The sequence below is a fragment of the Pinus tabuliformis genome, chromosome 9 (genome assembly GCF_031772625.1).
Source record: "Pinus tabuliformis cultivar Carrire ecotype Pingquan chromosome 9, CPIR1, whole genome shotgun sequence".
NCBI lineage: Eukaryota > Viridiplantae > Streptophyta > Pinopsida > Pinales > Pinaceae > Pinus > Pinus tabuliformis.
Window position 1 is genome coordinate 1,472,725,227 of NC_142307.1, and position 72,089 is coordinate 1,472,797,315.

The window sequence follows — 72,089 nt, forward strand, 5'->3', positions numbered from 1 at the left end:
CATTTTTTGAAATAATCAACGGAAACAATTATATACCCATGCCCCCCGGCCGAGCGAGGGTTACAGGTCATATAATCAATGCCCCATTTGGCAAAAGGGCCGACAGTAACAACAGTGTGCAATGGAGTGGGAGGCGCATGCATCTTCTATTGGTAGATTTGGCACTCGTGACAAGATCGGACGACAAGAATGCAGTCCTTAAAGATGGAGGGCCAAAAGTAACCAACACGAAGGATCTTTTGAGCAGTATCATATCTAGACATGTGACCACCACAAGCGCCAGAATGGCAGTCATTTAAAACTCGCTCAGCTTCCTCGAATGTTAAGCATCGGCGGAGAACAGAGTCGGCGCCGAGACGGTAGAGGGTGTCCCCAATAATACGATAGGGCTGAGAATGATGGCGAATCCGTTGCTAAGCATCCTTGGGCACATCGGGACGAAAAGAGGATGTTTGTAGATAGACAATGATATCCCGTACCAGGGATCAAGGGTGCTAATTAAGAACAGAGTTTCGTCCAAAATATGGTCCTCTAACCGAGGGGGCACAGTAAGAGATGGCAGAGAGCAAAGCAACTCAGCAAAGACGAGGGATTTCTTAGACTTGGTAGTGGTGAATTCCAAGTCGAACTCTTGGAGGATAACAATCCACTTCGAGTACTTCCCCCCAGCAACTGACGCGACAGGATGTACGTCATCGGGTTGCAATCAGAAACCACCATCGTGGTGCGCAATAAGATATAATGGTAGAAACGTTGGATGGCACAAATGGCGGCCAATGCCAACTTCTCGACGTAAGCATATCGAGTTTGTGTATCTAGTAGATTGCGGCTGAGATAATAAATGACATGCTCAGTGTCATCGTCATCATCTTGAACTAGAACCATGCCAATAGTGGTATCGATAGCGGAAAAATCCAGAGTGTAGTCACAATGATAATTGGGAGGACGCAACAACGGAGCAGAGACAAGGAGAACCTTGAGGCGCTCAAAGGACTCTTGAGCAGCGGCATCCCAAAGAAAACGGGTATCCCGCTTCAATAACTGTGTATAACCTTTGGCCACTTCGGCATAGTTTGGAATGAATCGTCGTAAAAAATTCGCTTTGCCCTGCAAACTCTACAATTGCTGCAAAGAAGCAGGGGGAGGGAGATTCAGAATGGCCTCGACTTTAAGGGGATCCAAACAGATACCCTCTCGGGAGACAATGAACCTGAGAAGTCTGCCTGACTCAACATAGAAGACACACTTATGTGGGTTAAGCAGGATGCAGTAGTGTCGACAATGGAGAAATATTTCGCGAAGGTGAGCGGGATGGTCCTGGCGTTTTGTTGAATGAGCTGGCAGATCATCCAGGTAAGGTTACACAATGTGTCGAATATCATGGAATGCATAAGACATTGCGTGTTGGAAGGTGGCACCGGCATTTTTCAAACCGAAAGGGAGCTTTTTGTGGGGAAAGTGCCCCACGGATAGATAAAGGAAATCTTGTGTTGATCTGCAGGTCTTGTTGCTGAAGGTACCAGTTAAGACGATAATACCATGCACGAGGAGCTCGTTTCAATCCATACCATGCCTTTTAAAGTTTGCACACAATATTTTTATCATTTCCAAGAATGAACCCTTCAAGTTATTCTATATAGACCTCTTCTTCTAGATCCCCATTTAAGAATGCATATTTGACTTCCATTTGATATACTTTGGAGTTATGAAAACTTGAATATGAAAGAAACATTCTTATGGATTCAAGTGTAGCTACAAGTGCAAATGGTTCTTCAAAGTCTATCCCTTCATGTTGAGCATAGCCTTTGCATACAAGTCTTTCTTTGTTTCAAATTACCTCTCCATTTTCATTCAGTTTGTTTTTTGAACACCCATTTTGTCCAAATAATATTTGTATCATGATGCCTTGGTGCTAATTGCCATGTATGGTTATTTTTAATTTAATTGATTTCTTCATTCATTTCCTTAACCCAACATTAAGCTTTTCTTGCTTGATTCACATTTGGAGGTTCAATTGTGGATAGTAGGACTAGGTAACTAGAAGTTCCAACAAGAGTTCTTCTAGTCTGTATACCTGCATCCTTTTCACCTATAATTTGAGATTCGGGATGATTTTTCTGAACATGCCTTGAAGGAGTCTTTTCTGATGTATTTTTATCTTCATTTCTTTCTTCTGACACTTCTTTATTTCCTTCTCCTACAACCTTTTGGCTTGTAGTAGGGAGAGGTTCGTCATATGTTGGTTCTTCCTTTTTGGTACTTGTGGATGCTTCATCAATTACAACATGTATGCATTTAACAATATTTTGAAGCCTTTTATTATAGCATTTATATCCTTGCTTCTATAAGAGTGTCCAGGAAGGATTCCTTCATTAGCTCTAGATTCAAATTTTCCAAGCTTATCATCATTGTTCTTTATGTAACATTTGCTTCCAAAAATTCTAAGTGTTTAATAGTTGCAGGCTTACCATACCATAATTCGTATGGAGTTGTATCATTCTTTACTCAAAGATGAGCTATGTTAACAATATTCATGGTTGTATGTGTTTCTTCCACCTAGAAGGTATGCAGAGTTCCTAACGCATCAAGCATGGCACATGCAATTTTTTGGATTGTTTTTGTTCCTTTTTTTCTGCTACTCCATTTTGTTGAGGAGTCTTGGTTATAGAAAATTTCCTTTTGATGCCATGATGTTCATAGAAATAGAAATAATTATCCGATATAAATTATCCTCCTCTATCAGATCTAAGACATTTGATTTTCAAATCTAACTCATTTTCTACTAGAGCCTTGAATACTTTAAATTTATCAAATACTTCATATTTATATTTTAGTAAGCCAATACAACACATTCTTGTAAAATCATAAAGAATGATATGAAGGATTGTTCGTTGTGAGGAGACTTCTTTCTCATAGGACACAAATCAGTATGAATAAGTTCAAGTCGCTTACTTGAGATACCTTCTTTAGCATTAAACTAAACTCTGGTTTGCTTACCAAATTGACATGATTTGCAGATGTTATTTTTAGGTGGAGAGATGTTGGTAAAGTCATGAACTGCTCCCATTCTGATTGATTTGTATAATTTAGAAAAGCTAAGATGTCCCAACCTTTTGTGCCAAATCCAGCTTTCTTCATATTTGATTAAGTAACGATGTTCTTGACCACCCTCCAAGACATAGACATTGCCTGGAGTTCTTGTTCCCTTTATTGTGATCTTACCTATATCCAAATTTATTACTACGTAGTTCTTTCATATGAAAACAACTTCATTCCCTTGGTCACAAATTTGACTTTAATCCATCAACAAATATAACTTTTCCAGCCTTGACATTTTTCTTTAACAACATGGCTCCTTTCCCTTTGATAGCAGCAGCTGAGTTATTACCAAAAGTTACATTCTTTTCTTTCTTTATTTCATTAAAAGACATAAAATTATCTTTGTTACCTATCATATGCTTTGAACATTCGTTGTCAATGTACCATTGATTTTCTTAATCTCTTGCATACCAAGCTAGACCACAATTTTCAAAGTCTGTAGTTTTGTTTTTCCATACCTTGGATGTTATTTTCTTTTGCTCATGCTGGTAAGATGGTCCATTTTGCTTATGCATTCAGTTTATTAATTAAAAAATTTATTGCATAGAGAATATTCAATTTCATCTTGAATAGGTGACAAAACATTATAAGAATATTTATTTTCCTTGATCTCATTCTTTTGTTTTATTGCTTCTCTAGTCATAACAGTTTTATAAGTGACACATTGAACAGCTTTGTAACCAAAATTATGACAAGTGAAGCATTGACCATGAAAATAGGAGTACCTAGGAGTATAATACCTTCTTGAGTGGCTTCCCTTTTGATTATGGTAAGTTTGTTTTGCTTGAGAGATATTTGATCCTTCATTCTTTTCTTGAGAGCTATAATTCTGATTATTTCTTCCTTTTACTGCATTGAGATAGCTTTTTGTACCTGTTTCAGAAGATTTTATAGTTTTTTATGATTCACCATTTGAATTATGTCCAAGGCTCATCTTAATTAGAGGAGGGTGTTGCACTTTGATGATTTTGTCTAGAGTCTCAAATCCTTTAGCAAAACTAAGATTAAGATCCCTTGTTTTCACGAGTTCCTTTCTTAGACCCGCTATTTAAAGTTCTAAACTTTCATTGTGCATTTATTTTTCTAGAACGTGCTTCCTTAAAACTTCTTCAGCTAATTTAGCTTCTTCTAGATGTATTTTTAGCTAAGTTATTTCTTCAATAAGAGTATTTTCCTGACAAATATACTTTTCTTCTAGAGAATCCATAAAAACATCATCAGGTTCATCTACACATTTTTCTTCAAATGTTATAAGCAATTGACAATCTTGATCAGATTCAACACCCTCATTATTGGAAGAATATTCACTATCTTCGTGAGTATAAAAACGTTTTTTTTATCAACCTTCCTTTAACGTTCCCTTTTGAATAATTCTTCCCTATCTCATGATTTTCTTTATGAGGAAATTTAGCAACGTAGTGACCAACCCTTCCACAGGTAAATCATTTGAAATGAAGCTACCCTCTAAACTTGTTATTTCCTACTTGGAGTTTCTTCATGAAATTTGCTTCTTCTTCTTCTGAAATGTAACATGTTTCCTTAAGCTCTTCCTTTTCCTTTCCTTAGTATGTAGCTTTGAATGTTTCTTCTCTGATATCTGATGGACCCCCTTTTCTCATTTCATATGTTGTTAAGATTCAATGGAGATGTTCAATAGTGAGGTTCTCCAAATCCTACTTTTCTTCAATGGAAAAGACTTTGGAATCGAACTTTAGGGTTAGAGATCTTAGAATTCTCTCAACAATAATTGAAAATTTTACTTCATCACCAAGATTTCTCATTGAGTTAACGATCTCATCAACCCTAATGAAAAAACTTGCAATGCTTTCATCACTATGCATTCTGAGAGTCTCATATTGAATTCTAAAAGTTTAAAATTTAGCACTCTTTACCTCAGTGTCACCTTCATAGCTCTAGATAATCTTGTCTCATATAGCTTTTGTGTTATTCAATTGCATAACCTTCATAAATTTTGATTATGTCAAGCTTCCTAAGAGAGCATTGATTGCCTTTGCATTGGTCTTATATTGTTTCTTCCTTGCATCATTTGTGGGAATGGAGGATGGACCCTTAAACTGTTTCCCAAACATCAACTCCAAGTGACTGCAAATATGCTCTCATTTTGACTTTCTATAAAACCAAATTATTTCCATTAAACAAGGGTATTCAGATAGAAGATTCTCCCTTTTGATTTCTCATCTTGAAGGATCTCCCTTTAAGCAATAAAGCTTCTTCTAAGGGACGTTCTCTGATACCAATTGTTAGGAAAAATACTGAGAGGGGTGGGGTGAATCGGTATTTTACACACTTCAATTTATCAATTTATTATTCTAATTTATGTATGTTATTTTCACTAAGAGAACAAGTGTATGTATGCGACTGTGAGTAAAGAAACCCGCGTGCATCCAGATAACTAATTTATCATTAATTTCATTAACTACTCATCTAGAACCAGTGCATCATTACTTCATTATTCATTCATTAAGCAGCAATAAAGAGCAGATAATTCATCAACACACAAGAATCATATCAACACACATCAACACCAAGATTTTAGGTGGAAACCCAATGTGGGAGAAAACCACCGTTGAAATCATTTCTGTCTTTTTCTTTTATTATAAAGGAAAACTTCTTACAATCTTGTACTAGTGCAGAATCTAACCACTATGTAGGAACCCACCTGCAGAATGCTAAAACCTTCTCTCATTCTCTAGAGCCTAATGGAAGGGAGCTACAACCCCCTGAACTTATTTACCGACTCCTACTGGAAGGTACCTCCCACCCTCTTCCCGAAGGTTGCTACCCTCAGCTCCTTGTGGATCATTTTTCAGATGTTTCAAATAGGATCCACCCATCAAACCAACCTGTAGGCCACCTTTCATCAAATTTTCAAACTGGACCCATACTAGCAAACTGAAGCACTACACCTGAGATCTGGTAACACTGTAAATCAACTGAAATTATGACGTATCAAATCACTGAATGCAGAACCCAGCTAGAAACAATAAATAAATTATGTACGCGAGTGTGCTGAATAAAACTCATGTATATACGTGATTTCTCTGTATAATATCTATGTATGGATCTCATAATACTGAACACTTAAATCATTAATCATTGAACCATTCATAGGCTATTTCACCAAATACGGATCATAGAATAAATCAAATATTTCTAACTAATTTCATATCATACACTCGGTCATACTTTTGTGCCATTAAACTTGACAATTAAACCAAGTCACCCCAATCATGATAAAGACAACATCAACAGACAATAGCAAGTAAACTAGATAACATTAATTGTAAACATCAATCATTAGATCTATAAACACCTATGAACATATCAAAGCATATTTTATGTATGTGATCTCTATAAGGAACATCAGTGTATGTATGTTCTTACCATGCACAACACCTGTGTACAAATCTACACATACTGAAAAATTATTTCGCAGAATATATATGCGCCCTTCAGAGGTGGATCCACACATGTACGTGACTATGCCCACACATACCTGCGTATATATATGAAAAATTTCATTGCAAACACAATTTCACTTTTTGCAACCTTGACTGTCAAAGCTACAGACTTCTGAATAAATTCTTTAGATCATAGCATCACAGTTTCATCAATATTAGACATTTGCAGCAAGTAAATCAATTAAGCATACGTGTCAACATATTTCAGATCTTTTATATCTGAGTCTTCTCCTTGCTCCTTGGTGCACACCGTTTTAGATTAAATCATTCATAGACAACACAATACTTTCACACCTAACACTTTGATCTCCATCTCCTTATATATATTTAGCCTTAGCTAATACCTTAGGTCAATCCCTTGGTAATGTCATTGGTATTCTTTGATAGGATCAAATAATTATTGTCACACTCATTCCTATGAGTCAATACCATGTTAAAGACCCATGTTATTCAAGTTACCTTGGTTTGGATTATGTATGAAACTTTTCTTCATAATACCTGTGTATTTACGTGACCTTTCTGCATAGGATCCGCATATACTTCCCCAAAATTTATATTCAACATTTTTCTCTAATCTATCATTTCTATGTTCATCACTTCTGTAGAATTTGTTTCAGCCTACATAATCATCTTGTTATCATAATGTTTACATCTTTATCAAGTAGTTTTCCATCAAGGACAACACGTTAGACATAATGCCAAAAATATCCCCCATTGGACTTGATGGTAACCACTTTGGTGTTTGGTCACCATCCGACCATCTACAAGCACCTGCAAATGCCAAGGCTTCTTACCAAGAATTATTATCCCAAATACCAAGCTTCCCTCCCCCTTTGACATCAAGGGGAAAGAGATGACCAATGTTGACCCCCTGTGTGGAAACTACATATTAACCATGCTCCCCTTGAGCATGTACTAAAGATATCCAATGGCCTCAAAGAAATAACTTTTACTAACACTAATGATGGCATTATTTCATCAAATACCTAATCATTTGGGTTTACATTTTTTTACTAATCATTACATCAATTGCCCAAAATAATGGGATTACATACAAAGCATTATTTGATCCCAATAGCCCATACATCAATGAATATTACAATGATTATATCATTGGTCTTCACATGACCTTTACATCAAGGGATAGATATGACATATATAACCAATAACTAGAACCTCAACAATGAGGGTGTAATATCATATATGAACCTACAACATGAATATTTGATAACAACAAATAACAACATGTAAATGTACAACAATAATAGTAGAAGTATCCAAACATGAGCAAAGATATGCAACAAGACATGCTTATGGAACCATAATGCCAACAAGGAGATTTAGAGTTATAATAGGTTCTCCCCTTGAACCAACAGACTACAACAAACAAATGTCAGCAATAGAAGACCATAATGATGGATGCATATAGGGGGCTCCCCCTAAATATATGCCATTTTTACTAATCAATGAGATGTATATGCGTCTGTGTATCTCAAAAACCACGTACATACGTGATTGTCCTTCACATAATCAGCATACATAATGTATACTATAGTAATTTACAGTCTCATCTCCCCCTGAACATAAAATACCTGTCAAGATAATTAGCAGAGTGATGACACAGGAATCATTCCTAATTTATGTCTGAGATATTAAAAGGAATCACATGGAAGTGGCTTTGTAAATATATCTACAATTTGTTCCTTTGAAGGAACATACTCTAGTTTGAACTTTTGTTCAAGCACCTATTCTCTTAGAAAATGATATTTGATTGTAATGTGCTTCGTTTTTTAGTGCATGATAGGATTTTTAGAGATTCTTTTGGCATTAGTATTGTCACAAAGAATAGGTACAGGTTGCGGACAAGTGATTGGAATTTCTTGCAATGTTTGGATCATTCATATAAGTTGAGTATAGTAAGGTGTAAAAGAAATGTATTCTACCTCAACAAAAGATAAAGCAATGGAGCTTTGTTTCTTGTTGAACCATGACACCAAGTGGGGTCCCAAATAAAATTCTCCTCCACTAGTATTCTTGCGATCATCAATATTAGCTGCCCAATTTGCGTCTGTGTAAGCATGAAGTGTAAATTCTGCATTTTTTGGATACCATAGACCAAAATATTTAGTTCCTTATAGATACTTGAATATTCTCTTAACTGCTTGGAGATGCGTTTCCTTAGGATTGGCTTGAAATCGTCCAATGATACCAACTGCATGCATAATGTTTGGTCTTGTACCTGTAAGGTAGAGCAAGCTGCCAATCATAGATCTATATTATGGTTGATTGATTAAAGGAGAATCATCATTTTGACTAATATTGCATCATTTTACCATTGGTGTGCATATCGGCTTGCAATCTTCCATTCCATATTTCTTATAAATTTGTTTGAGGTAGTTTCTTTGCGAAAGAAAAATACAATTCTCAATTTTTTGAACTTGAAGACCAAGAAAGTATGTTAGTTCACCAAGTAGAGACATTTCAAATTCTTGTCTCATAACCGAAGCAAATCCTTGACTCATAAATTCTACATTGCTTCTAAATATGATTTCATCTACATAAACAACAATTATTAAAAGTTTATCTTTATCCATTTTAATATATAGGTTTCTATCGGCAAACCCCTTTTTGAACCCTTGTTGTTGAAAGTACCTGTCAAGATGATAATACCATGCACGAGGAGCTTGTTTCAATCCATACAATTCCTTTTTAATTTTGCACACAATACTTTTATCATTTCCAAGAATGAACCCTTCAGGTTGTTTTATATAGACCTCTTCTTCTAGATCCCCATTTAAGAATGCAGATTTGACGTCCATTTGATATACTTTAAAGCTATGAAAACTTGAAAATGCAAGAAAAATTCTTATGGCTTCAAGGCTAGCTACAGGTGCAAATGGTTCTCCAAAGTTTATCCCTTCATGTTGAGCATAGCCTTTGCATACAGGTCTTGCTTTGTTTCAAATTACTTCTCCATTTTCATTCAATTTGTTTTTTAACACCCATTTTGTCCCAATAATATTTTTATCATGAGGCCTTGGTACTAATTCCCATGTATGGTTATTTTCTATTTGATCAATTTCTTCATTCATTGCCTTAACCCAACATTCATCTTCACTTTCTTGATTCACATTTTGAGGTTCAACTATGGATAGTAAGGCTAGGTAACTAGAAGTTCCAATGAGAGTTATTCTAGTTTGTATACCTACATCATTTTCACCTATAATTTGAGATTCATGATGATTTTATGGACATACCTTGAAGGAGTCTTTTATGATGTATCTATATCTTCATTTCTTTCTTCTAACACTTCTCTATTTCCTTCTCCTACAACCTTTTGGCTTGTAGTAGGGAGAGGTTCATCATCTACTGGTTCTTCCTTTTTGGTACCTGTGGATGCTTCATCAATTACAACATATATGCATTCAACAATATTTTGAAGCCTTTTATTATAGCATTTATATCCCTTGCTTCTAGAAGAGTATCCAAGAAGGATTCCTTCATCAGCTCTAGATTCAAATTTTCCAAGATTATAATCATTATTCTTTATGTAACATTTTCTTCCAAAAATTCTAAAGTGTTTGGCAGTTGCAGGCTTGCCATAACATAGTCACATATGGATTTTTATCATTGTTTAATCAAATATGAGATTTGTTAAGAATATTCACATTTGTATGTGCCACTTCCCCCCAGAAGGTATGCAGAGTTCTTAACTCATAAAGCATGGCACGTGCCATTTGTTGGATTGTTTTTTTCATTATTTTTGCTATTGCATTTTCTTGAGGAGTCTAAGCTATATAAAATTGTATTCTAATGCCATGTTTTTCACAGAAATTGCAAAAACTCATTTGATATAAATTCTCCTCCTCTATAAGATCTAAGACATTTGATTTTCAAATATAACTCATTTTATACTAGACTTGAACACTTTAAATTTATCAAATGCTTCGTCTTTATATTTTAGTAAGCAAATCCAACACATTCTTGTAAAATCATCAATGAATAATATGAATTGTTGTTCACAAGAATGAGACTTATTTCTCATAGGACCACACAAATCAGTATGAATAAGTTCAAGTGGCTTACTTGAGGTACCTTCTTTAGCATTAAACTGAACTCTGGTTTGCTTACCAAATTGACATGATTTGCAAATGTTATTTTCAGGTGGAAATATTTTGGCCAAGTCACGAATTTCTCCCAATCTTCTTGATTTGTATGATTGAGAAAAGCTAAGGTGTCCCAACCTTTTGTTTCAAAGCTAGCTTTCTTCGAATTTGCTTAATTTATAATGTTCTTGGTCGCCCTCCAAGACATAGACATTAATTGGAGTTCTTTTTCCCTTTATTATGATCTTACTTGTATCCAGATTTCCTACGAGGCAGTTCTTTGATATGAAAACAACTTCACGCTCTTGGTTGCACATTTGACTAACACTCAACAAGTTATTTCTTAATCCATCAACAAATAAAACATTTCCACCCTTGACCTTTTTCTTTAACAACATGGTTACTTTCCCTTTGATAGCAGCAGCTGAGTTATTACCAAAAAATACATTCTTTTTTTATTTATTTCATCAAAACACATAAACTTATATTTGTCACCTGTCATATGCTTCGAACATTAATTGCCAATGTACCAAATATTTTCTTGATCTCCTGCATACAAATATAGACCATACTTTTCGGAGTTTGTATTTTTATTTTTCAATACCTTGGATGTTATTGTATTTTGCTCATGCTGGTAAGATGGTCCCATTCTGCTTCTGCATTAAGTTACTTTATGAACAAAGTTATTGCATATAGAATATTCAATTTCATCTTGGAGAGGAGAGGAAACATTATAAGAATATTTCTTTACCTCGATCTCATTCTTTTATTTTCTTGCTTCTCTAGTCATAATAGTTTTATAAGTGACAAATTGAATAGCTTTGTGACTAAAATTATGACAAGTGAAGCATTCACCATTGAAATAGGAGTACCCAGGAGTATACTACCTTCCTAAGTAGCTTCCCTTTTGATTATGGTAAGGTTGTTTTGCTTGAGATATATTTGATGCTTCATTCTTTTGCTGAGAGATATAATTATGATGACTACCTCCTTTTACTACAATGAGATAGCTTCTTGTACCTGTTTCAGATTATTTTATAGTTGTTAATGATTTACAATTTGAATTGTATCCAAGACCTGTCTTAATTAGAGGAGATTGTTGCACCTTGATGATTTCGTCTCGAGTCTCAGATCCTTTAGCAAATCTAAGATTTAGAGCCCTTGTTTTCTCAAGTTACTTTCTTAGACCCACTATTTCAAGTTCTAAACTTTCACTGTGCCTTTCCTATTCTAGAACTTGTTTCTTTAAAAACTTCTTCAACTAATTTAGCTTCTTCCAGACATATTTTTAATTGAGTTATTTCTTAAATAAGAGTATTTTCCTTAAAGATATCCTTTTCTTCTAGAGAATCCATGAAAACAACATCAGATTCATCTACACATTTTTCTTCAAATGCCATAAGCAATTGACAATCTTGATCAGATTCAACATCCTCATTATTGGAAGAATATTCACTATCTTCATGAGTATAAAAACTTTTCTTGTTATCAAACCTTCCTTTAACATTCCCTTTTGAAGAATTCTTCCCTATCTCATGATTTTCTTTATAAGTACATTTAGCAGCGTAGTGACCAACCCTTCCACATGCAAGGCATTTGAAAGGAAGCTTACCTCTAAACTTGTTAGTTCCTTCTTGGAGTTTCTTCACAAAATTTGCTTCTACTTTGCCTGAAATGTAACTTGTTTCCTTAAGCTCTTCCTTTTCCTTTTCTTTGTATGTAGCTTTGAATGTTGCTTCTATGATATCTGATGGACCCCATTTTCTCATTTCATATGTTTTTAAGATTCCATGGAGTTGTTCAATAGTGAGGTTCTTCAAATCCTGCATTTATTCAATAGCAGAGACTATGGAATCTATCTGTGGGGTTAGAGATCATAGAATTTTCTCAACAATAATTGAATCTTTTACTTCATCACCAAGATTTATCATTGAGTTAACGATCTCACCAACCCTAAGGAAAAAACTTTCAATACTTGCATCATTATGCATTCTAAGAGTCTCATATTGAATTCTAAACTTTTGAAGTTTAGTGCTCTTTACCTTAGTGCTACCTGCATAGCTCTGTATACTCTTGTCCCATATAGCTTTTATGGTATTCAACTACATAACCTTCCTAAATTATGATTCTTCCAAGCTTCCTAAGAGAGAATTGACTTCCTTTGCATTCGTCTCATATTGTTTCTTCCCTGCGTCATCTATGGGAATGGAGGATGGATATTGATACCCTCCTTCAACGATTTCTCAAACATCAGTTCCTAGTGACTGCAAATATGTTCTCATTTTGAATTTCTAGAAAACCAAGTTAGTTCCATTAAATAAGGGTGGCCAAATAGAAGATACTCCCTCTTGATTGCTCATCTTGATGGATCTCCCTTTAAGCAATCAAGCTTCTTTTGAGGGACCTGCTCTGATACCAATTGTTAGGAAAATTATTGGGGGGGGGGGAGGGGGGGTGAACCAATATTTTACACACTTTAATTTTTTAATTTCTTATTATGATTTATGTATGTTACTGTCATTACGGAAACAAGTGTATGTATGCAACTGTGTTTAAAGCAACTCGCATACATCCAAATAACTAATTTATCATAAATTTCATTAACGACTCATCTTAAACCAGTGCATCATTACTTCATTTTTCATTCATTAAGTAGAATTAAAGATCAGATAGACCATCAACACACAAGAAACATATCAACACACATGAACACCAGGATTCTAGGTGGAAACCCAATGTGGGAGAAAACCACATCTATCGTTGTCTTTGTCTTTTTCCTTTATTATAAAGGAAAACTTCTTACAATCTTGTACTAGTGTAGACTCTAACGAGTAAGATGGTACCCACCTACAAAAGGATACAATTGTCTTTCATTCTCCAACACCTAATGGAAGGGAGAAACAACCCCCTGAACTTGTTTACTGACTCCAACCATAAGGGAGCTCCTACCCTGTTCCTAAAGGTTGCTACCCTCAGCTCCTTATGGAACACTTTTCACAATGTTTCAAATAGGATCCACCTATAAAATAATCATCAAACCATCCTATAGGCCACCTTTCTTCAATTTTTCAAAATAGATCCATATCAACAAACTGAAGCATTGAACCTTAGATAATGTAACACTATAAATCAACTGAATTTTTGAAGTATCAAGTCACTGAATGTAGAACCGATCCAGAAACAATAAATAAATTATGTACATGATTGTGCTAAATAAAACTCGTGTATATACGTGCTTTCTCTGTATAATATCTACGTACATATATTATGGTATTGAACACTTAAATAATTAATCATTGAACCATTCATAGACCATTTCACCAACTACAAATCATAGAATCAATCACAGATTTCTGAACCAATTACAGATCATACACTCAGTCATACTTTTGTGCCATTAAACTTGAAAAATTCAACTAAGTCACCTCAATCATGATAAAGACATCATCAATAGACAACAGCAAGTAAACTAGATAACATCAACTGTAAACATCAATCATGAGATCTGTGAACATATATCAAAAGATAAAACCACGGTTTTTGTACATGATCTCTATATAGAACATCATCGTATGTATGTGCTTACCATGCACAACACCCGTGTACAGATCTACACATACTGAAAAATTATTTCGCAGAATATATAAGCGGCCCTTCAGAGGTAGATCCACATATGTACGCGACTATGCCCAAACATACCTATGTATAGATCTGAAAACTTTCGCTACAAACACAATTTCACTTTCCACAACCTTGATTTTCAATGCTACAGACTTCTAAATAAATTTCTTAGATCATAGCATCACAATTTCATCAATATTAAACATTTGCAGCAATTAAATCAATTAAGCATACATGTCAACATATTTTAGATCTTTCAAACCTAAGTCTTCTCCTTTCTCCCTAGTGCACACCAAGTTTCATATCAAATCATTCATAGACAACATAATGCTTGCACACCTAACACTTCATTCTCCTTCTCCTTATGTAGCTTCAGTCTTAGCCAATACCTTAGGCCAATCCCTTGGTATTGTCGTTGGTATTATTTGACAAGATCAAATAATTGTTGTCGCACTCATTACTATGGGTCAATACCATGGTAATGACCCCTGGTATTCAAGTTACCATGGTGCGGATTATGTACGTAAATTTTTGTCACAATACCCGCATATGTAAGCAACCTTTATGCATACAATTCACGTGTACTTTCCCAAACTTTATATTCAACATCCATCTCTCTTTGATCTATCATTTCTATGTTCATAAATTTTGTAGCATATGTTCGAGCCTGCATAATCATCATGTTATCGTAATGTTGACATCTTTATCAAGTAGGTTTCCATCAAGGACAACACATTATCCATAATTCAAAAACTCTCACACTTTGGACTTTATGGCAACCACTTTGGTGTTTGGTCACCATCTGACCATCTGCAAGCACCTACAAATACCAAGCATTCTTCTCCCAAACACCAAGCTTCTCTCCCCTTTTGACATCAGGGGAAAAGGGCTAACCAATGCTGAATGAATACCCCCTGTGTAGAAATTTCATATTAACCATGCTCTCCCTAAGCATGCGCTAAAGATATCCAATGGACTCAAATAAATTACCTTTCCTAACACCAATGACTCATTATTTCATCAGATACCCAATCATTTGGGTTTACATTTTCATTACATCAATTGTACAAAATAATGGGATTACATACAAAGCATGATTTGATCCTAATAGCCCATACATGACTAAATATTACAATGATTACATCATGGGTATTCACATGACCTTTACATGAAGAGATAGATATGACATATATAACCAATAAAAATGACATCAACAATGAGGGTGTAATATCATACAGGAACCTACAACATGAATATTTGATAGCAGCAATATAACAGCAACATGTAAATGTCCAGTAGTAATAGTAGAAGTATCCAAAATAGGCAAAGATATGCAACAAGACATGCTTATGGAACCATAATTCCAACAAGGAGATTTAGAGTTATAATAGTTTCTCCCCATAAACGAACAGACTACAGCGAACCAATGCCAGCAATAGAAGACCATAATGATGAATGCATATAGGAGGCTCCCCCCGAATCTGTGTCATTTTCACCAATCACTAAGATGTATACGCTTATGTGTACCTCAGAAACCTCGTACATATGTGACTGTCCTTCACATCATCTGCATACATAAAGTAAACTATAGTATTTTAAAGTCTCAGCTCCCCCTAAAGATAAAATCCCTGTTAGGATAATTAGCAAAGTGAGGAAGTAGAAACCATTCCTAATTTTTTCTGAGATGTTAAAAGGAATCACATGGAAGTGGCTTTGTAAATATATGCAACTTGTTCCTTTGATGGAACATACTCTAGTTTTACCTTTTGTTCAAACACCTATTCTCTCAAAAAATTACATTTGATTGGAATGTGCTTGGTTTTTTAGTGCACGACAGTATTTTTAGAGATACTTATGGCACTATTATTGTCACAAAGAATAGGTATAGCTTGAGGACAAGTGATTTGAATGCCTTGAAATGTTTGGATCATCCATAGAAGTTGAGTATAGAAATATGCAGTAGTAAAATATTATGCCTTAACAATAGGCAATGGAGTTTTGTTTTTTACTGAACCATGACACCAAGCGGGGTCCCAAATAAAATTATCTTCCACTAGTACTCTTGCAATCATCAATATTACCTACCCAATCTATGTCTTTGTAAGCATGAAGTGAAAAGTCTATATCTTTTGGATACCAAACAAAAATCTTGAGTTCCTTGCAGATACTTGAATATTCTCTTAACTTCTTGGAGATGAGTTTCCTTATGATTGGCTTGAAATCGTCCAACGATACCAACTGCATGCATAATATTTGGTCTTATACCTATAAGGTAGATCAATCTTCCAATCATAGATCTATATTCTGGTTGATTGATTGAAGCATAATCAACATTTTGACTAATATTTCATCATGTTACCATTGGTGTCCATACCAGCTTGCAGTCATCCATTCCATATAGCTTCAAAATTTGTATGAGGTACTTGGGTTGAGAAAGAAAAATACCATTCTCAGTTTTTTGAACTTAAAGACCAAGAAAGTATGTTAGTTCACAAAGTAGATACATTTCACATTATTTTTGCATAACTGAAGCAAATACTTGACTCATAGATTCTACATTGCTTACAAATATGATGTCATCCACTTAAAACACAACTATTAAAAGTTTATCTTTATCCATTTTAATATATATGTTTCTATCTGCAAACCCTTTTTTGAACCCTTTTTGTTGAAAGTACCTATCAAGACGATTGTTATGAAACCAACTCACAAAAAGATAGAAAAGATAGATCAACGCCTTAGAAATAAGCCTCTTCGAGGGGGAAACCTCCTTTACATTACACAAATGAATAATTCTTAGATGATTCAAATGAAAAAACCTCCTTTTTGTATATAGGAGCCTAAGGGGTCACAATATAACCAAAGCCGACCTAACAATAATAATATAAAGGCATAAAAATAACAATAGTGGGATTCTATGGGGCACAATAATAACAATATGGGGACAATTGGGGCACAACAATAACAATAAGGGATACAACGACAATAGTAATGGGGGAAACACTAGTATTATAGGGACCTAACATGCCCCTCTCCTTCAAAAATGTGTTGTCCTCAATTCTTGAGTAGTTTTGTATGCTTCTGTATAAAATTCTCATCCTCCCATGTGGAATCTTCAACAGGTAAGTTCTTCCACTTGATGAGATACTTTGAAATTGATCGACTTCGTAGTTTTCGAATTCTTGTTTCTTTGACTGCTTCAAGTACCAATATGATTTTTCCTTCCTCATCAAGTTTTGGAAATATTGTTTGAACTGGAAGCTTGTCACCTATAACCTTATTTAAGCATGAAACATGGAAAACTGGGTGCTCTTGGGAAGTTGCAGGAAGCTCCAATTTGTATGCCATAGTACCTATCTTTTGCAACACCTCGTACGGACCATAATACTTTGGTGATAATTTATTATCCTTCTTAGCTTGCTTGAGGGACATTTGTTTATATGGTTGTAGCCATAGGAATACCCAATCACCTACATCAAAACTTCTTTCATTGTGATGTTAATCTACCTGCTGTTTCATTCTATTATGCGCCAAGGTGAGGTTATCCTTTAAGAGTCGGAGAACTTGTTTCTAATGCTCGATGTGATCTTCCACTGCTTGAACCTTATAATTTTCTTAAATATGATGTGATGGATGGTGGATGATATCCATAAAGTGCCATAAATGGGGTCATTTTTGTTGCAGTATGGAAGGAAGTGTTATACCACCATTTAGCCAGAGGCAACCGTTTGACCCATTATGTCTGTTTATCAGATACAAAGCAACGAAGATACCTTCCAAACATTTGTTTACTATCTCAGTTTTCCCATCAGATTGAGGATGATAAGATGAGCTATGAGCTAACTGAGTACGAAGACAAGAAAATAATTATGTCCAAAAATTTCCAGCGAAAATGGGATCTTTGTCGCTTACAATAATCTTTGGGTTCCCATGTAGCTTTTGAATTGTTTCCATAAATGCGGTAAAAATTGTACTTGCTTTAAATGGATGAGATAATGCACAAAAGTGTGCATACTTGGTAAGTCTGTCAACTACCACCATGATAACATTATTTCTGTCGGACTTAGATAAACCTGTGATAAAATCCATTGAAACCTCCTCCCAACGTTCGCTTGGAATGGATAAAGGTTGTAATAGTCCTGGGGTCTTAATTGTTTCAACTTTATTTTGTTGGCAAACCAAACATTCTGCCACAAACTTTTGAATATCCGATTCAAGGCCATCCCAAAAAAAATATTCCTTAACCCTGTGGTAGGTTTTTATAAATCTTGAGTGCACTCCTAAGGGAGAGGTGTGCAATTCCCTAAGAATCTTTTGTTTGAGTTGGGAATTCTTACATAAGTATAACCGATCATTGTACCATAACGAATCATTTTTCCAGCTAAATGTATCAAATGTACTGGGATCTTGTTGTATCTTTTGAATGATTGCCCACACTTCCTCGTCATTCTTCCATCCATCCCTTGTTTCGTTTATCCAATCTTGTTGGATAATAGAAATGGCGCAAAGAAATGCTTCCACATCCTCATCGTTTCTTGCGAGTGCATCTGCCACAACATTTTTCTTCCCTTTTTTGTAAATGATTTCAAAGTCATAACCCAACATCTTTGTGACCCATTTTTGCTGCTCTTCTGAAGATAATCTTTGTTCTAAAAAGTATTTAAGACTATCATGATATGTTTTTACCTTGAAGTGTCTCCCCATTAGGTAGGGTCGTCATTTCTTAAGTGCATGTAGTATTGCCAACATTTCCTTCTCATAAATATCTTTGTGTAAATACTTTCCTTTGATTGGATGACTTTCAAAAGCAATGGGTCTTTCTTCTTGCATTAAAATAGCACCAATTCCATTTCCTGAGGCATCACATTCCACAATAAAGGTTTTTGTGAAGTCCGATGTAGATAGGGTTGGTGCTTGGCACATTGCCTCTTTAAGATGTTCAAAGGCCTTTGTTGCTTTTGGAGTCCATGAAAATGCATCTTTCTTCAATAATGTTGTTATAGGTGCTACTATTCTCCCATAATTCTAAACAAACTTGCGATAATACCCTGTCAACCCAAGAAATCCTTCTAGATGCTTTATGGATGTGGGGATTTTCCATTCCTTAATGGTTTTAATTTTTCTAGGGTCTACCTTAACACCTTCATGAGATACAATATGACCCAGATATTCCACCTCTTGTACTCCAAAGAAACATTTGGAGATTTTTGCATATAATTGTTTCTCCTCCAATAGTTTGAGCACCATGTCAACATGTTGGACATGATCCTTCCAAGACTTATTGTAGATTAGTATATCATCAAAAAAATACTAACACAAATTTTCTAAGGAAGGTTTGAAAATGGAATTAATCAAACCTTGAAATGTAGAAGGTGCATTAGTAAGGCCAAAAGGCATGACCAAAATTTCATAATCACCCTCATGAGTTCTAAATGATTTTTTTGGAATGTCTTCAGTCTTCATTCTGATTTGATGATATCCTGAATGAAGATCCAACTTTTTCAAGTAAATTGATCCATGCAATTCATCCAATAATTTATCAATGACAAGAATGGGAAATTTATCTTTAATAGTGAGCTTGTTGAGCTCCCTATAATCTGGACACATGTGCCATGATCCATCCTTGTTGTGAACCAATACTACTAGAGCAGAGAAAGAACTTTGACAAGGTTGAATTATACCAACCTCTAGCATTTCTGCAGCCATACGTTCAATTTCACTCTTTTGGACATAGGGATATCTGTAAGGCCTGATGTTTGGAGGAACACTTCCTGGAATCAAATTAATAGCATGATCATGATCATGAATAGGTGGGAGGCCTTTGGGAGTCTCAAATACCTTGGAATGATTGTCCAAGACTTTTTGGAGATCTGGAGAAATAGATAATTTCGATGTGGGAACCTATAGTGAACATAATTGTGAAATTATGCCTCGTTGTTCTTTCTTTAGAAGCTATGTCATTCCATTAGAGCTGATTATCTTTCCCGGTTTCCCTGTGATACCCCTTAATTCAACTTCCTTTCCTTCTGAAGTGAATTTCATGAAAACTTCTTGAAAATTAAAAGCTATTGTACCCAAGGATTGTAGCCATTGGACTCCTAGTACAACATCGACACCACCCATTAGAATGGAAAGCACTGGGCTATTCAATACATATTCTCCCATGGATAGCTTGATATTGTGGCACTTTCCTGAGCAATTTATGGTTCCTCCACTTGAAACCATCACTTGACACTCTGGTGTTGGATATAGGAAGCAATTCAATTCCTTGGCTATCTTGCAATGAATAAAATTATAGGTACTTCCAGAATCAATCAACACTATTACCTTTTTCTTCTCGATATGCCCTTCTATCTTTATAGTTTGAGGAGTAATTATTCCAACCAATGCATTACAAGATATGGTCGAATTCATTTCTTCTTTTTCTAGGGCTTGTTCCTGGTGTATATCCTCTTCTTTTGATGCTTCTTGTTCTTTTTCTTCCTCCTCTTCACAATATGTATAAAATAATTTCTTCTCGGCACACTTATGACCTTTAGTGTATTTGCTTTCACAACTGTAACAAAACCCTTTTTCTCTTTTTTCTTCCAATTTTTGTGTTGTCAAACTTGTAGGTTGTGTATGGTTAAGGGCAGCAACACTTCCATCTTTATGATTGTGAGTGGTAGGCTTCCTTTTTGCCATAATTTTGCTTTCCATTTTTCTTGCTAACCTGAATGCCTTCTCCAATGGATCTAGTTCCCAAAGTTGAACCTCATATTGGATGTTATCTTTTAAAGTTCCTATGAACACATCAATCCTATGCTCCTCTGGAATATCTTTTACCCTTATATTCAATTTTTGGAAGTCCTCAATGTGCTCCATCATTGAACCCTTTTTTTTGAGATTTATCAATTGGCTAAAAAAAGTGTTTCTTTTTGTATCCTCATAATGTGCTATCATTTCATCCATAAAAATAGCCCAAGTGACAATTTGTTTACAAGAGAAAAGCCATCGATACCATACAAACTGATTTGGTTCCAAATATAAAGTTGCAATGTGTACCTTTTGTGTGTTTTTCACATTATGGAGATCGAAAAATTGCTCCATCTACAGTATCCATGTTTCGGGATCCTTGCCATCAAACTTCCTCATATCGATCTTTGGAACATGGTGGTTCTTCGATCCAACATTAGAGTCTATGAAACCATGATTAACATTTATTTTGTTCTCATAATGAGTTTCCTTTACTACCCTTTCACCATTAGTAAGCATTTCTTGTATAAAATTTGTCAAATCTGTCTTCAAATCTTCCATGCCTTTCTTTAAATCATCCACCTTAGCTTCCGCGCCATCCATCGTAGCTTCCATGCCGTCCATCTTAGCTTCCATGTCATTCATCTTAGCTTTTACGCCTTTATTTAAACCATCCATCTTAGCTTCCACACCATACATATTAGCTTTTAAGTCTTTCTTTAAACCATCCATCTTAGCTTCTATTACTTTTTGTGCGAGTGAAATTTGTTGCACTTGGTCTCATAATTTTGATATATCATGTTGCATTTCTTCCTCTTCTTCATGAGTCATGCTAGAGCTTTTAGGTTGCTTACTAGGTGTTTCCATTTTCTTTCTTTGGGGCATCAATTACTGATAATAATGCTTCACTATGCCCTTTGAATTCCTTCAAACTAATTTTTCAAACCAAGCTTATGCAAAAATTTAAAAAAAACTACACACCTTTTTTCACTTTGTAGGAGCTCGATATTGAATCTAATGTATCTCTGTAATTTTGGATCTCCAAGGTCTGAAATTTCTTCCTGCGGTAACCCTCTGAGTAATCTTTCTAACCCCACAAGTCTGATCAATATTGGATTCTCCAATGAAGAGTTATGCCAAATCTCCCACGATGACCTGAGTATAGACTGGTTCAGTAGAGCGAACTTGTACGACGTGCCGCGGGTCACTGTTTCAACCTTAGGTTCTGAAAATAATACCCAAAACACTACAGTCTATTCTCTTTCTGTAACTTCTTACAAAAATTTAATCTGATGCTCAGAGCGAAAGTTATGATGATTTTCCCACGGTCACCTATTTGGAATGTAATTTGGGGTTCTGCAAAAACCCTAACTTCCTCAGATTATATCGTCAAAAATATAGCAAGACAAGATCTAAAATTCGAGCCCAAGGTTTAGACCGATTCCATCTCAAATATTTTTTTTTTGAGCTTCTGAAACTTTGTAGAGAAAACGTTATAGAAAAAATTCCATGATGACCTATTTGGAGCATTGAAACCCTAGAATCCAAAGCTCTAATACCAAATGTTATGAAACCATCTCACAAAAAGATAGAAAAGATAGATCAACGCCTTAGAAATAAGCCTCTTCAAGGGGGAAACCTCCTTTACATTACACAAATGAATAATTCATAGATGATTCAAATGACAAAACCTCCTTTCTATGTATAGGAGTCTAAGGGGTCACAATATAACTAAAGCCGACCTAACAATAATAATATAAAGGCACAACAATAACAATAAGGGATACAACATCAATAGTAATGGAGGAATCACTAGTATTATAGGGACCTAACAACGATAATACCATGCACGAGGAACTTGTTTCAATCCATACAATGCCTTTTTAAGTTTTCACACAATATTTTTATCATTTCCAAGAATGAACCCTTCAGGTTGTTTCATATAGACCTCTTCTTCTAGATCCCCATTTAAGAATGCAGATTTGACATCCATTTGATATACTTTAAAGCTATCAAAAATTGAAAATGCAAGAAAAATTCTTATGGCTTCAAGGCTAGCTACAGGTGCAAATGTTTCTTCAAAGTCTATCCCTTCATGTTGAGCATAGCCTTTGCATACAAGTCTTGCTTTGTTTCGAATTACTTCTCCATTTTCATTCAATTTGTTTTTTAACACCCATTTTGTCCCAATAATATTTTTATCATGAGGCCTTGGTACTAATTCCCAGGTATGATTATTTTCTATTTGATCAATTTCTTCATTCATTTTCTTAACCCAATATTCATCTTTGCTTGCTTGATTTACATTTTGAGGTTCAGTTGTGGATAGTAAGGCTAGGTAACTAGAAGTTCCAATGAGAGTTCTTCTAGTTTGTATACCTGCATCATTTTCACCTATAATTTGAGATTCTGGATGATTTTTCTGGACATACCTTGAAGGAGCCTTTTCTGATGTATCTGTATCTTCATTTCTTTCTTTTGACGCTTCTCTATTTCCTTCTCCTACAACCTTTTGGTTGGTAGTAGGGAGAGGTCCGTCCTATGTTGGTTCTTCCTTTTTGGTACCTGTGGATGCTTCATCAATTACAACATCTATGCATTCAACAATCTTTTGAAGCCTTTCATTATAGCATTTATATCCCTTACTTCTAGAATAGTATCCAAGAATGATTCCTTCATCAGCTCTAGATTCAAATTTTCCAAGCTTATCGTCATTATTATTTGTGTAACATTTTCTTCGAAAAATTCTAAAGTGATTGACAATTGCAGGTTTACCATACCATAGTTCATATGGAGCTTTATCATTGTTTACTTGAAGATGAGCTTTGTTAAGAATATTCACGTTTATATGTGTTGGTTCCCCCAGAAGGTATGTGGAGTTCCTAACTCATCAAGCATGGCACGTGCCATTTGTTGGATTGTTTTGTTCATTCCTTCTACTACTCCATTTTGTTGAGGAATCTTAGCTATAGAAAATTATCTTTTGATGCCATGTTGTTCACAAAAATTGAAAAACTTATCTGATATAAATTCTCCTCCTCTATAAGATCTAAGACATTTGATTTTCAAATCTAACTTATTTTCTACCAGAGCCTTCAATACTTTAAATTTATCAAATGCTTCATCTTTATATTTTAGTAAGCAAATCAAATGCATTCTTGTAAAATCATCAATGAATAATATGAAGTATTATTCACCACGAGTAGACCTCTTTCTTATAGGACCACACAAATCAGTATGAATATGTTCAAGTGGCTTACTTGAGGTACCTTCTTTAGGATTAAACTGAACTCTAGTTTGCCTATCAAATTGACATGATTTGCAGATGTTATTTTCACATGGAGAGATTTTGGCCAAGTCACAAACTACTCCCATTCTACTTGATTTGTATAATTGAGAAAATCTAAGGTGTCCCAACCTTTTTTTCCAAATCCATATTTATTCAAATTTGCTTAAGTATCAATGTTCATGGTCGCCCTCCAATACATAGACATTACCTAGAGTTCTTGTTCCCTTTATTATGATCTTACATGTATCTAGATTTCTTACCACACATTTCTTTGATATGAAAACAACTCCATGCCCTTGGTCACACATTTGAATAACACTCAACAAGTTATGTCTTAAGCCATCAACAAATAAAACATTTCCACCCTTGACCTTTTTCTTACACAATATGGTTCCTTTCCCTTTGATAGCCTCAGGTGAGTTATTACCAAAAGTTACATTATTTTCTTTATTTATTTCATTAAAATACATAAAATTATCTTTGTCACATGTCATATGCTTTGAACGTTCGTTCTCAATGTACCATATATTTTCTTTATCTCCTGCATACAAAGCTAGACCACAATTTTCAGAGTCTATAGTTTTTCTTTTCCATACATTGGATATTATGTCTTCTACTCATGTTGGTAAGATGGTCACATTCTACTTCTGCATTTGGTTTATTTATGACCAAATTTATTGCATATAGAACATTCAGTTTCATATTGAATAGGTGAGGAAGCATTATAAGAATATTTATTTACCTTAATTGTATTCTTTTGTTTTATTTCTTCTCTAGTGATAATAGTTTTATAAGTGACACACTGAATAGCTTTTTGACCAAAATTATGACAAGTGAAGCATTGACCATTAAAATAGGAGTACCTTGGAGTATAATACCTTCTTGAGTAGCTTCCCTTTTGATTATGGTAAGGTTTTTTTCTTGAGAGATATTTGATCCTTCATTCTTTTGCTAGGAGCTATAATTCTTATGACTACTTCCTTTCACTGCATTGAGACATCTTCTTGTACCTATTTGAGAAGATTTTATAGTTTTTTATGATTCACCATTTGAATTGTATCCAAGATTTGTCTTAATTAGAGGAGAGAATTACACTTTGATGATTTCTTCTACAATCTCAAATTTGTTAGCAAATCTAATATTTAGTGCCCTTGTTTTCTCAAGTTCCTTTCTTTCATTGTGTCTTTCCTTTTCTAGAACTTTTTGTTTAAAACTTCTTCAGCTAATTTAGCTTCTCCTAGATGGATTTTTAGCTGATTTATTTCTTCAATAAGAGTATCTTCCTTATAGATATCCTTTTCTTCTAGAGAATCCATAAAAGCATCATCAGATTCATATACACATTTTTCTTAAAATGTCATAAGCAATTTACAATCTTGATCAGATTCAAAACCCTTATTATTGGAAGAATATTCACTATCTTCATGAGTATAAGAAAAATTCTTGTTATCAAACCTTCCTTTAACATTCCCTTTTGAATAAATATTCCCTATCTCATGATTTTCTTTATAAGGGCATTTAGCAGCGTAGTGACCAACCCTTCCACGGGCAAGGCATTTGAAAGGAAGCTTACCTCTAAACTTGTCAATTCCTACTTGGAGTTTCTTCATGAAATTCACTTGTTCTTTGTCTAAAATGTAATTGTTTCCTTAAGCTCTTCCTTTTTCTTTATTTTGTATCTAGCTTTGAATGTTGCTTCTCTAAAATATGATGAACCCCCTTTTCTCATTTCATATGTTGTTAAGGTTCCATGGAGATGTTCAATAGTGAGGTTCCTCAAATCTTACATTTCTTCAATGGAAAAGACTTTGGAATCGAAATTTGGGGTTAGAGAACTTATAATTTCCTCAACAATAATTGAATATTTTTACTTCATCACCAATATTTTTCATTGATTGAATGATCTCATCAACCCTAAGGAAAAAAAACTTTCAATACTTTCATCATTATACTTTCTGAGAGTCTCATATTGAACTCTAAATGTTTGAAGTTTAGCTTTATTTACCTTAGTGTTACCTTCATAGCTCTGGATAATCTTGTCCCATATATATTTTACGGTATCCAGCTACATAACCTTCATAAATTATGATTCTTCAAAGCTTCCTAATAGAGGATTGACTGTCTTTGCATTGGTCTCATATTGTTTCTTCCCTACATCATTTGTGGGAATGGAGGATGGATATTGATAGCCTCCTTCAATGATTTCCCAAACATTAGCTCCAAGTGACCACAAATATGCTTTCATTTTGTCTTTCTATAAATCTAATTTAGTTCCATTAAATAAGGGTGGCTGGATAGACAATAGTCTCTCTTTATTCTCATCTTGATGGATCTCCCTTTAAGTGATCAAGCTTCTTTTGAGGGACCTGCTCTGATACTAACTGTTGGGAAAAACATTAAGATGGGGGAGGTGAATTAGTATTTTACACACTTCAATTTTTCAATTTCTTATTTTTATTTATGTACGATATTTTCATTAAGGAAACAAATGTACGTATGTGACTGTGTAAATAAACCTGCATGCATCCAAATAACTAATTTATCATTAATTTCATTAACTTCTCATCTTCAACCATTGCATCACTACTTCATTATGCATTCATTAAGCAGCAGTAAAGAGCATATAGATCATCAACACATAAGAAACATATCAAAATACATGAACACCATAATTTTAGTTGGAAACCAAATGTGGGAGAAAACCACGTTTTCGTTGTCTCTGTCTTTTTCTTTTATTATAAAGGAAAACTTCTTACAATATTTATAGGCGCAAACTCAAACTAGTACGCAGGAAGCCATTTGTAGATGGATACAACCTTATCCCATTCTCCAACACCTACTGGAAGGGATCTACAACCCACTAAACTTGTTTATCGACTCCTACCGGAAGGGAGCTCCTACCCCCTTTATAAAGGTTGCTACCCTCACCTCCTTGTGGACCAGTTTTTAGAATGTTTCAAACAAGATCCACCTGTCAAAAATGATGAAACCAACTTGTAGGCCATGTTTCATCAAATTTTAAAATTGGACCCATATAAACAAACTGAAGCGTTGAAACTAAGATAATGCCACATTGTAAATCAAGTGAAATTTTGAAGTATCAACTCACTGAATGCAGAACCCAACCAAAAACAATAAATAAATTATGTACGTGACTATGTTGAATTAAACTCGCGTATATACACACTTTCTATATATAATATCTGTGTACAGATCTCGGAATACTTAACATTTAAATCATTAATCATTGAACCATTCATAGACTATTTCACTAGATACAGATCATAGAATCAATCACAGATTTCTGAACCAATTACAGATCATACACTTAGTCATACTTTTGTGCCATTAAACTTGAACAATTCAACCAAGTTACCTCAATCATGATAAATACATCATCGACAGAGAACAACAAGTAAACCAGATACCATCAACGGTAAACATCAATCGTCATATCTATAAACATTTATCAAAAGATCAAACCATGGTTTATGTATGCAATATCTATAACGAACATCATTATATATACGTGCTTACCATGCACAACACCCGCATATAGATCTGCACATACTAAAAAATTATTTCACAGAATATATATGTGACCCTTTAGAGGTGGATCCGTGTATGTACGCGACTATGCCCTAACATACTTGTGTATAAATTTGAACTCTTTCATTGTAAACACAATTTCACTTTCCGGAACCTTGATTGTCAATGGTACAAACTTCTAAATATTTTTTTTAGATCATAACATCATAGTTTCATCAATATTAGACATTTGCACCAAGTAAATAAATTAAGCATACATGTCAACATATTTCAGATCTGAGCCTTCTCCTTGCTCCATTTTTCATACCTGTATCATATCAAATCATTCATAGGAAACACAATACTTGAACACCTAACACTTTGATCCCCATATCCTTATGTATCTTTAGCCTTAGTCAATATCTTAGGTCACTCCCTTATTAATGCCATTGGTATTCTTTGATGGGATCAAATAATTGGTGTCGCACTTATTAGCATGGGCCAATACCATGGTAAAGACCCATATTATTCAAGTTACTATGGTGCGGATTATGTACGCAACTTTTCTTCACAATACCCGTGTATGTATATGACCTTTCTAAATAGGATCCACATATACGCTCCCAAAATTTATATTCAACATCCAACTGTCTCTTACCTATCATTTCTTTTTTCATCACTTCTGTAGCATATGTTCCAACCTGCATAATGATCCTATTATCATAATGTTGACATGTTTATCAAGTAGGTTTTCATCAAGGACAATACATTAGCCATAATTCCAACAATAAGATTAAAATATGGGGGGGTGGGGGGAAGAATAATAAAAGGAATAACCAAGAAGGCGCATTGGATGAGCAAGAGGGAAATGAAGATGAAGAAACCCTGGAGGAAAGGAATGCATCTTTTTCCAGGAAGAAGCAAGAGATAAGGAGAAAGAGGGAAGAAGAGCTCAGACAATCATAAGGAACAAGAAGAAGTATTCAAAAGAAAATAAGATTAAGAGGAGAAAGAAAAGAAAAGAATTAAGGAAGAGAAAAAGAAAAAAAGAAAAACGAAGAAAGAAGGAGGGTGGAAGAAGAGGAAATCAAGAGGTAGCAGGAAGAATTCAAAAATAAGGTTGAACTTGATCTCATTAATAGCAGAAGGTTCAAGGGACTAGGATGAAAATTGATCTCTCTCCATTGAACATTCCACCATCCACCCCAATTAATGGCACACACCTACCACTCAAAGAATTGGGCATCCTAGATGAGGAATATGAAGAGGTATTAGACCTTATGAGATTGAACTTTGATCAAGTCCACTGTAATATTATGCAAGAGAGAAGAAAATGCTATGCCAAGAGGCATTCCAAGCTTTTAACAATGACTACATAGAAAGAGATTGTCTTGGATACTACAATGAACCCTGAGATGATTTCTTCAGCTAGAACCACCTTCATAACTACAATGGAGCTCAATTTTAGCAAGATAAACAAATAGGTTGCATAACTGAAGAGGAGAATATAATTTTTCACCTACCACTTTCAACCGCAAAGGAGTTATAGGCATCCATTGAAGAAGAGGTAGCAACATTAGAAGAAGTTATGACTATAGTCTATGAAGAGATTTTGAAGTTGCATCAGAGTATAGCACCATTCCCAGTCATATAGGAAAAAACCAAGGAGAAGACAGTTATGCTCAGACAAGCCACCACAACTATCAACGACATATGTGAATGGACTACCAGATATTTGCATGCATTAGAGACTCTCCCTACAAAAGATTGGATAACCACTCAAAACGACGAAGTTGAAATTTGCATCAAGGACCAATCATAAGACAAACTAGTAAAGGATCTGGACAAAGTACTAGCTTCTTATAAGCATCTATTGAGCGAACTAGAATCTGTTATTTAAGTACACAAAGTCCCTTCTATCAGATCAGTCAAGGAAGTAAGGAAGTGAGAAGAAGTTCTCCAGAAAATTTAGTCATTTCTGAATCCTCTTAAACATGCCTCTATTATGGAAAACTTGCAGGTGACCAAAGAAACAATTTCTCAGTATGTGATAGAACCAGTGAGGATACAAACCAAACTGGTGATGTTATAAAATCAAATCAAGGTCAAAAAGAACACTCTTGTACCAAATGCCCTATATTTCCTTCACAGACATGGGGATGAGCAGCAAAAGATGGTCAACGTGGTAACCGAATACAAGCTTTGGAATTCATATCTTGTGCAGGAATTACATGTAGATGTTCTAGAATTGTCTATTGTTAAATTATTAGAATATAATCATTTATTTCACATGTGCATAGTAGGATAGAGATATAATAGAGTCGAGTCTCATGGGAATATGAAAGGTCGTGATATAGCTCAAGAGTCATGGGTATAACAAGAGTCATGCTTTTCTATAAATATGACTTCAGATCACATTGTAAAGAAATTTTATCTTTGGACTCATTTTGGTGCATATTATTTTGAGAACTAAAGGGATATTCTAGTGAATGCAAGAAGTAATTTTATATTACCACTTATGGATTTGATGGAGGTCTTGTGTGATGGTGCCATGGATATTCTCGGCTTAATGAATTGAAAGTTCCATTGAAATTTATTTCTTCATGTGTCTTCATGTACTATTGGACTTCTCTTACAACAAATGGATGATATATGATATGTTTACCTTATGCTTATGTTAGTAAATTTCTTTATTGACATTAGCATTGTATCATTGTGTGATTTTATGCTCACTTATGCTTTTATATGGTTATTAATTAGGAACTTATTCATTATTGGTATATTTATCTTATATGTATGTGTCGATTGTATTTGAAACCTTTCCAATAATGCTTTTCTTGGTATTCATGCTTTGAAGTTATGATGTTTCTATTCACGATATCTGTTCTATTGTATTTTCATAGGTTACTTGTATTTGTTAAAGTTTCGTTTTTTCTCTGTTAAGTTAACACTTTCTTTGTATGACACAAATCTTTATCAACAAGATGGCAGTCGAGCCTACACACTGGATGGGACTCCTAAACCAAATGGTGTAAAGTCTAATTAGGATCCTAAATTAGGGAGATCTCCTAGTTGTTAGTGGTACATTCCAGCCTGTCAATAGATTATGGTGCTAGAACGAGGGCCTGAACAAAATGGTTGGCATTAACCAATCCTCATACTGAAATCTCCCAAGCTAGTAACCAGCCTCCCCTTTTCCCCTCCATGTCACCTCGTCATCCCACTTACAGTCCACCTTTTGGTGACCTTCCCCCAAATGATTCTCAACCTCCACTACTCGAGGATGCTCCAGTCGAGGAGAAAGCACCTCTCTATGAATTCACATATGAGCAGTTGAGAGCTTTATGTCTCATTACTCGATAATTTGCTAAAGGAATCAAATTTATCCCTACCACAAGCTCCCTCCCTAACCCGTGCACTTATAAGCCTCACCATACCAGTAAAGGTATCTTAGTAAGTTCAGTCCCACATATGATCAGTATGACTTTGGATGATTATGCAAATGCTTTTGAGATACTTTCAATTGAAGGATTGGAGAACCCCCCTTAGGTCAGAAAGAAAGGGGCATAGAGGTGAGAATTCACGAGGTGACAGCCAACCACAACAGGAGACTATCGAGGTGGTTCAAATACCAAGGGTCAAAAGGAATGCTAGGAATCGAGTCAATTTTCACAATGTTTATGCCCCCAAAACGAGAGGACCTTATATTCTCAAGAAATTTGAGGAACCTTAGAAACATAAGAAACTTTAGGAATTTGGGACACCTAAGGGTCCCTAGGGGAAATGATGAAGAACATCCATGCACTAGTGAAGAATCCATTTTTTTCTCTAAACGTCATGAGGAAGATAATGCTAACCAAGTGATCTATTAACCATAGATAGCTAATTGTCGACAAACTTTAGCATAGATGGTCCAATATCCTTTGGATGTATGGGGTTCGATTCATGACATGCCTTAATAACTTGAGAAATACCTCCAAAAATATGACCCCGGGAAAGGGACCACGGTTGAAGACCACATAAGAAATTTTTACATAGCCTTGCAAATGATGAGAGTACAACATGATGATGTTGCTTGTGGGGTTTTCTGTCACACCCTTGAGAATAAAGCAAACACATGGTACCACTCTTTTCCTATAACTTCTATATGGAATTGGGATGATTTCTAAAAGACTTTTCTCAAAAATTTCGCCAAATATAAGAAACCATCTATGCTTCTCACTGAGCTAAGTACTTTGAAGACGAGTAAGAAGGAAAATATTAAAGGCTTCAATAAGTGATTCACCACCATATTGAATAAATTCCCAGTTGATGTGGCTCTCGATGATCCAATCACTCTTGATTATTATACTAAAACCTTACCACATGATATTGCATGTTCGTGAAGCAAGAAGCTAAGGTTACTCTTGTTGAAAAATTTGTAAAGGATCTTTTTGTTGAAAATGATTTACTTTCCATAGGAGCACTTGAGCATGACACCTGTGAAGATTCGAAGTATGTGGGTAAGAAAACTCTAGCCTCGGCTAGTAAATCCCATGATAAAGATAAGGATTCTTTTGATTTTGAGGCTCTATCCAGATATCTAAAGAAGTTAACCAATGAAGCTTCTAAGTTGAAAAGGAAAGTTAGTAAGAGTTCATCAAGCGGTAAGTATTCCAAGCCTAGTAAGATTTTATCGAGCGATAAGTATTCCAAGCCTTTTTTTAAAGGGAATAACAATCTATCTGCAAATTCAATTTAGATCTCTAATGCAAATTTCAATGTAGAATAGCTTGGTATGGAGAATTATTGCACCTTTCACCAAGTTTCCCATTCAGAAAAGATGTGTCCAAAATGGATACATAATATGATTGATGTCATTACCACGGTTCTTTGGGATCATATGATTGGTAATGAAGATGAGGAGACTAAGGATGTTGAAGAGGAAATTGTTCCAACATACAATAATGAAGTTTCTTCAGTGTTAGCGTTTGAATTTATTTGATGGGTGAAGTCCAATTTATCCAAGAAACCCCCATGGGAGATGCCCCTCCCCCTAAGGTACCAAATACATATAACTTAAGGAGTAAAGGGTTGGTAGTAGAACCCACACTAGAAGAGAAGAATAAGACATTGTTAAGAAGGATTTTACCCTCGAACAATCCAACCCATCCTTCAACCTTGGCTCCCTAATTGAATCCAACCAAACCTCAAAGAGTATGTCTACAAGTGGTAAAGGTAACTCCAATGCTCCTGAAACCTCGGCTAAATCTTCACAGCCTACTCCTACTCCTCAAACATCTAAATAAGAAATTATGTCTTCGAATATGGGATACAACATCATAGAGGACATGAAAAAGACACAAGCCAATATTTCTCTTTACTAACTTGCTAAGATAGCTAGCCAATGGGAGTTAATCTTCAAAACCTATACTGCCACACCTCCTACTGGTAGTTTTACTTCCTCCTCAAAGGTTATCTCTTCCAGGTATTCCAAAATTGCAGTTAATCTATAGTTCATTGTCAATGTTGCGAACGCAAACTATAGAGGCCCAACTCGCCTGTTTCTTTTGACGTTCAAGATATTTAACTACAATGTACACAATTGTCTTGTCAATTCTGGCACATCTACCAATGTCATGCCCTTATCTGTTTGCAAGGAATTGGACATCCAACCGGAAAAGATAGATGTTAAGATCATTCAATTAGATAGGTCTCAAGTACCTATCATGGGAGAATTGAACAATCTGATAATTACATTATCTTCTGGCTCTATAGTGCATCAATGCATATACGTAGTGGTTGTTGACATACCTGGAGCTTATGGACTATTGCTAAGTAGGGATTGGTAGAGAAAATTGTAGGCGAATGTTGCAACTGATTGGTCTCATCTTTATCTTCCTTACAAAGGTAAGAATAACTAGATCAAAGTTAACATTGAACCCTACATTAAGCATATGGTAACTGAATTGGAAGCACCAAATGAGAAAATTAGTTTTTCCCAAGAAGAGTTGGGAATGTGTTTTTTAGAGACAGACATCGGGTGCTATGAAGCCATACCATCACCTATTCCATCAGACACGCAGTTGGAACTCCTTCATTGTCCTCTAGTTGATGCTAATGAGTCTTGTATTATAGATGTAAATAGCTTTAACGTAGATGGAAATTGCAATGAAATTTGGACTTTATATTATGATGGGTCTAAGAATCAAGATGGAGTCAACATTGGTTGCATTCTAATGGACCCCCAAAAAGTAAATTTTTAATTTCCTGTAGGTTAGAATTTCAGTTCACTAACAACACTGCAAAGTATGAGGTGTTGATCCTTGGACTCATTATGGTTATCGATCTCAAATTTGAATGTTTGAAGATGATTGGTGATTCCAAAATTATCACAAGGCATGTACAAAATATTATTCATTATTTATCATTGCATATAAAAAACTATCAACAAGACGTATGGCGCCAAATTTCTTCTTCTAACACTTTTGGTATTAAATACGTTCCTAGAATTAATAATGTTATTGCTGATACTCTAGATAATGTCATAACCAGGTTTACACCTTTGAGGGATGGTTTTTCTATTGAGATTATTTATAAACCTGTCTTCTCAGTTAATGTAACTAATCTCTTTGTTTTAAATTATGATCAACATATATTAGATTTCATGGCCAACACAAATGTATTCATAGATGCAACAAAAGATGAAGAAGAACATGAAAAAACCTTACAAGAAGAGGCATATGCATGCAAGGGAATGTTGAAAATGGCAACAAGAAATGCTAAATATAGAAGTGCTAAAAATAACATTGCTATAAATAGCATTTCGGGATACATTCCAATTTTAGTTAGTCCCTAAACTAAAATTGAGAATTAAAATTCGAATTTGATCTTAGCATTTATTTGAAAAATAATTAATTAATTCATCTTGAGTTAATTACTTGGAGAAAATCAAACATGAAGTCTATGTGAAGACATGCAACAGTTATCCCTTTTATTGAGGAAGTTATCCCCTAATTAAGGAGATCAGGATGAGTTGTACTTTGAGTTGTAATTAGTTAGCTCAGTTAACTGTGTTAAGTCCAGTTAGATTAGTTCCAACAGTTTGTGGAACTGATTGTGAGTTCAGTTAGTTAATGCATGCATGCATGCAACTAGTGTACTTCAGATAACTGAATATTCTCTCATAAATAACTCATGCATGTCAGTTCAGTCAAAGACACAGTTGAGATCAGAGGAAGGGACAGTGTACTATCAGTTGCAGGAATATTCCCATGAGGATATCTCTTGCATGCAGAAGGAATTCATTCCTTGAGGATTGCGCAGTTTAGTCTGAGGACAGTGTTGTGTGCGAGAGGAGATTTTCACACATGTGGCAGCCAGAGGACCCAGGAGAAACTGCACAAGGAAATAGGAGGCTTGGAGGATTGAAGGAAGGCATATGTTGTGTCTATTCAATCTATGAGCAGCATTGAGGGATTGTACTGAGAGTTGGATAGCTTGTGAGCTAAAGCTTTGTGTAATCTGGAGATATTTCCACTTGTATGATAATACAGAGATCGGGGTTTTTAGCTAAGGCTTTCCCAAGAGTATTCTTCTGTGTTCATGTGTCATTGTTTCTTCTTCATCTGTTATATGTGCTCTATTTGATCTTGCTCAAAATCGATTAACCTTCTACAAGTTTGTTTGTAGAAGTAGATCAAGTATTTTGCTTTAGTATATTGCATTATCAGGTGATCTACAGTGAGAATTTCTACAGGGAAAAACCATGCCTGAAGGTTTTTTTACGTTAGAGAAATTATTTGATCTGCATAACCATTTTTGGTGACCCCCAAATACCAAGACTCAAAGTTCCACACTGTCACATGAGCAAATCAATCTTGGGATGAAAGTTGACCCTAATTTCATCATTCTGGGTTTTGGTTTCTCACCCGCTGAAAGACAAGAATTCATCAATTTGTTGAAGAAATATAGGGATGTGTTTTCCTCAATGTATGATCAGATAAATACATATGACACTGAATCATTCAACATGTCATACCTATAACAGACAAGGTCAAACACTCCACCTGGGTCTTGAATTTGGTCCTACGGAAAAATTACAGTGAAATCTAGTTATGCGTCGATTTCTGAAATCTAAACAGGGCTTCAAATAAAGATAACTATCTTATTACCTCTGTGGAGAAAAATCTACAAACAATATTTGGATATGAAATATTCTCTTTTCTTGATTCTTTCTCTGGGTATAATCATGTCTTGGTAGTTGAACCGAATTGATTAAAGACAACTTTTATAAGTAAGCGGGGAACATTTTCCTTCGATGCATGCCCTTTGGCCCCATTAATTTCGAAGCCACATTCTAAAAGGTATGGACATTACTTTTAGAGGGATTATTGGTCAAAGTGTGGTAGTATATTTGGACAATGTGATGGTATTTTCAAAGAGGAGATCAGATCACCTCCACCATCTAAAGAAAATATTTGAATGCTATAGGAAATACAGGATATCACTTAATCCCAAGAAGAGTGTATTTGTGGTGTTGAAAGGAAACCTTCTTGGGAACATTATAACTAAAAGTGGTATCACCGTTGATCGTGAATGTTTGAAGGCTATTGTGCAAATCTTGCTTCCCAACGGGAAGAGGGCTATGCAATCTTTCCTAGGTAAGATCAACTTTCTTCGTAAGTTTATTTCTGATTTTTCTCAGATAGTGAAACCATTGTAGAACATGATAAAGAAGGATGTGGGATTCAAATGGAACCAAGAGGAGAAGGCAACATTTAACCGCATCAAGAAAGCTATTGTCAAATCTCCTTCTCTTTACAACCTTGATTTCAGTAAATATTTTATTCTATTTTCCTTTGCTTCAAATTCATCATTAGCAGTTGTGCTAACACTGAAGGATAGTAAAGGCGACTAGCAGCCCATATCTTTCATGAGTGCATTTCTGCAAGGTTTGGAGCTCAACTACCTTGACATGGAAAAATAGGCATATGTTGTTTACAAAGGTGTTAAACATTTTCGACTGTACATCCTAAAGAATCACGTTATGGTGTTCGTACCTCACCCATCCATCAGGTCATTGTTCCTCCAATAGGAATTGAGAAATAGAAGAACTAATTGGATGGCTTTTCTTCAGGAATATAACTTGGAGTTCAAACCTACTCACATGGTCAAAGGATACGGTTTATGTAAATTGGTCGTTGAAGCTTCCAACCAGCTGGATGAAGAACTAAAAGGATAAGGTCAAGAGATTGAAATGTAACATAATGACTTGACGTCAGCACATGATTCTTCATCATCTTGGTATACTGATCTGAAGCAATATTTGGGACAAGGAACCTTGTCTCTTGCCTTGTCCATGAAACATAAAATATTTGCAAGGATTAAAGTTTCATTTTATCAGCTAGTGCAAGGTAATTTTTTTCGTAAAGACCATAATGGCATATTGCTCAAATGTTTAGAATCTTATGAAGCATAAAAGGTTTCAAAGAAGCTACATGATGGGCCAACAGGTGGGCACTCTGTCGGTGATACTACAGTGCATAAAACCATGAGAACTAGTTTCTATTGGCCTACCCTATTTATGGATGCCCAAGCATATGTGTGAAAATGCTCTATCTATAAGAGATGTGCTGGAAAGGAATCATAGTCAGTTGCACCACTCCAATCTATTGCAGTGGAAGAACCTTTTCAGAAGTGGGGATTGGATGTCACTAGATAGATCATGCCACATTCCTCGAAACAGCAAAAGTACATACTCACAGCTACGGACTACTTCACGAGGTGGGTGGAAGTTGTGCCTTTACGTCAAATCAACGACCAGGAGGTAATTTGTTTCATTAATCAGAACATCATAACCAGGTTTGGTGTTCCTACCTCCCTCGTATTTGATAATGCTACTTATTTCTCATCATTCAAATTGTATGATTTTGCTTTGGAAAATGGTATTGTTTTGAAACATTCAGCTAATTAATACCCCCAAGGAAACGACTTAGCAAAGTCCACCAATAAGAACCTAATATGTATCATCAAGAAAACCTTGTTGTCACATAAAATAAATTGGTACAATGCCTTAACCAATGCCTTATTGGCAAACTATGTCACCCCTAAACCATCTCTTGGGAATTCCCCTTATTTCCTGGTGTATGGGAAAGAAGCAATTTTGCCGCAAAAAGTGTATCTTCCCACCCTGCAATTATCACAAGAATCTTGAGGCACACCCTGTCCTACCATGCAAAACTGAATTGATACCCTACTTAAGCTTGAGGAAGAGAGACAAAAGGCTAGAGAAAAGTTTTTCATACACCAAAACCAAATCAAGAGATGGTTCGATAAGAAATCCGCAAGGAGAAATGAATTCAACGTAGGAAATCTAGTCCTAAAATGGGATAAATCCCATGAGGACAAAGGAAATCACACTAAATTTTAAGCCTTGTGGATTCGACCTTTTCAAGTTAAAGAAAGACTTGGCCAACATACCTATCATTTACAAACCCTGGAAGGGAGGATGAAACCCCTCCCTGTAAATGACCAATACCTCAAATTTTACTTTACCTAGCAGCTCTTGTAGTTGCTTCCCCATCCTTATATATAGCTTTCTTTTCTATTTTCTTTTCATTTCCACATTTAGTCCCAAATCTAATTCCCGCATTTTGCATTTTAGCCCTGCATTTGGTTCAATATTTCCTTCATATTGTCTTTTTCATTATATCTTAGTTCATGAATAACAGCTTTAGCCTGAATAAAGCATTCATGAACATCACTCATGATTGAATGCACTCCAGAGTTGAGGTAGCTCTTATGCCAATGGATTAATTGTTCTCTTGTATGTGCTTGCTCTGGACTACCTCTAAAGTCACAACCTGACTGAGATGTGAATATTGGTCTCAGTGGGGAACCTTGATTATCTAAGGTAACCTATATTTAATAGCAAGACCCTCGATCTTGATTTGGATTTGTAATTTAAAAGTTGGTTCACACCCATTGACTTGAAAGGGGGAAAGGAGAAACCATAATGGGTAACACAAATTTTTCGGAGAAATAATAAAGTCTCTGAAAAACCAGGAAATACAAAAAAAAAAACTCTCTTGCATGTAAAATAAGTCAGCAAGCCTCATCCACCTCGGCAAAATGAATGACTAATAAATAATGCCAATGAGCATATAATAAAATAAATCTAAATAAAGGGTAAAGGATTGAGAAAGGATTCCTACATAGAGAGGTGATGCAATGAATCTGTCAGAGTACTATCCAGGTTCACTAGCAGCAGAGAATCGTTTACAATTTCTAGGGAGTGACTTTGTTAGGGTACTATCTAGGCTCATTGGTGGTGGAGCAACACCAGAGATCCATAACTATAATACCGAACTTTTCAACCCATACATTGTCATTCAGACCCCTATTTTGAGTCATTGGGAACACTCTAAGTCAAGACAGTGAGGTACTTCTAATCAACACTAAGGGTGACATGGAGACGTAAGTGGGACCCATGAGTTCGGCACAACAAACTCACAAGGGTCGAATGCACTCTAAACTAAGGATAATCATAGATACTGAGGTTCTACCAATGAAACTCCAATTGTTGTATCTGCTACAACAACCCCAAAATTTAACCCCTTCAAAATTTGGAGCCCCCCTCCTTACTAGACTTATCTCCTTTGTCTACACCTTCACAAGGTTTCACAACCCCAATATCAAGTCATATTTTACTCAATCTCCTAAGAAAATTTCAAGTTACAAGATCAAATCTTAACGTTCTCTCAAAGTCGCAAGTCGCGTCTAGATTTCATACTCTTAGATGTAAAATTGTGACCCCGTGAACTCTTTTAATATCACCTGATTTTTTCATAGGTCCACTAGGTCACACAACTCATAACATTCTAAAATTAGTGACTTGGTGACCTAGATACTTATACTGACCACTAAACTCGGGTCGCAAGGTCGCATAGTCGCACTTCCATTGACCTTTGATCTCGTGACCCATGATATTTTACGACCTTGCAACCTCAAGGATATTAAGCCTTTGAAGTCACATAGTCTCTAGGTCACAATATATTATAGGTCATGATCTGTGAAACACAATAAATTGCGACCTAGCAACCTCCAAAATTTCACATGTGCTACCCTTCTTATATATACCCTGCTCACTAATTTGTCATTCATTAGTTTATTGGAGCGCTCGAAGCAGGTGAACATGGAAACTTGGAAAGCATGAAAATCCTTCTCTCCAGGTAGGTGTCTTTTGACCTTCCCTGTAATCATTTTTCTTTCCATGTTTCTCATTTCCCCTCCTAGACTCTGCATTTTCCTTATCAACTAGGATTTACTCACCTTTGTCAGTCATTTTGAAGCCAAACTCACCCTAAAACCCTCCAAATGTCCATTCTTCCATTTAGAATCCTATTTCTGAAGTATCGCTTCTCATTTGAAGTGCATCTCTTTACTTTTAGTCACCTTTGATTCCTCGTACCCTTGTAAAGTGCACATCTAACACTAGAATCTACCTTTACCCCTGTTGAGCTACAAATTTGTCATCTAGCTACCAAAGGAAGCCAAGTTTCACTTCTAGAAAACATGATAGGCTATGAATTGAGACTTAGTGACCCACCTAATCCCATGACTTAATGACCTACCTGAGCCTGCGACCTGGAAACCTCCCTAATCGTGCAACCTAGCGAATTTCGATTCTTTCACGCTGCCAAATTGCCAAGTCACCAATTATTTCCCTACAAATTTGTGACCCCATAATTGAGCGACCCAATGACCTCTCCTTAAACCAAGTTCCATGCTCAATATTGCTTGTCTGACCCTCACATTTTGAAGCATTATTGCTCTAGTTTTTATTATTTATGTCATTGTTCTCATCTTTGAATTGTTTGTTTGAAATGTTAGGTGACATTGATCTAGATTGTATATTGATATCATCTTTCTCTGGAGAGATGGTGCCTTCGGTGGTCAATATTTCCCGTAAAAGTGGAGAAAGAAGTGTCCAAGAAATTCCAGAATGACTGCTACCACCAATCTATAAGGACAATACATGCAATATCAACAAAACTACAAAGCTCTCATGGTTCGACATCTATTCAAAGTTCTCAAAGAGAGATATCCCCAAAGACCATTAGGACTTCAGAGTATACATCAATATCAAAAGGTCATGGCTCCATAAAGTAGCCACGCATACACCAATATTGCCATGTGCAGAAACCATTGACTGGATACTACAGAAAATTGATACAGATCGATGGGTTATAAGGAGTCGCACAAGCGAAGCTTTGGTTTCTTTCACTGCTACAGATATTACCACCTACTATCAACTACCAGAGAGAGAATGGTCCTTCAATACTAGGTGGCTATCAGACTTCCAAATGTCCACCAAAGATATCCTAAAGTCATGGTGGCAAGAACCCTCCAAGTTCTGGGTCAAGGCTGATCAGGTGTGCAAAACAGAGGACCTTAGGAAAGTCTATCATCTTTTGGCGGCAATGATGAACTGGTTATATGGCATTTCATATATCGACACATTTATCGAAACATGAGTCCCTATTATGTACACGATTTCTACCAAAGGAACTATTTTCAACTAGGAAAGCATCATGGCTTCAGCTCTGAGATCCAATATATAGGCATCAAAGAACCCATAGAAGGACTAGCCACCATAATTTTATATGGCATCGTACCTCCTGGGTGCAATAAGAGCGAGGTGTCACTTTGATGGGTGGAGCTACAACTGGACCCCTGATATGTCAGATATTGTGCACCTTCATTATAAGATCTTTTGGGACCCATGCTACAATAGCATGCATGAAATCACTTATGAGTCATTTATTGCTCCTTTGTACCAATTTCTCTTTCAGGAAGATGCTCCTTGTATGTCCAAGAGAGCTCATAAAATAATCATTAGAGTGGCAGACTGGTTTCCTATCAAAAAAGGCACTTTCATTAGAGTTTTTGACTCCTACAATCCCCCTCACACTCTCTCGGGGTTGGTGACAAACAGACTGCTCCTGTAGGATGTTTGCTATTAGATGACTACAGGGTTCTCTAAGACACTAAACAAAGGCAAGAAAAATCCTTGGCCCTCCTTCCCTTTGACTAATTGATCATACACGCTCGAGAATTTCAAGGAGGTTAAAGAAAAAGTTGAAGAAATGAAAGGATTCTTCTTTTTTTATTTAGATCACCGTAGGTATGAGCCAAAGGGGATTCTGGCAACACACTGCAAGAAAGCAAGTTTCCATTGGTCATATGTTCATAGGAAGCATAGTCATGAAGATAAAGTCAGAAATTGGTACAATGCTTCTAGGGAATTAGGGCCAAGTGAATAGGAAGAGAAAGAGGGTGAGCAGGTCGAATACTCTCAAGAAATCATAAGACTACAAGCTAGAGAATCCATACTTAAAAGAAAGAAAGAGGAGAAAAATACAGGGGAAAAACAAAAGAAGCATAAAGAAAATGACCAAGAAGACCCATTGGATGAGAAAGAGGGAAATGAATATGAAGAAACCCTAGAGGAAAGGAATGCAACTCTTTCCAGAAAGAAGCAAGAGATAAGGAGAAAGAGGGAAGTAGAGCTTATACAATCACAAGGAACAGGAGGCCATCAGGTTGGGGAACTCGAAAATGAGCAACAGGAAGAGGAAAGTAGGAAGCAAGAGGAAGAATAAACGCTTGAGAAGGAGGAAGAAGAACGAATTAAGAAAGAAGAGGAAGAACAGAAAGAACAGGACTTCGGGGGAAAGAAAAGGAAAGAAGAAGAAGAAATCAGGAAGAAGCGAGAAAAGGACGTGTTGGATAGAAAGCGGAAATAAGAAGAAGAAGAAATCAGGAAGAAGCGAGAAAAGGATGTGTTGGATAGAAAGCGGAAATAAGAAGAAGAATTCCAAAGAAAACAAGAAGAAGAGGAGAAAGAAAAGAAAAAAATGAGGAACATAAAAGCAGAAAAGTAGAAGAAGAAATAAGGAGGCTGGAATAAGAGGAAATCAAAAGGCAGTAGGAAGAGTTCAATAAGAAGGTTGAACTCGATCGCTTAACCAGTAGTAGGGTCAAGGTTCTAGGATGAAAATCAATCTCTCTCCATTGGAAATTCCACCATCCACCCCAATTACTGGTGCACACCCGCCACTCAAATAATTGGGCATCCTAGACGAGGAAGAGCAAAAGGTATTGGATCTTATGAGATTGACTTTTGATCAAGTCCATTGTAAGATTATGTAAGAGAGAAGAAAATGGTATGCCAAGAGCCTTGCCATGCCTTTATTGGTGACTACAAAGAAAGAGATTTTCATATATACTACAATGAACCCTGAGATTATCGCTTCTGTTGGAATCACCTTCGTAACTGCAACAGAACTAAATGCAAGCAGGCTAAACAAATGGTTTGCAGGACTTCAATCCAAGCTCTATGATTAGGAGCAAAGAGATGCTAAAGATGAAGAGGATAATAGAATTATGTACCTAGCCCATTCAAGTGCAAAGGAGTTACAGACGTCCATTGAAGAATAGGTAGCAACATTAGACGAAGCTATGACTATATTCTATGAAGAGATGTTGAATTTGCATCAGACTATATCATCATTCCCAATCATACAAGGAGAAATCAAGGAGAAGACAACTATGCTCATAAGAGCCACCACAACTATCAACAACATATGTGAATGGACTACTAGATATTTAAATGCATCAATGATTGTCCCTACAAAATATCGGCTAACTACTCAAAAATGACAAAGTCCAAATTCACATCGAGCTTCAATCACGAGATAAACTTGCAAAGGATATGGACAAACTACTGGAATTCATATAAGAATGTGTTAAGTGGACTAGAAGTTGTGACTGATGTACACAAATTCCCTTCTATCATATCGGTTAGGGAAGTAAGGAAGCAAGAAGAAGTTCTCCGGGAAATTCAAGCATTTCTCAATCCTCTCAAACATGCCTCTATTATGGAAAACTTGCAAGTGACCAAAGAAAAAATTGCTTAGTGTGTGATAGAACCAGTGAGGATATAGGCCAAACTGGTGACCTTATCAAATCAAATTGAGGTCAAAAAGAACACTTTGATATCAAATGCCCTAGAGTGCCTTCACAGACATGGGCATGAACAGAAAAATGTGGTCAATGTGGCAACCGAACACAAGATTTAGCATTCATATCTTGTGTAGGAATTACATGTAGATGTTTTCAAATTGTCTATTGTTAAATTATTAGAATAGAATCATTTCTTTCACATGTGCATAGTAGGATAGATACTAGAATATAATAGAGTCTCATTGGAATATGAAAGTTCATGAGGTAGATCAAGAGTCACAGGTAGACCAAGAGTCACCCTTTTCTATAAATATGCCCTCATGGCACATTTTAAAGGACTTTTAGCTTTGGACTCATTTTCGTGCATATTATTTTGAGAACTAAGGGATCTTCTAGTGAATGCAAGAAGTAATTTTATAATTCCACTTATGGATTTGATTGAGGTCTTATGTGATGGTGCCATGCATATTGTCAGCTAAATGAATTGAAAGTTCTTTTGAACTTTTGGCATATTGTTTCTTCTTTGTGTCTTCAAGCGTTGTTGGATTTCTCTTGCAACAAATGGATGGTATATGATATGCTTACCTTATGCTTATGTTAGTAAAATACTTTATTGACGTTAGGATTGTATCATTGTGTGACTATATGCTCACTTATGCTTTTATATGGTTATTAATCATGAACTTATTCATGATTGGTAAATTTATCTTATATGTATGTGTGGATCTTATTTGAATCCTTGTTAACAATTATTTTCTTGGATTCATGCTTTGAAGTTATGTTGTTGCTATTCTTGGTATCTATTCTATTGGATTTTCATAGGTTACTTACTTATATTTGTTGAAGTTTCATTCGTTCTCTCCTAATTTGACACTTGCTTTTTTCAAGGTAAATCTTAATCAACGAGATGGAAATCATGCCTATATACCGGATGGGACTCCTAGACCAAACATTGTAGAGTCTGATTGGGATCCTACACTGAGGAGATCTCCTAATGTTTGGCAGTACATTTCAACCCGTCAACAGGTCTGAAATGATATCTTTGATGAGCAGGAAACAAAAGTTTGTAGCTTTAGGCATTGTCGAGGTAGAGTACATTACTGCTAGCATGGCTAGTTGTGAGGTAATTTGGTTGAGGAATCTATTTTGAGATATTTGAGTAGGATTTGGATATGACATTCATATACTGCATCAACAAGAGTGGGGTCTGATTAGAAGAGAATCTTGTATTTCATGACAAGTCCAAGCATATTGTGATCCAGGTGGATATTGGTGGCCACCCGCCGATTCCACTTGAAAGCCCACCATTGTTTCTTTCAGTTCTTCATTTTCCTTAATTGTAGCACAGTTTACTATTTTTAGCAGTTTTTCGGGTCCTAAACTTGCGGAGCCGTTTTGAGGCACTAAACGACGTTTTTTGGCAATCTACCGCCAATGGTTTTTTGATAAAATCATCTTTTCCGTCATAGTCCTCGGAGAGATCTTTCCAACGGGCTATCATGCGCGTCAAACGGAGATAATATGACCAAGTCACGATCCCAGGAAGTTGGTTGTCCAACTAACCCCAACAGGGCCCATAAACTCTTAGTGTTACATCTCCTCGGGTTATGGTTTTGGTTGTTTAGGGTTTTCTCTTATTGTTCAACAATAAAAAGGCCCTTGAACCTCATTGTAAGGTAGTTCAGAGGCATGTAGCCACCACATCTCCTCTCAGGGATAAGCTACCATCTCCCGAGCTAGTTTATTTCCATTTTCGTTACTAGGCATATTTCAGTATTTTACATTAATGAAATGAAGTATTATTTCTGCTACATCTCTATATTTATGGTTATATCTGTAATTTGTTGCATTCCTGTTTAAATCTGAATCAATGGTATCAGAGCGGTCTGCTCTTTCTCTATTTTTCTTTGCATGTCCCCAACGAGGTCAGGATATAAGGAGTTAGGGCTTGAACTGGTCAAACCTTTGCAAGACCAGCCTCGCAAATCCTGATGACCTCCCATGGCGGATGAAAAGAAAGATGAGGGGGTAGGAGATCCTATCAAAATCTTGCTCGAAGAGGCCCTCGAGCGACAAAGGAATGTGATGATGGACAACTTTTCCCAGATCCTTCAGCGGCTACCCAGGGGTGACACATCTACTTCCAGCAGCTACTCTGGAAGCACCACACCCTTTAAGGTACAAGTTAACTTTGACATTCCCACATTTGAGGGTCATATAGATGCAAACATTGTAGATAAATGGTTAAATCTACTAGAAGGGTATTTTTCTGTTCATGATTTTTTCGGATGGGAAAAGATTACTTTCGCTCTTCTCAAATCCACCCCCCATGTCAAGGACTGTTGGGAAACCTACTACGAGCAAAAGGATGAAAGTACAACCTCACTGTTTTCAGCCACACCCACTTGGAATTCATTTCGGGATGCCATCAAGGAGTAGTACTACCCTGTCAGAAGCTATGAGGATAAATACATAAAGTGGACCATGCTGTGACAGGGAAGGGACCAAGACGTGCCGAAGTTTACCAATAGTTTTCATACCCTTCACACAAAGTTGGGTATCAAGGATATTGAGCAGCATTTGGTACTCAAATACCGCGGCTGCCTACACAAGTACATCCAGGACGATATGGAGTTTCGGGACATCTCCTCACTTGGCATGGAGTACTGATACGCTGTCAAGATCGAGAAGAAGTTTAAACAGAAGAAGTGAGACTTTAGATCTGCGAATCCAAAGCAAGGGAAAGGTCCCCCCAAACTGCAGAACAAAGGACAAATCCATGGCGAGGTGGCCCAGGACAATCTGCCAAAGCCACAAGCAAAGAACAACACCACGAAGCCGAAGGACACGAGAAAGTGGTGTGAGTTCCATAAGAGCTCCACTCACAATACAAATGAGTGCCGGGCCAAGCAGTTATTGGTGGCTGAGCTAAAGGCTTCGGAATCAGATGCATGTTCCGACTCCGAGTCAGAACCCGACAAGGGGAATGACAAAGGGAAGAAGATTATCGATCCAGAGCCCAATGCCACGGTTGCCACCACAAAGATCCAAAAGGAGGAACCTGAAGATCCAGAGGAGGAGGAGTGCCTATTCCACTCCTAGATGTGGGTAAAGGGTTCCCCGCTATAGTTCATTGTTGATAGTGGGAGCCAAAAGAAGCTCATTTTGGCAAAGGTCGTGAAGCAGCTAGGCTTACCAGCCACAGCACATCCCCAACCACACACCATCAGGTGGCTTCACCAAGGACGAGATCTTCGTGTGAGCCAGCAGTGTCGCTTTCATACAACATCAAGCCCTTCACGGATGAGGTATTATGTGACGTTCCTCCCCTTGATGTTTGTGATGTATTATTAGGCCAACCATACTTGTGGAAGAGACATGTTGTGTATAAATCAAGGCCTTGTGTTGTTATTGTTACTTTGGGAAATAAGTTGTACAGGATACTGGAGGTAGCACCGCCTACTGCTATCTCTTTGGTTACTACAAAACAATACAGTAAGCTCATTTCCGAAACCGAGAAAAAAAATTCTTGATGATACACCCTCAGGAAAAGAAGAAAATGGTGGCCATGAACTCCAGACAGGGCCCCTCTGCACAACAACTACAGATGGACAAGGTCGTGGAGGAGTACGAGGACATCTTCACCTCCCCCACAGGGGTTCCTCTGCACTTCCAAGTCAAGCACTCCATCGACCTAACCCCAGGTGTGTCGATGTCCAATGGACCAATCTATCGCTGCTCTGTTATGGAGAACGACGAAATCAAGAGGCAGATTCAGGAGCTGCTATAGAAAGGTCACATCCGACCGAGTTCATCACCCTGTGGGAACTCGATCGTGTTGGTACAGAAGAAGGATGGGACTTGGAAACTTTGTATTGACTATTGGGCACTGAACAAGATCACTGTCTGAAATAGGTACCCGATCCCACGGATTGATGACCTTTTGGACCAACTGAAGGGGAAATATTTCATCAATATCAACTTGAAGTCATGATATCACCAGGTACCAATCGAACCCTCCGATGTGTGGAAGACTGCCTTCAAAGACAAGGAAGGCCTTTTCGAATGGTTGGTTATGCCTTTTGGGTTGACAAATGCTCCTGTAACCTTCATGAGGCTGATGGATGACATCTTGCGGCCATTCACCAACTCATTTGTAGTGGTATACTTGGATGACATCCTGATCTTCAGCCGGATTTGGGAAGAGCACCTCCACCACATCCGACAGGTTCTCCAAACACTACGGCAACACAAGCTATGTGCCAATTTAGAGAAATGCACTTTTGGCATGACCCAAGTTCAGTATTTGGGATACATTATTGATGAACGAGGGGTGCATGTGGATCCAACCAAGATCCAAGTCATTCGGGATTGGCCATCTCTAACCATTCTCACAGAGCTCCGCAACTTTCTAGGTCTTGCAAACTTCTACTGCATGTTCATGTTGGGATTTTCTCATATCACTTGGCCCTTGAGTCAAGTCACCAAGGGAGGAGAAAAAACAAAATTATTTTGGTATGGATCTCAATAGAAGGCATTCACAGAGTTTAAACATCGCCTCTGCTTGGCACTAGTGCTCGCAATACCAGACTTGCAACAACCATTTGAGATCGAGACAGATGCCTCTGACTATGATATTGGGGCAATCCTTACTCAACACGGGCATCCAATGGCATATCACAGTGAGACACTTTCAGACACAGTCTAGAAGTATCCCACTTATGAAAAAGAGATGTATTCCATTGTGCAAGCCTGCCGACAATGGAAGCATTACATTTTGGGGAAGGAAACGGTCATCCACACAGACCACCGGCCCTTGCAGTTCATACAGACGCAAGGGAAGTTGTAGAATGATTGCCATCAGAAGTGGTTCACATATCTGCAATAGTTCCATTTGAATATCAAGTATAAGAAGGGCAGCAACAATAATGTTGCAGATTGCCTCAATCGACCACCGATCATGGCGTTAACCATTGTGCTAAAATCTTGTGGGCACAAGACTTCTGATTGGCCACTTCTCTACAAAAGCAACCCAGAATTCAGCCACACATACCAGACACTCTTGGAGGGTCAGCATGTTCCAGATTTTCACCTCTAGGATGCCCTGTTATGCCACCTGGGTCACCTTTATGTTCCTTCAAGTGAGCGTACCAAGATGATTTGGAAATCACACTACAGTCGGGTTGTTGGGCATTTCAGGGTCGATAAAATTGTGGCAGTACTACATAAGTATTTCTATTGGCTGAATCTTCGACAGGATGTTGGTAAGTACATCAAATATTGCACTGCCTGTGCCATTGCCAAACTGACCATCAAGAAGCAAGGCCTCTATACTCTGTTGCCTACTCCTAGTCAACCTTAGGAATCCATCTCCATGGATTACATGTTGGGCCTTCCTTCTACTAAGCCTGGAAACAACTGTGTTTTTGTGGTTGTCAACAGGTTCTCGAAGATGGCCATTATGGCGACTTGAAAGAAGAATATCACAGAAGAAGCCACTACTAAACTCTTCTTTGAACGAGTGTGGGTACACATTCGGATCCCAAAATCTATCATCTCAAATCGGGACAGCAGGTTCCTCAGTACATTTTGGTCCAGTCTCTGGTCGATGCTGGACACCAAACTCACTAAGTCCACAGCCTTCCATCCCCAAACTGATGGCCAGACAGAGGTTGTCAACAAGATGATCGTACACATTCTACACATGTACAACTCAAAGAATCCACACACATGGGATGAGAGCCTCCCATGTGATGAGATCCTCCCATGGGATGAGAGCCATCCAAGAAAGATAAAGACGTGGAGTCTTGTATATTTAGGGCGCGAGGTCTTGAATATTTAAAAAGATCAAGTTGTGGAATCTTGGATCTTTGGAGTAGATCAGGGCGCGGAGTCCTCAATCTACTAAGGCACAAAGATGCATGAAATAGGGTGTGGAATCCCTATTCTCTAGAATAAAAATACCACTCATGGATGAATTTCCTTAAATAAAATTTCATTCTCACAATTCTGAAATGACTTTCTAAAAATAGAAAGTCATGTCCGGCATCTCAAGCACGACTTTCCAAATATATTAAATCACCTTGCATAAATTGGTAATCAAGCAGAGTTGAATAAAAATTACTTAAATTATCATTAATCAATCCTAATAGTTCAATCTTGATTGAATCCTCAATATTATTAATATTATTATTATCTTTTACGAGACTATGATATTATTATTAAAAAGGAATTACAAGTCAATTTTATCTCCTCAATCAATTCACACATCTCCTTCATGACTCTCATGGCTCTATGTAACTCTCTCTCTCTCTCTCTTTTTAAATAATTCATTATACTATATTTTATGCACTCATCAAAGAATGGCATATTCCTTTTCACTCATTAAAAATATGTCATAAAATATTCCTCTTACACTCTCTTTAATGCATATGTTACACTCTCCTTAACTAAGGCATGCATACCTCTCCTTAATGGCATAAGTTACACTCCTCTAAATGGAATCCAATGCATGCACATTACTCCTCCTTTATGACAAGAATTGGTTTCTCCTCCTATATATCAGTCTCATGTATTCTCACTTGGGGATTATGAGGCCAAGAGTGGAAGAGACTTGAGGAAAATAGTGAGAGGGAGAGATATGGAGAGTAGCCAATTGCTTCCATAATAAATCTGAAATTATTATTAAAATCCTAATATCTCTAGCTATTGAGGTTGGCCATGAGTGGTATTAAGAGGAAGTGAAAAATTGCTTTCTTAGTTTGCCTTGCAATTCTCTCTACTGTTGTCTTTTGGTATTGTTTGTGAGATTTTGCAACTCGGAGGTTCCAGGGGGGAGAATTTCTTCCTGGATATGGTTGGGAGGAAAACCGGGTGGTTCACAATGAGTTGGTAAGGATAATGGAGATGGAGCATACTCTCATTAGAGCTGGAGCATACTCCCATTTTTTTTGAGTTGTATAAATTCACTGTTAGGTATGTTGACAGCACATATATTGTGTTTCTTTTTGTAGTTCATTACATGGTTTTTCTTATTTGGTTGTTGATTGAAACTTAGATGTATATCAAATGCACACACTAAATGTTGAAGGAATTTTGCAATAACTTTAATTTATTTTATGCAAGATTTTTTTGTTCAGTTTCATTCTAAGTTGATTTACATTATGTCTTAATGGCTGAAGCATTCAAGCCGCCATGAGTTTTATGAAAGCATGTTAATAGCATGAATTTGGTTTTTCCTTCTCTTTTTACAGCTGTAGATAAGTTTGCACAGAATATGTTTGACAAAAGGGATAAATGAGATAGTAGAAATTTGTTTTTGGTTGTGGTTTTAAATAATCGCATTTCTGGGCGTTTCTATTTCGATTCATTTTAACTTCAGGGGGTATCTATATATTATGGTCATGTCGTCCCAACTTTGATTTCAAAAAACAAAGTTTCAGAATCTGGTTCTGTAATATTCTATATTTTACAGATTTGTTGTTGTTGCCCGGTGGTTTGTCTTGCTACCTTTTTTTTTTTAAGTTCTGATTTACTTGGTAATCTCTTTTTATGAAACTATTCTATTATATAAACTTGGAATTCTTATTTTAAAGTCTCAATGGTTAATACATTGATAGTTTAAATAACTTGTGACTGCTTTTTTGATAGCTTGTTTTGTGACTATTAACCGTTGTTCAAAATTCTCCAATGGCTGTAGCTACATCACTGCGAGCTATTTGTAAAAGTTCTTAAATATTTATAGTCATTATGTGCCTATATTTTTGTATATGCAGTAATCAAGATGGATGACAGTTCTCCTTATGTATCACTTATTGGCAGTACTCATAATGAAAAAGAAGTTATGTATTCTTAGATTCATGTTAGTTAACTTTGGTGAAATCGTCTTAAGGGTTACGGTTGTAAGTGTTTGACAAAATGCCTCAATGGTTGTACATTTCATGCTTGCAAAATGTTTGACATAATACTTCAATGGTTGTAGCTAATTACATCTATGAATCGTCTATAAATATGACTAAGTGAATTTAGGATTTGCAACTAAGGTGTTTCTGGAAATATCTCAAAGAATAAGCATGATGATTCCCTTTGTTTTTCCAGAGAATTCATAGGCATATTATCTAGAAAAAAATCAAATCAGTCACTCTTAAACACTTTTAATTTCAAAAGAATGAACAATTAGCTTATTGGAAATTATGGTTTGCAAAAACCATGCCTCTCTGATGACTATAAAACCTCTGCTTCGCGCGTGCAGCAGCCCCTGGTGTGATCTGAGTACTCCCTTTATTGCCATGGCCCTAGGAGGGGGCCCTGAGGCCCCTCCTCCTTCACCTCCTTGTTACAGGGAAAAGTTTTTATGCAGAACTGCTAATCCCACTAAGGCGGGTAGCTACCTTAGAAACAAACAAAGTAAAACTACTTTCGTTTTCCTTTATGAAAGATAGATGAGAGAAGAATACAGGAGACCAACCTCTGTCTTGCGCTTGGTTCCTTGTTTCGATTCCTCTCTCTTCTGATAGTCATTTGCTACTTGCTTCCTTGTATACCCAGCTTCACAGAGTACCTGTAGAATCAAAGCAGCATAACACTATACGAGAACATGGATCTATTATCGTAAACAACTTAGGATCAGATGTAAATTGACCATACAAATGCACAAAACATAAATTACACAAGAGTATGGAGGAAAAATTGAATAGCTTTATTGATAATCAAGAAAGAGCCAAGAGAGTTACAACCAGTTGTTCTGACCCAGCATCATCCTCTCAACAAGTAAGCCCTTCTTCACCTCATGCAAAGCATAGATCACCCAACTTATGATGTTGCCTCAAGAAACCAACAGCAATTCCTTACAAGATGCAAAATTCCAGCCTCCAACCTCCTGATCTCTGGGATGAGAGATCTATATATAGATATTTTCAGAGGTGTGAGTCAGCTCTGGGTTTTTTATTAGTATCTTCTCTCTAATAGTTCTTGCTTCCACTTGAGATTGATGATCTCTTACTCATCCTTTGCCGAATTCAGAGAGGCAAGTATCACAGGAGAAGTTTCTAGAAGATTCCATGCTTCTCCACCTCGCGGATTGACGTTGCCATTTGTCTCTTCTCGCTCATCGCACCCCATAGCAGGGCTTTTTGAAATGCAACGCACCCACTAAGTGTACTTAGGTGAGATGCAACGCACTTTGCCTATGGAGCAGGTGAAATGATCCAGTTTTGACCAGTTCTGAGTAGTTTTTCATGGAGAACTTCTGGGAGAAGATGTAATCAGTCGACCTTGTTCTTTAGGGGTTGGAAAAACACTTTTAGGGACTTAGTAGCCCTTGGTTTATGGACTTGCGGTTGCAGTGCCCAAAAATGTCTATAACAGTTGCCCCCTAAAGCATGAGGTCGTTAATCTTTTTTGATGTCGGGTGAAATGCTTTATCATGAGGATCCGAAGTTCTTTCAAGCTGGAAGGAGACCTGTAATAAGATACAATACAATACATTATCTTCATAATATTTTCATGATTTAGCTGAGTCGGGCATTCCCATGCTCAGCTTTATAAATTCATTTTCATGTACATAGGACAGACAATCGTCTGAGTGTAGACTGATGATTCTGGTAGAGCCATCATCCCTTTGATTGGATGATTATCTGTGCAGCAACGATGTACATTTGATGTCTTTATTTTCCTGAATATATATCGTAGCCCGGATGGATGAAACTAGATCCGGGGTCTTCAATCTCGTTCGATCTTCACTCAAAGTACAAGTTGATCCATGTGAGAGATGTTCTGGAGTCGAACATGGAAAGACATCGCCTGATTACCAGCCAATGATGTAAGCTGTTAACAAGCGCGAGAGGAATCATCGATAATGATAATGATCCTCAAGGTACTACAGTACAATTCGCGTGGTGTGAATAAAGGACTTGGCATCGAACACCACGCAAAATCTTTCGATCGAAGGTCATTGATGTAAACCTATCGCCGGAAGTGAGAAACTTACCATTGAGGCATGCAAGCTTCAAAGTACTGAAATGGGTGTTCCTAGATCGACTTCTTGGATAATGAGCTGATGTCGACAAGAAGCGATCCGTCATAGGAGAGCCTTAATGAATCCCACATCAATGACACGGAATGGAGCAAATGATTTTAATGGAGGTGAAAACGGTCTGGTGATATAATGTTCAAGGTGGCGGTCATGAAAGAATGGAGTGTAAATGTATTGCAACGGGTGAGACACAGGCAAATTCTCTGAGTGACTTCTCTTGAACATATCGGCGACATTGACACGTTGGATTGGTAGCATTAACCCCAAATGTGGATGGTGTGATGTGACCATGGTGATGTGACCGGTGAATGAAACAACCCAACCCGACTTGGATGCTGAGTGAAAGTGTCATGTTCAAGAGCGACTTGCTACCAACAAAGTTTCTTCAAGTTTTCTTCCCAATTTTTCCTCAGTCATTGCTGACCAGTACCTCTTTATTTTTGTCAAGCTTGAGGAGGATAACATATGCTTGTTCTATAATTTTCCCTTCGGGCAAACCCATCGCTATGTTTTAATAAGCCTAGCGATAGTGAAACTCGTTCTTGTCTGCTATGGACAAGTTTGTCGCTATTAGGTTTTAACGAGTTTAACAACAAAGATAACTCGGTCCTTTTTCAATTTTAGAGAGTCTGAAAAGGGACGTAAAGGAAACTCCAAAAATCCTTTTTCGTCATCTAATCCCTTAAGTCCGAAAAAGTATAAAACAATATAGAAGGGTTGAATTTTCGATACTTTTAACGAGCCGAACAAAACAAGCGCTCGATCTTTTTGTGTAGTAATCCCTCAGGTCCAAAAAGATTAAAATCTAAAGGAGGGATAGCACTTCCAGTCCCTTTAACGAGCTGGAGAGGCCAATAGCTCGGCAATCTTTTCATATTTTACAAGTCAGTTGAAAAGAGCTTAAAGGAGACTCTTCTTTGAGGAACAAGTGATAAATTTGGGTAGTAGCTGATTCCAGGTAAGGTTTGGAATTTCCCAATCACGACAGCGTTACAAGGATGCTAACAGGATCACTCTTCGCAGCTGTTCCTCAAAAGGGGGTAAACAATCAAATGGAGGTGAATGATCGGCCAATACAGAGTGGAGGTGATGATGAGAACACGACCAAGGCTTTAAAGGCTGAAGTACTACATTCACGACGGTTATTTACCGGAAATTGGTTAATTTTTTATTGAGCTTAAACGCTGGGGGAAACACTTGCTCATTGCTTATGTTTATTTTTTAACGAGCATGAAGTCCGCATTAAAACTGCTCGATGCGGGTTTATTTTTTAACGAGCTTGAACCCTGCAGTAACACTGCTCGTGGCGGGTTTATTTTTTAACGAGCTTGAACCCTGCAATAACATTGATCGTGATAACTTTGCATGCCCCCAGCATAATAACACAAATCGAGGTGCATGCCCCCCAAGCTTCATTGCATTCAACTCGGTGGTTGGAATGAAGGTTTACCTTTGAGATTTGGAAAGGGGATTTGTTTCATTTTTTAATGAGGTTGACACAGTAAAAGAACTATCCTCATGACTCCTTGTTTCATTTTTTAACAAGGTCGACACGAGATAAGAACCATCCTCGAAGTCCACCGTATTTACAGTATTTGATAGAAAATAAAAAATTGATGGATGATTAAGGTTGCTCGAATAATCTTCATGGTAATCCGGAACATGGGAGCGATGGTGGTAATCTTCCCATGGTGCCACTCCTATCATCATTGATTGAATGATTCCTTTGTCTGTAGAATGTACATGCAACCAAGGATCTGAAGAGGTGCCATATTCCTTAGACCTATCTATCCAAACACTCAATGAGCGTTGATTTGGGTTTGCCCCCAGGAAATTGATTGCTACAATATTTCTAAAATGGTGATGATCCATGCTGACAAAATGTTTAGGAATCTTCTAAATCCATTAGATATAGAAGATTTCATATTGCGGGTTTCCACTGTGGCCACTTCCGCTAGATTACTCGGAGGTGGTAGGGCAAAAGTACCCATTAAGGCAAGGTCTTTTAGGAGGCCTACTCCAATATTTTGAAGCGAATGATTGCTTCCATGGATCATTGGAATGCTTCCCGTAACTTGTGAACTGTTGGGGAGAAATGTTTGTTGGTCGACAATTGTAATTCCTCCTTGGAAGGGAAATGCAATCTTCCTGAAGTAGGTCGACACAATTGCGGCCATGGCATATATCCAGGGCCTTCCCAGTAGGATGTTGTAATCGAGGTTTCCGTTGATTACTTCAACATCTATTTCTATTGTTTTTCCCCCTAGTTCAACTTGCAAGTTACTTAAAATCCCATATGGGGTGTATGATCGTCCATCAAATGCTTTTAACATTGTTGATGATTGCGACAAGGGTGGTGAGCCTAAATTTTTCCAGCAACTCATCGACATAATACATGTAGATGCCCCCTCATCAATAATTGTTCGATGAATAGTTTTGTTGAGGGATTTCACTTGAATAAGGAAAGCTAGCTGAGCTGGTAACTGAGGGTCATATCCTTTGTGATTAAAGGATACAAGATTGGAATCCGTTGGGTCAATCCCACCTATTACTGATAATAGATCCTGCTTTTGGGAGAGGCAATTTTGCGGTACCTCAAGTGTCGACATAGCGGACGGCGATTGGGCCAGGTCCTCTACTATATTATAATTCTGTGCTACTTTGGCACGAGGATTAAATGTCAATTTGTGTACTACTCCCTTTGGCAGCTTTATCATTGGTTCAGGAATGATGGGTGGCACAACTTCGGTCAAAGTTGTTGTCGAACTACTAGGTTTTTCATTAGCCTTGTTATTCGACAGCTGTGGATTCCCGTAATCTCTATTCCTTGTCAAAGTATCATTTTGCTGCTTTGAGATAGACAACATAAGCACTTGGGATCGGGAAGCATTTTTATTAGCAACCAGTTTGGTTCCTAGGTTTGGAAACGGATCAGTCAATACTGCTGAGGATTTTGAACTCTTAAAGAGTTTCTTAACTTCAGCTTTATGTGGACAATCTCTCGTCCAATGATCCTCATCGCATATCTGACACCCCGCAAGGGGTTTCCTTTGCCCATAAGGGTTTGCAGAAGGTTTTTCAGGAGATGACTCATCCTGCTTCTTTTTCCTCCCTTTCTTTTTCGTCTTGCCCCCTGGTTGCTTCAGTTGTTTACCCTTGTCGGTCGACACGGCATTTACCTCCGAGGCGAGAAGTTCTTCATTTGCATTTTGATCAGAAATCTTACGGGCTTTCTTAGATGTAGCCTTTGTCAATTTCGTGCTTGTCGTACCTATCACGCCATTGCCGGCATGAGAGTATTTGTTTGATTTAGGAGGGGGAGGAACGAAAAATTCCGGTCTAGGAGCATCAGGTACTTTATCGTAGAGCGTGCCAGACTGAGTATAGATCAAGTCTAGATATTGTGCACGAGCAATAACTTGCTCTTCAGTGACGACTCCTCCCTTTGCCACATCTTCTGTGATAGAAGGTAATAATGACTTAATAAACCATTCAGCTAGCAGTTGATCAGGAACATAAGTTTTTACCATTCTGCGATGACGTCGCCACTCATGAATATGATCAGATATGTGAGTGGCAGTTGTCTTCTTGAAATTGGTAAGAAGCTCTGTTCCTATTTCGTACCTTATTGGTAACTGAAAATGGGTTAAAAAGGTTGTGGCTAGGGTGTTGAAGTTATCGAATGAAACTCTAGGCAATTCAATATACCATTTTGCTATCGGACGAGTTAACGTCCTCTAAAAAAGGCAAAGCCTAATCGAATCATCGTTTAGGGTGTTTGATGAACACCACAGATGAAATGTCATCACATGATTCGATGAGTCTTCACCCGGATTTCCATTAAATTTAGGAATATCTGACGGAAGTTTATGCAGAATCGCCAGCCACCAAGGGGCATAAGCAATTGGATCATTCATCAGCCGGTTTAGATCTGGTAATTCTAGAGTTGCTACAAAGGGCAATTGTTGATTCAGGTTAGGTGAAGCATACCCAGGATAAGATGGAATCGTCTGAGCTGTGGGTCTTTGCATACCAGCATAAAGTATTTAATGCTGGTAACTTTGATAAGGTTGATGGGCATAACCATTATAGTATGGTTGTTGATAACTGCTTTGGAAATGCAGTTGCCCATTACTTACAAAGACTTGTTGCTCAGGTCCTTGATATGATTGTTGGAATTGCGGTTGTTGAGATTGAACCAGCCTTGGTTGTTGGACCATTTGCTGTTTTCCAATACTGGATGATTGACCGAGATGAGGAGTCATAGTACTTGTTTGAGCCTGAGTCGCTCCAGATAGGGAGGCACTAACCTGAGGTTGTGATTGAGTCGTTGAGACAGGAGGCTGTTGTATTGCAACCTGAGAAACTTGGGGTTGACATACAACAGGTAGCGCTTGTACTTGCGATGCAGTCACCATAGCAAGTATAGTGGGAATATTCGACACAGGGTGGACTGGTTGCATTGAATATACAACCCTTGGTTGCTGAGGCAATATTGGTACCCAACCGCTGGATGTAATTCCAGTTTGACCTGAACTTCGTTGTAAACTCCCATATGGTTTTTCTCCGGGAGGGAACAATGAAAAGGCATACTGCCCTCCATATGGTGGCAATCCAGTACTCAAAGGGTAGATTGGCCTTTGAAGACACATTGGATCAATTTGTTGAGTTTCAACATAAGAAATACCAAATGATAATCCGGATGAAGAAATAGGAACTGACCATGTCGTCGAAACAATCCCTGATTGGACTCTGACTTGTTGTTGATAACTTTCCAGGACAGATGGTATACCGGCGAACATTGTTGGAGTAGCAGCAGGAGGCTATGCCGTTGCTGCGTCGGATGACACAGTCCTGGATGTCGACGGTTGTTCATACATATCTGGTCTATCCAAAAGATTTCCTAGCGATTCTACAAGAACTTGCGATGAAGGGAGACTAACTTCCAAGACCAACGAGGGAACAGTGACGTTATTCCGATTAAAATAAATTTTAGACGCTTTGACACAACTTGTTTTTTCAATTTTTAAGAGTCGAGAAAAAACAAAAGATGACTCTAGCCGCCTTCAATTTTTAATGAGCCTGAAGTGACAAGTGCTTAGATGGACCTTTTCCTTTAAGGAGTCTGAAAAGGAACGAAAGAGACTACTCTGGAAATCTAGACAGAGGGATTACCAAACCAATCGCAAAACTGCAGAATAATTTTTACGGTACGGCAGTCAATCTTCCCGAATGCTGTGTTCAGTGCATTGCAATCGATAGGGCGGCAGACACGGCTTCCTATGGATAAAGGATTAAGCCTATTGTGGTCTCCCAAAATATACTCGACGGTACGTGGGAGCACAAGTCCGTACTGGCACTTATCATCTCAAAGTGGAGGAATCACCCAACCAATAGTGAGAACAACAGTTACCAGGCTTTACGACGCCGGAATACGTCTCTAACCTATACTTCTAGATGTTGTGCGTTAGGTTCCAAAGCGTTGTTAGATTCATTAAATTTATTTTATAGTTGAACTTGCTTAAGAAATTTGCCTTTCAGGTTCACCGCGTGATGTAGATATACAATTCCTAAAATGCAATCTAAGATGATAAACAATCTTTTTATCTTCTTTGTGCAATGAAAATCCTAGCTACTAAGGAAAGAAAGACAGAATTCTTTCAACAAAGAGCATAGAGCACACACTATATGCACTGTCCTAAATCAAACCAATCAAACAATCTAAATGCAAATGCACATGCATGTATTTGTTTTCAGCCTTCTTAATATGTGAATGATAAAAAGAAAGCTAATGCGCAAATCTGAATTACTTTTCAAAGTGACAATTACTAACAAGTTTCTTTTTAAAATCAAAATGAAGACAATGACGACACTTTGCGATTTGGAAATGAAAACTTGATTTCGACACTAGAAAAACTACTAATTCAGATCAAATACAATAGTAACAGGGTAATCGAATATCAAGAGCAATCAGACTCTCTTCTATGACTGAAAATGACACTTGCGACACTTTCAAATCAAGAAACGACACTACAATTATGTTACTTTTTTGCAAAGGAGAACTGAAAATGACTCAACAAATACATAAAAACATTTACAGTTCTTTGCACAATGGAGGCAGAATAACAGCAAGGAAAGGGGTTTCAAATAGAGGTGTACTGACTACAGGCAGCAAAACTCTTGAATAGATCTGAAAAGAGTGAACAGAAACCAAAATTCAGGAACAATGCCTAGTCTGATCAGCGCACCTATAACACAGTGAATTTGAAATGCAGCGCACCTACTACACTCGGGAAGTGCACTGAATTTGAGATTCACAGAACAGACAATGCGTTGGACCAAAAACGAGACTTTGCTTGGGTTCCGGGTCACAGTTTGCAGTTCAGTTCAGGGATTTTGGCCGAGCAAGTGGTAATCAGTAAATCAATCACAGGGGTAGATCCAAGGAGGTTACTAGAGCCACCACAAGGACAATTAGAGAGTTTGTAAATCAATTTTTTAATTCATAAACAAAACCCGGAGATTGACTGAAGCGGTGTTTATCTACTTTGCATTTGCATAGAAAATGTAGTTCGAAAGCTACCTTTCTCAACTTCAGGCTCCGTCTGTAAGTTTATAAAGTAAACAAACGTAGATAGACAAACAACCTAGTCTCTCCCCAGCGGAGTCGCCATTTTGTTATAGGGAAAAGTGTCTATGCATAACTGCTAATCCCACTAAGGCAGGTAGCTACCTTAGAAACAAACAAAGTAAAACTACTTTCGCTTTACTTTATGAAAGATAGATGAGAGAAGAATACAGGAGACCAACCTCTGTCTTGCGCTTGGTTCCTTGTTTCGATTCCTCTCTCTTCTAATAGTCATTTGCTACTTGCTTCCTTGTATACCCAGCTTCACAGAGTACCTGTAGAATCAAAGCAGCATAACACTATACGAGAACATGGATCTATTATCATAAACAACTTAGGATCAGATGTAAATTGACCATACAAATGAACAAAACATAAATTACACAAGAGTATGGAGGAAAACTTGAATAGCTTTATTGATAATCAAGAAAGAGCCAAGAGGGTTACAACCAGTTGTTCTGACCCAGCATCATCCTCTCAGCAATTAAGCCCTTCTTCACCTCATGCAAAGCATAGATCACCCAACTTATGATGTTGCCTCAAGAAACCAACAACAATTCCTTACAAGATGCAAAATTCCAGCCTCCAACCTCCTAATCTCTGGGATGAGAGATCTATATATAGATATTTTCAAAGGTGTGAGTCAGCTCTGGGTTTTTGATTAGTGTCTTCTCTCTGATAGTTCTTGCTTCCACTTGGAGATTGATGATCTCTTACTCATCCTTGGTCGAATTCAGAGAGGCAAGTGTCACAGGAGAAGTTTCTGGAAGATTCCATGCTTCTCCACCTCGCGGATTGACGCTGCCATTTGTCTCTTCTCGCCCATCGCACCACATAGAAAGGTTTTTTGAAATGCAACGCACCCACTGAGTGTACTTAGGTGAGATGCAACGCACTTTGCCTATGGAGCAGGTGAAATGATCCATTTTTTACCAGTTCTGAGTAGTTTTTCATGGAGAACTTCTGGGAGAAGCTGTAATCAGTTTACCTTGTTCCTTTAGGGGTTGGAACAACACTTTTAGGGACTTAGGAGCCCTTGGTTTATGGACTTGGGGTTGCAGTGCCAAAAAATGTCTATAACACTCCTCCACCAGAGATCCTTGCGTTCAGGAAGCTGATTGGCGATAGTAGTAAATTCCCAGCAAGGGAAACTCAGCGCAATTTTGTAAAGAAACTTGACAGCATCCCCACATTCGCCCTACCCATTGAAGATCCTTGCAGATATGCTATGAACTTAGCTGAAATAGGGCTCATCAATCAATTGACAGGGCTTTGTCCTTCCCCCAAGGCTGTCGAGGCGTGGGTACAGAGGAACTAGCAACCACTAGTAAAGGAAGGCATCAGAAGTTTTCTGGTTGGTAAGGGCTTTTTGGTCTTTTTTTTTATTCAGTAGAAGACAGAAATCTCATCTTTAGGAATGGACCATATTTCATGGGACCTCAGGGTTTGTATCTAAACTCATGGTCACCAGATTTCGATCTAACACAAAATGTGCTGTCAGCAGTTCCAGTGTGGGTGTGCCTCCCTCATCTTCCACTGCACTGCTGGAACCTGAAGTCACTAGAAATGATTGGTAACACCCTGGGAAAATACATTAACAGAGCAGAGAGAAGGGATCAATATTCATGTGCAAGAATATGCATTGAAGCCGACTTGGAAATAGGGTTACCTAAAGCCATAAAGTTAACAATAGCAGACTGGTCTTATATCCAAGAGTTAGACTACGAGAAGCTACCATTCAAATGCAAAAATTGCCATGAACATGGGCATTTCGCAAGATACTGCAAAAAAAAAGAGGAGGAAGATCTAGAGAAGTCAAAAGTAGAAAAATGGATCCAGGTGCAGAAAGCAGTCCAGGCCAAGGTGAGTAACAGGAATGAAGGGAAACGGGTACCGATGGAGTCTAGAACTCCCTTAATAGGAATGGTTCAAACGGAAGGAAGAGGAGGACAGCCAAAGACAACAGCCTCAATAAACCCATTCAAAACCCTTAGCACTTCAATCGAAATTCCAGAAACAGAGATAGAGGATATTGAATGCCAAGTTCCTTCACTCGAAGCATAAAGAAGAACATAGAGGTAACCCAACTTGACTCCCCAGCAGGAACCTCCTCCTCACCTACATATGCAGAAATGACAAGGGAAAAACCCCCAGAAACCTTGGGTCATCGGAAGATGAGACATTCGAGAGACCCTCTAAAAGAGTTGGAAGGAAATCTCATAAGGAAGCTAGGGAAGAAGAGGCAGAGGGGCAAAAAATTCAAGGCAGCCAATCCACCATTGACATGTCTATCGGGAGAAACACCAGAACAAGGCCCTCTAAGGGGGGATCAACTCACTCCAATCCCGTTAAATTATGAAACTGGTCTCTTGGAGTTGCAGAGGCTTGGGGAACCCTTCGAAAGCTGAAGCAGTCAAAGATCTTCTGAAAATAGAAACTCCTGAGATCCTCATGCTCCAAGAGACTAAGATTGAAGGGGAAACCCTTCTTGAGATCATCAAATTAAAATGGGGAAAAAATGCAAGAAATGCCATTAGTGAAAGAGGTTCCTCTGGTGGCCTAGCAACATTATGGTCGGAGGACAAGTGTCAACTAGAAAGCTCCTTTGAGACCCAAAATTGGATATTCACTGAACTTCGCCACCTCTCTAGTAAGCTCTCCATCTCTCTCTTCAACCTTTATGTTCCAGTCCACCTTACAGAGAAGAAAGAATGTTGGCAGACCTTGTCTGATTTCCTAGACATTTACTCCCCTCAGAATATAATAGTGGCTGGAGATCTCAACCTCATCATTGATCCAAAAGAAAAGAGAGGTGGCAATAGTGGCAGGGACCAAATGCTTCCATTAGTAGAGGAGCTAATACTTCATTGGGATCTTCTTAACTTCAAACCAAAGAAAGGTCTTTACACCTGGACAAACAATAGAGCTGGGGTAGAACATATCTCTTCTCGCCTAGATCATTTCCTAGTGCAGAGCTCTTTGTTGCTAGGAAAAAGACTGATCTCCTCAAAAATTCTCCCAAAGTTGGCCTCAAATCAGAAACCTATTCTCTTACAGCTGGAAGAGGAAGAAAATTTGGGCCCTATCCCCTTTAGATTCAACCCGCTTTGGTCAGGGAAAGAAGGGTTCATGGAAATTGTTCTGGAGGCATGGTCCATACCCATGACAAGATCTCCCAGCTTTGTGTGGGAGCAGAAACTAAAAATAACCAAGAAAGCTCTGAAAAAATGGATTAAAGAACCCTCAAATTCTCCTACCAGCAACAGAAAGGAGACAATTCAATTTTTATCAGATCTGCAAATGGGTTTGGAAAGTAAGGAGATTTCTACTTCAGATTTAGAAAAATAAAAAGTTTCCCAAATCAAATCATTTCGTGCTTTCTACCATGAAGAAGAGACTTGGAGGCTTAATTCTCGTAGCCTGTGGCTTAAAGCTGGAGACCGAAATACCTCTTTCTTCCATAGGAAATATAGAGCCCAGCTATCTTGAAATCATATCTCTGAAATCACTTGCTCAAATCGGACTATGCTCAAAGTTCAAGAACAACTAGAAAAGGCAACAGAAGATCATTTCCAGAATCTGTATAAAGAGGATGGGAATGGGAGTGAAGAAGTCATCTCTGAATTTCTCTCCCACATTCCATCCTTGGTAAGCAAGGAGGACAACACTAGTCTTACGAAATCTTTCTCCGAGGAAGAAATCTATAAAGTAATATCGTCCATGAAACCAAACAAGGCACTAGGGCCTTACGGCTTCTCAATTCATTTTTATAGAATTTGCTGGGAAATAATAAAAAATGATCTTCTGAGGATGATTAAAGATTTTCATCAAAAGTCCAAAGTGGGAGTAGTACTAACTCTACCTTCCTTACATTAATACCAAAAGAAGTGAATCTGGGCACTTTTGACAGGTTTAGGCCAATCTCACTCTGCAATGCATCATACAAAATACTGACAAAATTGTTGGCAAACAGAATCAAGCCATTGCTTGGGAAACTTATTTCTCCCACCCAAGCAGGCTTTGTCAAAGGGAGACACATACTAGACAACGTAATACAGGTGCAAGAAGTCATACACTCCAGTTACCTTCGGAAGGAGCAAGGTATGCTCATAAAGATCGACATGGCAAATGAATTTGACCAGGTAAATCTTTCTTTCCTATACAAAGTCCTACTTTCCTTTGGTTTTAGCTATAACTTTGTTAATTTGATTAAATCTTATATTGAAAAGCCATGGATAGCACCTTTAGTTAATGGCAAGCCAACAAACTGTTTTCAAGCCTCGAGGGGAATAAGGCAAGGCTTCCCCCTCTCCCCTTTCTTGTACATATTGATGGCAAACTCGTTAAGTAGAAAACTGACAGCTGAAGAAAACAAAAAAATCATGGATAGCTCCAGGATTCAGGTTGACGAAAGGGCTAGAGCCTCTCAACCATGCGTTATTTGTAGATGACTCTCTTCTTCTAGGCGGAGCCTCCATCAAGATAGCCAAATTTTACATTGGAATCCTTCAAAAATACTGCAGCATATCAGGAGCTTTTATAAATAAAAGGAAAAGTGCAATATACGGGTGGAATGTGGATCAACAAGTAATAGCCTACTCCTTAGGCTTTTTGGGATATGCTTCTTGGGATAAAATCAAATATCTCGAGTTACCAATAACCATGCACTCTAACAAATTATCGTTGTAGAAAGAGATAATAAGCAAAATTAAGTCCAAGATTACAGTTTGGGGAGGACAATGGCTCACCAATGCTGACAAACTCATCTTTATAAAATCTGTTTTGTCCTCCCTACCAATTTATTAGGCCTCCTTTCTGCTGGCTCCAAAGAAGATCACAAAATAGATCTCCAAAATGATTAGGGATTTTCTGTGGAGACTAGGAAGGGGAAATCAAATAAAATTCCATTTAGTGAATTGGGATACAATTAAACGTCCCATCTATGAAGGAGGCCTACAAATAAGAGACCCAGGCCTTGCCAATCTGGCTCTTGGAGGCAAAATACTCTGGACCCTCTTCTCAAACAACAAGCACCCTGTCAGTCAGGGCATAAAAGAAAATATAAAAGGCTCAATGCTAAGAAACATTCAGATAGATAACAGCATCAAAGGGACATCGATATGGCACCTCTGCTGCTGGGGGTTCGAGTTCTTTCAAAATCACTTGTATCGCATCCCTGGCAACGAAAAAAACATGATGATGTGGCAAGACAGCATAATGGGACAGTCGCCCCTGAGAAAAAATGAAGCAATCAAAGAAATCAATAACTTCCTCATGCAGCAAGGAATCCTCACCCTGGAAGATATTTCGACTTGGGACGACTCTGGAAAATGGAGGAATTGGGAAATTCCACGAGTTCCTGAACAACTACACAATCAAAAGACTCTCCTGGAAGAAGCGCTATCGGGCCTGGAACCAGTTCACATGCGTTTGATGGATAAATGGGGATGGGGAAAGATTGGAATTTACAAGGTAAGGCATGGATTTGCCTCTCTTCAAGCACAACAAGCTTAGATCCACATTGCATCGGTGTGGAAACACATTTGGGATCCTCTTGGGCTTCCCAAAATAAACTTCTTCACCTGGGTATTAATGCATGGGAAAGTGCTAACTAGCGACAATCTGAGTAAAATAGGCATTGACGGGCCACATTGGTGTTCTCTCTACTACAAATCTTAGGAAACCATGGAGCATGTGTTCATGGATTACACTTTTTCTCAAGAAGTCTGGGACTGCATCCTTCAAGGCCTCAATGTCTCTGCCTCATCGCAAGTCAAAGTAGCTAACCTTTTCAGCACTTGGAGAATGCGATATCCTCACAGGACCCAAAGAAAGACAGCATGGAATAGAATCTGGAAAGAAGTTCCTAAATACATTTGCTAGAAAATATGGCTCGCCAGAAATGATAAGATCTTCAATAGCATTTTGAATTCCCCATTGAAGTTGGTAGCAAAAGCAAAAGCACTACTCCTCGAGACTGTGGTCAATCACCCCCTTAAAAATGATAACATGTTTCTCCCTGAAGAAAAGAAATGGATGGGAACATATATATTTTGAGACAGGATAAAGAACACCACTTGCCCCAGTAAAACACTTGTATGGAGATTACGAGAAACGAACTCAGATTTTCAAGATTGGTGGAGGAAACAGGGTAAAACAACAATCTTTTTTATGGTGCCTCCAAAGGCAATCCAGGGATAGCAGGAGCAGGTGGATTGATCTACACCTTGGAGGGCATTCGAGAAGATAGCTTTAGCTGGGGTCTTGGACAGAGAACCAACAACCAGGCAGAAATTCTTGGGCTGCTAAAAGCCTGTCAGATAGCACGTGAAAAATAAAATAAGGAAATACAAGTATTCGGGGAGTCATAAATTTTGATAAAGATATTAAACTCAGAGGACCACTTCAGCAATCCACCGCTCAATAAGACACTTCAGAGGCTAAGATACATGCTCCAAGATTTCTCCTCGAACCTTCTTTTTCATATTCTATGTGGCACAAATAAGGAAGCAGACGCAAAAGCAAACTAGGAATGCCTCCTACCACAAGGAGCTTTTAGCAAGAATGATGAAGAATCTACATGGATCCCGATCCCATAATCTAGAGTAAATCTACACCTATGTAAGGAAAGGATAGCTACAACTAAAAGTATTTCTGAATATTGTAATGATGGTTGTTTTTGGCCTCGGCCCAACCAAGTTTAAATAATTAATATAAACGTTATAGTTATATATATATATATATATATATATATATATATATATGTATATATATATATATATATATGTATATGTATATGTATATGTATATGTATATGTATATGTATATGTATATGTATATGTATATGTATATGTATATGTATATGTATGTATGTATATGTATGTATGTATGTATGTATGTATGTATGTATGGTTTGTAAAGATTGATATTGTTTATCCCACTAAAGACTCTATCATTTAAATGTGATTTTAAGACTTATGGTTGTAAGTTTTGGATCTTGAGGAACCGTGAGCCTGTAGCTTTAATGAGAAGTTTAATATTAACATGGGTTAGTTAGTTAGTAGAAATTAATGTGTAGTGTAAAGAATGCAAATAAAAATAAAAATAAAAATATAGATATATGACCTTGCATTAACTTTACGTCTTAAAAAATCTCATTTTAAGTCAGCCTTAGTATAATATTGATGGTTGGTAAGTTAGGACCTTACATATGGTATCAGAGCCAAGTTAAAACTCTAGGACCTAGGGCTTTCCTGCTAATATTTATTGACTTACCTGAATTATTCCTTGGTTAGATTAGTAATCATGGAGACAACGTCAAGGAGGAGGAAGGAAGTTTCATCTCCACCTCCCCAAGATAAAGAATCTGAGCAAATATCCATCAGGGAAGTAAGGGATATGATGTTATCTTTCCAAAAGATGACTAAACTCTTGATTAGTAGGGTTGGGGGAAATCCTTCAGTGCCTGGTTCTTCATCTCAAGCAGAGAGGCAAGAAATACCATCTAATGGAGATGTACATAGAGAGTTGTAAAAAGTTAATCTTCCTATCTTTAAGGGTACCACAAAAGGGGAGGTAGCAGAAGCTTGGTTGGAAAATATGTGCCTATGTTTTGAGTTGCAGAACTATTCTAGCAACCAAAAGGAAAAGTTGGCTATATACGAACTTAAGGAGAGTGCACTATTATGGTGCAGGAACATAGAATCCCAATTGGGATACTCCATGTCTACCTTGACATGGGAACGATTTGAAGTGGAATTTCGAGCAAAGTACCTTTCTGCTGAATACTTGGAGAGGAATTGAATGAGTTCCATGATTTTAAGCAAGTAACTAAGACAAAAGCACGATTCATGGAGTTGCTTAGATATGCTACCCATATAAATATTGAAGCCCTCAAGGTAAACAAGTTTTTGTATGGATTGAATCCTATTATAAAGGAAAAGGTGCGCATTTTGAGGCCTACTATGTTGCATGAGGTAGTGCAACAAGCAATTATAGTCGAGGATTGATTATTGGGGAACAAAGGGGGGGGATAAAACCCAAATCTATCATTCCATGGGAAACCTCCTCGAAGGGAAGGCCAATATGTAAGACATAAGTCAGGTGGTTCACATCATCAGGGATTTCAAAAGAATCATACTTTTAAGAGCCAAAGAAATAACCCAAGGCAACGTCTTCAACAAAGTAATGCTCGCACTCAAGAATCGCCTAATAAAAGGGTCAAATTTATGAAAACTTATCCCACTAATGGATGTTGGACTTGTGGAGGACCTCATTATGATAGACATTACCCTAAAAAGAAGATTGAAGCACAATCAGATCAGGAACAAGCCATTGTTAGAGATATGGGCAGATCCCATAGGATTCATGTAGTTGTGCAAAATCGCCAGGTCAAGCATCAACCTACAGTGCTTGAAGCATCAAGTAAGATAAATGGTATGGTTGTTACTATTTTGATTGATCCTGGCACAACTGAAAGTTTTATTTCTCCTAATGCTTTATTGAAATGTAAATTGGTGGCAATAAAGCAAAATGATTTTGATCAGGTTGAGACGGCCTCAGGGTGATCTCAAAAGGTTGAATGCTTAGTGCAAGAGTGCCCTTTAGACTTGGGAGTGTGTGTCACAAATGTGAATCTTTATGTGATGCCACTTGGTCACTATGATGTGATAATTGGGATGGATTGGCTTGAAGCCCACTGGGTTGTGCTTAGTTGTCGAAGCAAAACCCTTCATTTTTTGAGTGATGAGGGCCAATCTATGGTTATCCATGGGGAAAGGAGACATGTTTCTTTAAGACTTATCTCATTCTTGCAGATGAAGAGAAGCCTTAGGAAAAGATGTCAAATTTATGTTGTAATGACTTTAGATGAGGTAGAGCTTTCATTCTTTGAACAATATCCTTTCCTTTCAAATTCTCTGATGTCTTTCCAGAGGAGTTGTCTAGTTTACCCCAAAGTGAGAGATTGATTTCTCCATAGAGCTAAATCCTGGTACCGAACCTATATCCAAATCTCCCTACCAAATGTCTATTGTTGAACTTCATGAGTTGCAAGTGCAACTTCAAGAGTTATTGGACAGGGGTATGATTAGACCTAGTGTTTCACGTTGGGGAGCTCCAGTGATATTTGTAAAGAAGAAGGATGGATCCCTTTGGCTCTGTGTTGACTAGAGGAAATTGAATCAAGTAACTATTCAAAATCAATATCCTTTGCCTCGCATTTATGATCTATTTGATCAAATGAAGGGAGCCATCATATTCTCTAATATCGATCTTCAATCTGGATATCATCAGCTCATAGTTAAAGAAGAGGATATTTCCAAAATTGCTTTTTGAACTCGTTTTGGTCATTATGAGTTTGTGGTTGTTCCTTTTGGGTTATCTAATGCCCCAAGAGTGTTTATGAGTCTGATGAATTGTGTATTTCAAAATTACTTGGACAAATCTGTACAAGTTTTCCTCGATGAGATCCTAATCTATTCAAAGTCCCCAAAAGAGCATGAGCAACACCTGAGATTGGTGTTACATTGCTTAAGAGAAAATAAAATTTATGCAAAGATGTACAAATGTTATTTTCTCCAATCAAAAATCCATTATCTTGGACATATTATCTCCAGTGAAGGCATTGTTGTTAACTCAGCAAAGATCAATGCAATGTCAAAATGGCCAACACCCTCTAATGTGCATGAAGCACGTAGCTTCATGGGTATGGCGGGATACTATCGGACATTTGTGGAGGGGGTTTCAAAAATAGCCAGCCCTATCACTTCATTTCTTAGGAAGGGAGTACGATTTAATTGGACAAATGAGTGTGAGAAAGCATTTACCAAGATCAAACAATGTTTGACTACAGCTCCAATACTTAAGGTTCCAGATATGGATAGACCATTTATAGTATGTACCAATGCGTCAAAAGATGGATTGGGTGTGGTATTATCACAATATGGTAGGGTGATTACATATGCCTCTAGGAAGTTAAGGACACATGAGGAAAACTATGCAACCCATGATCTAGAACTAGCAGCTATAGTTCATGCCTTATGACTTTGGCGACATTATCTGGTGGGAAAGAAATTTGAATTGAAATCAGATCACAGAGGTTTGCAACATATATTTACTCAAACTGATCTAAATGCTAGGCAAAGAAGGTGGTCAGAACTGCTAAGTGAATATGATTTTGACATAACTTACATCAAGGGTACATTTAACAAAGTAGTTGATGCACTCAGTTGAAGACCATGAATCTTTTCAGTAATTCCATTGAAGATTGATTTATAGGAGCGCGTCTTGAGAGCACAAGATGTAGATGAATGGTGCAAGGAAGTTAAAGTTTCTCTTTCTGGGGAGGGGACTAAGAAAAACAAGGTATAAGGGTATTCTTGTGATGACGATGGCATGGTGAGATTCATGCAAAAGATTGTAGTTCCAAATCAAGATGGGCTTCGTGACTTCATTTTGAAAGAATCTCACAGTGCAACATATATGTCTCACTCAGGAGTCCAAAAGATGTATGCCGATTTAGAGCAAAATTTCTTTTGGGCAGGCATGAAGAAGGATGTAGCAAATTTTGTGGCAAAATGTTTGGAATGTCAGCTAGTTAAAGCAGAACACGGTCACGCGGCGGGATTATTGCAGCCGCATAACATTCCTGAGTCCAAATGGGAAGAAATATCTATGGACTTTATTGTTTAATTACCTGAAACAACCAAAAGTCATAACTCCATTTTGGTGGTGGTAGATAAACTTACTAAGAGTGCCCATTTTATACCTATTAGAGATACTTACAAAGCATCTAAAATAGCATAAGTATTTATCAAGGATGTGGTTAGACTTCATGGTTTTCCCAAGAAAAACATATCAAATAGGGCCTCTATATTTACACAAAGATTTTGGACTAGTTTCCAGGGAGCCCTTCAAACACAATTACATTTCAGTACAGCTTATCATCCAAAGACTGATGGCCAAACTGAAAGAGTAAATCAAGTGTTAGAGGACATGCTTAGAATGTATGTAATGGATCAACAATCTAAGTGGGAAGATTATCTTCCTCTAGTGGAGTTTGCTTACAATAATAGTTATCACCACTCCCTTGGTATGGAACCTTATGAGTTATTGTATGGAAGACCATGCAGAACACCTTTAAGTTGGGATAGATTAGAGGACAGAATCTTGGTAGGTCCTGAAATGCTTCAAGAAATGGAAGAACAAGTGTGTCGTATAAGGCAAAGATTAAAGCAAGCACAGGATAGACAGAAGAGCTATGTTGATATGCATAGAGTGGATCGTAGTTTTAAAGAAGGGGAATTTGTTTTTATTCGAGTAAAACCTCAAAAAAGCTCTATTAGGTTTGGGAAAGGATCTAATCTCTCTCCTCGATTTGTTGAGCCTTTTGAGATCATCGAAAGGGTTGGACCTGTGGCATATCATCTTTCTTTACCACCAATTTTTCATCGTATGCATGATGTATTTCATATTTCGGTACTATGTAAGTATGTTCATGATCCTTCTCACATTTTAGATTGGAATCAATTACAGGTAATAGACGAAGGGACTCTTAAGG